The following is a 72,089-nucleotide window of genomic DNA, read 5'->3' as shown; positions in this document are numbered from 1 at the left end:
CTGGACGCCAGTGGAGTGTGTGGAAGAGCGGGGTGACGAGATCTTGGGAAGGTTGAACACCAGGCGGGCTGCAGTGTTTTGGTTAAATTGCAGGGGTTTGATGGCACAAGCGGGGAGCCCAGCCCAAAGCTAGTTGCAGTATTCCAGACGGGAGGTGACAAGTGCCTGGATTTGGACCTGCGCCACTTCCTGTGTGAGGTAGAGTCGTACTCTATGGATGTTGTAGAGCATGAACCTGCAGGAGTGAGTCACTGCTTTGATGTTTGCAGGTCACACTGAGGTTCTTTGCACTCTGGGAGGGGGACACCGTGGAGTTGTCAACTGTGATGGAGAGGTCTTGGAGTGGGCAAGCCTTCCCCGGGAGGAAGGGCAGCGGCGTTCTTTTGAGGTTGAGCTTGAGGTGGTGGCCGACATCCAAGCTGAGATATTTGCCAGGCATGCGTGCTGCCACCTGGGTGTCAGAAGGGGGAAGGAGACTAGTAGTTGAGTGTCATCCGCATAGCAATGGTAGGAGAGACCATGTGAGGATATCAAAGAGAAGAGGGCCTAAAACCAAGCCCTGAGGACATCCGTAGTGAGAGTACGTGGTGCAGACACAGATCCTCTCCACGTCACATGGTAGGAGCGGCCTGCCAGGTAGGATGCAATCCAAGTGTGCAGAGCCTGAGACACCCAGCCCTGAGAGGGTGGAGAGGAGGATCTTACGGTTCACAGTGTCGAAGGCAATGGATAGATCTAGGAGGATGAAAACAGAGGAGAGAGATTCAGCTTTGGAAGAGCATAGAAGAGCAGTCTCGGTTGAGTGAACCATCTTGAAGCGATTAAGAAGATCGTTCAGAGAGGGAGAGATAGTAAGAGAGTTGTTTAGAGACAGCACCCTCAAGTGTTTTGGGAATAAAAGTTTTTTGAGTGGACAAGTGTTTTTCGAATACATTTTGAAGTACGATGGGACGCAGCTAGTGGTCAGAGGGGAGTTGATGAGGGAAGTGATGAATGGGAGATCTCCAGAGATGGTCTGAGGAAGGGATGGGGTCGAGCAGGTAGGTTGTCAGGCAGCCGGACCCCCCCAGTCGCAGGACTTCATCTGCAGAGAGGGGAGAAGAGGTCAAGGCGTAGGGTAGTTCTGTGTGAGTGGGACCAGTGGACTCAATAGGCTGACTGAATGAGGAGCGTATGTCGTCAACCTTCAAAGTGATTGACAAAATTGTCTGCAGAAAGGGAGGGTGGGAGGATTAATGAGGGAGGAGGTGGTGGAAAAGAGTTTCCTAAGGTTAGAAATTTAGAGTGATTGAAAGTGTCTTTAACAGCAGATACAGAGGAAGAGAAAAAAAAATCCATCTTCTCCTCCCTCTTGTCTTATCTGGTGTCCTGTGTGAATTTAAGTATTCTCTCTCTCGCTCTCTGTGAACCTGAGCCCTGGGACCATGTCTCAGGACTACCTGGCCTGATGACTCCTTGCTGTCCCCAGTCCACCTGGTCGTGCTGCTGCTCCAGTTTCAACTGTTCAGCCTGTGGCTATGGAACCCTGACCTGCTCACCGGACGTGCTACCTTGTCCCGGACCTTCTGTTTTCGACTTTCTGTCTCTCTACCGCACCTGCTGTCTCTAACTCTGAATGCTTGGCTATGAAAAGCCAACTGACATTTACTCCTGAGGTGCTGACCTGTTGCATACTCTACAACCGCTGTGATTATTCTTATTTGACCCTGCTGGTCATCTATAAACATTTGAACATCTTGGCCATGTACTGTAATCACAACCCGGCACAGACAGAAGAGGACTGGCTACCCCTCAGAGCCTGGTTCCTCTCTAGGTTTCTTCCCAGGTTCCTGCTTTTCTAGGGAGTTTTTCCTAGCCACTGTGCTTCTACATCTGCATTGCTTGCTGTTGGGGTTTTAGGCTGGGTTTCTGTATAGCACTTTGTGACATCGGCTGATGTATAAAGGGCTTTATAAATACATTTGATTGAAATAAATTTGATTGAAGAGAAAATAGAGAGGAGGGAGTGAAAGGATGACATGTCTTCTATCCGTTTAGTTTTCCACAATTCTTCTCAGCTGCCCGCAGCTCTGTTTTGTAAGCTCACTATGACTCACTCAGCCACGGAGCAGGAGGGGAGGGGAGGGCCGAGCTGGCTGGGAGGAAACGAGACAGAGTGAGTCATAGGATGCGGAAACTGAGGAGAGTAGGGTCGAAAAGGCAGAATCAAGAGACAGGAGGGAGAAGGATTTAGCTGAAGGGAGAGATGATATGATGGAAGAAGAGAGAGTAATGGGAGAGAGAGAGAGTGAAGATTGCGACAGTGCATGCCCATCTGGGTAGGGGCTTAGTGGCCAGGGTTAGAGGAGAGGGAGGCAGAAAGGCAAAGTAGTGGTCAGAGACCTGGAGGAGGATTGCATTGAGATTAGTAGACAAATAGCCTCTAGTAAAGATGAGGCGAAGCGTATTGCCTGCCTTGTGAGTGGGAGGGGACTGGGAAAGGGTGAGGTCAAAAGAAGCAAAGAGGGGAAAGAAAGAGTTGGAAAGGAATTAATCAAAGGCAGACGTCGGGAGTTTGAAGTCGCCAAGTACGAAGAATGGTGAGCCTTCATCAGGAAATTAGCTTATCAAGGTTTCAAGCTCATTAAGGAACTCTCTAAGGGCACCTGGTGGACGATAGATGTCAACAATGTTAAGCATGAGTGGACAAGTGACAGTGACAGCGTGGAATTAAAATGAGGAGATGGGCAAGTGAGAGAGGGAGAAAAGAGACAATCTCCACCCTGTGCCACCCACCCCCACGACGGCCAGATGCTTTCAGACTATGAGAGAAAACGAAGTCAGATGAAGCGAGAGCAGCTGGAGTAGCAGTGTTCTCTGGGGTGATCCATGTCTCCGTCAAGGCCAAAAAGTCAAGGGACTGAAGGGCAGCATAGGCTGAGGCTGAGAGGAACTCTGCATTCATGACCGCAGATCGGCAGTTCCAAACGCTGCCAGAGACCAGGAATTCCACCTGGGTTGTGTGCAGGGTAAAATAAATTAGAACAGTTGCAGCCAAGGGGTGGGGAGCATCTGTAAAGCCTACAGGGAGAGGAGCGAACAAACACACATAGTTGCCAAAGCTACAAAGGAGCAAATTGAGATCATCTGAAAATAACTAGGTATGATACTCAAGTGAGAGTGTGTTGTGGAGCCTACCTCTCTTTCCTTCCTCAAATAACTCTGCAGAACCGTCTTTGTTTCTTACTTTTGCACAGAGACAGCACCTGACACAGCTACTGCTGAGTAAACAGGGGAGACTGAAGTACTATTAATATTTGTCTTACAGAGGTGAAAAGTACACCTCCCGATACTAATTGCTGATTGCCTAGGAGAGGAGAAATACCAAAAACAACAGTAACAAATTGTCTTGGCCCTTATTCCTGGTTGATGTGTCAACAATCATCTGCAAATTATGAGCAGTCAGGAGTTCACACACCAAGTAGGCAACTGGGAAGACAGGTATCACTTAAAGTAGATGGCCCTAGCTAGCAAAACGACAGCACAAGACAACAGATAACATTAGCTAGCTAGATAAGGTTAGCAAAATAGCTAGCTAGCTAGATAAGGTTAGCATGCTGGTTAGCTGTATTGACAAATGCCAGTGCCCTATTTGTTGTTGTTTCTCCAAGTGTGCAGAAAACCCTTACAGTGCTCCTGGAGATTTTCTCTCAGCTCTCTCTAACTCTCAACTCTGAGACACTTTATTAGCCTGCAGTGACCTGAGGGAACCGGGTGATGGGCTCTCCATTATTTACCAGCCACTCTACTCCCCACCTTTTCACACATCTGCTCCTGGAACATTCCGTTGCTAGGGGCAACTCTGCTTATCAAGCCAGCTGACGGGGGTCAGCCAATCACAGGCCCTATCTGGTGCAGTAGCATACACCATTCCTGGCTGTTAATTTTGTTGAATTTAGGGTGGCAGAGAGACAACAGGTCAGAAGAACTCTGCACCACCTCAACTCATTTTCGGGCAAACCTCCACCCGGAGAATTTTTTTTAATCAAATGTATGCATTCACTACTGTAAGTCGCTCTGGATAAGAGTGTCTGCTAAATGACTAAAATGTAAAATGTAAATGTATGTTAGGTCGTCACTGACAATAAACCACTTTCATTATCAATCTCTACTACTAGTCTCCTCTTCCTGTTTGCCGTGTGTCTGTTTGGTGTATGCAAACCAAGTGTGAGTTGTATCCCAGTCAATTACTGGTCATTTATGTCCTCTAACCAGGGCGCTGGGACAGTTGTACCTATAATCTATACCAGTGGCTCTTTCGGAGAAGACCACATGGTGGCACTTTTTTTCAATGTAGAAGTCACCATGATGTTCTCAACCCCAATTCATGAGTATGTATTAGGAGCCTACTACATTCTTCTGAGGTGAAGCCTAATCGAGCATTTCCGCTCTAGGACAAGAATTACGTTGAAATAGAGGTGGCAACTTCATCTGAAAAGGGTCTTTAATTTCCCTTTGCAGAGATACTGTATGGCATGATTTGATTTCAACGCTACAGATGGTCATAAATTGTTATTGGTAAATGATAATTGGCTATTCAATATATCAATGCACTTGTATCAAATAAACCATATAGAAACTACAAATGAAATAAATTAAATACTCAGGGCGAGATTTTAGTTGTGCAAAAGCATTACGAAAATTGCAAAACTTACAATAAAACCCATCTAACCTGTCAGGACATTTAATTATAAACTTTTCCTCAACAATGTGCGTTATGAAGAGCATGGTTGGGGTCAATTTGGAATTTCTGAATTTAATTCAACCCATGAATTTGAATTGGCCACACCCCACAGGAAGCAGAATTTGAATTGAAGGAAGTAGAATTTAATTCAAAGAAATGCAGCTTAATTCAAAGCAATTCAGCTTCAGAGACATGAAATATGAGTCTCACTCATTTGACAAATATTTTATCAAAATAATCTGTCACTTATTAATGCATAGTGTACACATACCATTACAAATATTACTCTGATTCAAATATGTTTTTTTTTTAAATTCTCATGAGATATTAGATTTTTCTCTTTCATAATGCAGTGTGTGATCTAATGCATTCTGGGAAATTTATTTTTATAGACAACCCACAACATGTTCTTAGAACATTTCTAGACCACTGTTATTATTTTAAATAGTTTTAGGAGAATGGGTTTTAACTTCTCTAGGGTAGGGGGCAGTATTTTGACATCCGGATGAAAGGCGTGCCCATAGTAAGCTGCGTGCTACTCAGGCTCAGAAGGTAGGATATGCATATTATTAGTAGATTTGGATGGAAAACACTCTGACGTTTCTAAAACTGTTTGAATGATGTCTGTGAGTATAACAGAACTCATATGGCAGGCAAAAATCTGAGAAAAATCCAACCAGGAAGTGTGGAAATCTGAGGTTTGTAGTTTTTCAAGTGATTGCCTATACAGTATACAGTGACTTAGGGTTCATTTTGCACTTCCTAAGGCTTCCACTAGATGTCAACAGTCTTTAGAATGTTGTTTCATGCTTCTACTGTGAATAGGGAGAGAATAAGAGCTCCTGGAAGTAGACGACTGAGAAAATGACATGAGCTCAGTGGCGCGCGCTCACATGAGAGTTAGCTGTGTTCCTTTTCTTTTTTGAAGACATTGGAATTGTCCGGTTGGAATATTACTGAAGATTTATGATAAAAACATCCTAAAGATTGATGCTATACATCGTTTGACATGTTTCTACGAACGTAAATATAACTTTTTTTGACTTTTTGTCGTGACATTTTGCGCGCACTTCCTTCTTTTGGAGTAGTGGACTAAACGCACAAACTAAAAGGAGGTATTTGGACATAAATTACAGACTTTATCGAACAAAACAAACATTTATTCTGGAACTGGGATTCCTGGGAGTGCATTCCAATGAAGATCATCAAAAGTAAGTGAATATTTATAATGTAATTTTTGTCATTTCTGTTGACTCCAAAATGGTGGGTATCTGTATGGCTTGTTTTGATATCTGAGCGCTGTACTCAGATTATTGCAAACTTTGCTTTCGCCGTAAAGCTTTTTTGAAATCTGACACAGCGGTTGCATTAAGGAGAAGTGTATCTATAATTCTTTGAATAACTGTTGAATATTTTATCAACGCTTATGATGAGTATTTCTGTAAATTGATGTGCTCCTTCAGCAGAAGTTTTGGGAGGCAAAACATTTCTGAACATTACACACCAATGTAAAATGGGGTTTTTGGATATAAATATGAACTTTATCGAGCAAAACATACATGTATTGTGTAACATGAAGTCCTTTGAGTGCCATCTGATGAAGATCATCAAAGGTTAGTGATTAATTTTAGCTGCATTTCTGGTTTTTGTGACGCCCCTCGTTGCTTGGAAAATGGCTGTGTGGTTTTTCTTGTTTAGGTGCTGTCCTAAGAATCTAATGTTATGCTTTCGCCGTAAAGCCTTTTTGAAATCAGACAATGTGGTGGGATTAACGAGAAGTGTATCTTTAAAATGGGATATAATAGTTGTATGTTTGAGAAATTTGAATTATGAGATTTGTTGTTTTGAATTTGCCGCCCTGCTATTTCACTGGCTGTTGAATAGTGTGTCCCGCAGGTGAGACGCTAGCGTCCCACATACCCCAGAGAGCAATGAAATGTTAGAACCATATCCTACATGGCATTGGTAACCATACATGATGTCAAAAATAAACACAGCTGAGTGAGGAGAAGAGAAAACAGCCCTTGTCTTTGGAAAGAGATGAGAAAGGAAAACTCACCTTAGTTATGATCAACTGAATGATGAAAATATTAGAATTAAGTAGGCTAATGCAATTGAAGGCATGTATCAAATTGTTGCTTATAGGCCTAGTAAAACTCCAAACGTCATATCCAACCATTATACTAAATCTAAGACAGTAGATAAGAGTGTCCGCTAAATGACTAAAATGTCAAATGTAAGTTGTGTGTGGTGAACTAGACGATAATTTTAGCACAGTTTTGATTGGTGCTTTGAGACAAGTGCTTGATAAATCAATCAATGTCAGATTTTTTTTTCACTGAATCTCTGTTTGGATATTTGGTTACAATTAGGCTGGTAAACTGTTAGCTGAGGTGAGGGCTCATGATCATCTTTATTTAAGTTTTCTCATATATTAGTGGTCAGAACATTTTGCTTGTCACACCCTGATCTGTTTCACCTGTCATGTGCTTGTCTCCACCTCCTCCAGGTGTAACCCATTTTCCCCATGATCCCCTGTGCATTTATACCTGTGTTCTCTGTTTGTCTAATGCTAGTTCGTCTTGTCTCGTCAAGAATTCCAGCGGTTTTCTCGTACACCTGTTTTTGCTCTCTAGTTTTCCCGGTTTTGACCATTCTAACTGCCCTGAGCCTGCCTGCTGTTCTGTACCTTTTGACACTGCCCTGGATTACTGACCTCTGCCTGCCCTGAGCCTGTCTGTCGTTCTGTACCTTTTGGTCTCTGCTCTGGATTACTGACCTCTGCCTGCCCTTGACCTGTCGTTTGCCTGCCCCGTTTTTGTAGTAAACATGTTACTTTGAACTGTCTGCATCTGGGTCTTATCCTGAGGTCTGATATTGTTAGCATGTTATGTAGCTTAAAGGTCCAATGCAACTGTTTGTATCTCAATATTAAATCATTTCTAGGTAATAACTAACCTTACTGTGATTGTGTAATTAAAATGGTCAAAAGCTTCTTAGCAAAGAGCAATTTCTCAAGCAGGAACATTGCTAGGACTGTCTGGCAGGGTCTGCGTGGGGAAGGCAAAATGGAAAACTAGCTGTTATTGGCAGAGGTTTAGAACTTTTTCTTATTGGTCTATTAACTAATTTACCGCCTTGTCCTACTTCCAACCAAAAGCCCCTGGCTTGTCTGATAAGTCAATGTGATTTTGTTGAACTGATTATCCATCTGTACATTTGGTTAATTGATCTGGCTGGGCAAATAAGTGGTGGTATAGCTAATGTATTTTCTCATCTATCACTGATCAGAAATATTTATCATGCAATAATGTAGCTTAAATTAAGTGTATAATTTTGCTCTTGACTCACATAGTGTCACTGGTGTAGAGGTGTAGGCAGTCGCAGGTTTAGAACTACTGAATTTATTTAAGCACTACAGAACAACGAGGGACGAAACCCAAACGCTGTTGTGCTCAAAATATATATTCATAAACAAAAAGGCACAGGGCGAACCCAAAGTGCAAAATATAAAGTACTCAGGTAATAGTAGAAGAGATTCCTCTCAGGAAAACAAGTATCATTTACAATGACCGACAAAGACAAATGGCAGAGGGAGTATATATACAGTGAGAGTGGGGATTGGAACCAGGTGTGTGTAATGAGACAATTCCAGGGTAGATGAGTGAAGGGCATTCGGCAGCAGCTAGAAGGCCGGCAATGCTGAACGCCTGAGCTGGACAGGAGGGGGAACAAAAGCAAAGGCTGGTGGGACAGTACAAGGTACCTCCGCAGTTCCTGATTTACCCTTTCCACCTGCCCATTTGATTGGGGACGGTACCCAGAGGTGAGGCTGACCGTGACCCCCAGTCGTTCAATGAAAGGCCTTCCAGACACGGGAGGTGAACTGAGGACCACGGTCAGACGCAATGTCCTCCGGGATCCCGTAGTGCCGGAAGACGTGAGAGAGAACCTCCGCGGTCTGCATGTTGCTTGTGTGTAGTGGAGTACACTAAGATGTGGTCTGTGCACACCACTACACAGTGACCCGACATGTCTCTAAACACCTCATTAATGAATGATTGAAACACCGAGGGTGCATTTGTCAGGCCATAGGGCTTTACCCTGTATTCGTAGTGCCCGGTGCTGAAGGCGATTTTCCATTCAGCCCCCTCTCTGATGCACACCAGGTTGTAGGCACTACGTAAATCCAATTTATTAAAGTACTTCGCACCATGCATTTGTTTGATCAGAGAGGCAGGGGATAACTGAATTTAACAGTAGCCTTATTCCGTGTCTGGTAATCGATACAGGGGCTAAGACCTCCCTCCTTCTTCACAAAAAATAAGCTGGAGGTGGCCAGAGAGATGGACGGACGGATGAATCCTTGGGCCAGCGCCTCCTGGACGTAGGCCTCCATGGCTTCGGTCTCTGCATGCAAGAGAGGGTAGATAAGCACCCGCGGGAGGGTAGAACCAGACAGTAGGTTGATAGTGCAGTCCCATGGGTGATGTGGGGGCAGGCACATGGCACGAGGCTTTGAAAAGGCTACCTGTATGTCCCGGTACTCCTCCAGGATAGGGATGTGGGTGGCCTGGTCCGGACTTTCCATGGAGGAGGCACAGATTGACACCGAGAGACCCCTCCCTTCACACCCCTGCGACCAACCCAACAACCTCCTCTCTGTCCACGATATGCTGGGGTTATGCAACTGTAGCCAGGGGAAACCTACAACTGCGGGGTGTGCAGGAGAGTCTAAGATGAGGAAAGTGATGCGGTCATGGGAAATGAGAATTGTGCTCTGGCACACCAGTCCTGTTCATAGGGGACGGTTGTCAAGGGACTAGAGGAATGCGTAATGATAAGGCCACTGACCGGTCTAGGAAGTTGCCTGCAGCACCTGAGTGCACTAGGGCAGGACTCAGTGGGCGGCCAGGATAGTCAGGGAAGGTGATAGGGAGGAGGATAGGCTGGATGGACAGAGAGGAGCAAGGCACGTCCATGCCTACCTGGGAAGGTGCAGGAGCGCTCCTCGGCCTTTCGCTTCCTCGCTTGGTTTTACTCCAGAGACAGGTGTTCCAGGGGTGGTCCGACTCACCACAGTAGGAGCAGAGACCCTGTTGACGGCGGCATTGACGTTCCTCAGGGGGAAGGTGTGTCGTTCCTACCTCCATGGGCTCAGTCTCGCTGGAGGTTCCTGGGAGAGACCCGAATCCCCGGGATGGGCAATGACGGGCATGCAGGAGATTTCCCAGGCTGATGGCAATGGCAAATAGCTGGTCCAGCGTGAGGTCCTCAATGCGACAGGCCAGCTCGGTCTGGACGTCCGTCTGTAGCCCGCTGCAGAAAACCGTCAACAGGGCCTGGTCATTCCAGCCAGTGGACGCAGCAACCTTCTGGAAATACAGAGCGTACTCCGACGCTGTCCTGGACCCCTGGCGTAGACGGTGGAGATGCTCACCTCCCTATCGACCCTCTGTAGGGTGGTCTAAGACGGCACGGAAGAGTTGGGTGAAGCGCTCATAGGACTGCACTTCTGGTCCATCCCTCTCCCAGACGGCGTGCGCCAGAGCCCTGCCTGTCAGCACCGAGATCACCAAGGCCACCTTGTCCATCTCGGAGGCTACCCCGGCATGACAGGCCAGGTGGAGGTCACACCGCAGGAGAAACCCCTAAATGAGCTAGGGTTCGTCAAACCGCTCCGGGAGGGGCAGGTGGACTTTGCTGATCGGACCGGGTGATGTAGATGGTGGTGGGGTGGCTGGAACATCTGTGGGGAGCTGGGAAGGTGGTGGGTGGTGGTGTAGCTCGCAGTTGGCGTATGGCCCAGAGCACCTCATCCATGGCAGTCACGAGGCACTCCAGGCACGAGTCGTGCTGGTGGAGCTTTGATCCTTCAGCGGAGATGGCGGGATTTCCTGCTGCTTCCTGTTTTCTTGGGTCGGTCATTCTGTCACTGGTTTAGAGAGGAGTAGGCAGGAGGCAGTCATATGTTTAGAACCACTGAACTTATTTATTAAGCACCATAGAACAAAGTGAAATGAAACCCAAATGCTGTTGTGTTCAAATTAAACTCAGCAAAAAAAGAAACGGCCCTTTTTCAGGACCTTGTCTTTCAAATATAATTCCTAAAAATCCAAATAACTTAACAGATCTTCATTGTAAAGGGTTTAAAAACTGTTTCCCATGCTTGTTCAACGAACCATAAACAATTAATGAACATGCACCTGTGGAATGGTCGTTAAGACACTAACAGCTTACAGACGGTAGGCAATTAAGGTCACAGTTATGAAAACTTAGGACACTAAAGAGGCCTTTCTACTGACTCTGAAAGACACCAAAGAAAGATGCCCAGGGTCCCTGCTCATCTGTGTGAATGTGCCTTAGGCATGCTGCAAGGAGGCATGAGGACTGCAGATGTGGCCAGGGCAATAAATTGCAATGTCCGTACTGTGAGAAACCTAAGACAGCGCTACAGAGAGACAGAACGGGCAGCTGATTGTCCTTGCAGTGCAGACCACGTGTAATAACACCTGCACAGAATCGGTACATCCGAACATCACACCTGTGGGACAGGTACAGGATGGCAACAACAACTGCCCGAGTTACACCAAGAACCCACAATCCCTTCATCAGTGCTCAGACTGTCCGCAATAGGCTGAGAGAGTCTAGACTGAGGTCTCGTAGGCCTGTTGTAAGGCAGGTCCTTACCAGACAGCACCAGCAACAACGTCGCCTATGGGCACAAACCCACCATCGCTGGACCAGACAGGATTGGCAAAAAGTGCTCTTCACTGACGAGTCGCGGTTTTGTCTCACCAGGGGTGATGGTCGAATTCACGTTTATCATCGAAGGAATGAGCATTATACCGAGGCCTGTACTTTGGAGCGGGATTGATTTGGAGGTGGAGGGTTCATCATGGCCTGGGGAGGTGTATCAAAGCATCATCGGACTGAGGTTGTTGTCAATGCAGGCTATCTCAACGCTGTGCGTTACAGGGAAGACATCCTCCTCCCTTGTTTGTTGCTCTTCCTCCAGGCTCATTCTGACATGACCCTAAAGCATGACAATGCCACCAGCCATACTGCTCATTCTGCGCGTGATTTCCTGCAAGACAGGAATGTCAGTGTTCTACCATGGCCAGCGAAGAGCCCGGATCGCAATCCCATTGAGCATGTCTGGGACCTGTTGGATCGGAGGGTGAGGGCTAGGGCCATTCCCCCCAGAAATGTCCGGGAACTTGCCGGTGCCTTGGTGGAAGAGTGGGGTAACATCTCACAGCAAGAACAGGCAAATCTGGTGCAGTCCATGAGGAGGAGATGCACTGCAGTACTTAATGCAGCTGGTGGCCACATCAGATACTGACTGTTACTTTTGATTTTGACCACCCCCTTTGTTCAGGGACACATTATTCAATTTCTGTTAGTCACATGTCTGTGGAACTTGTTCAGTTTATGTTTCAGTTGTTTAATCTTGTATGTTCATACAAATATTTACATATAAGTTAAGTTTTCTGAAAATTAACGCAGTTGACAGTGAGAGGACGTTTCTTTTTTTGCTGAGTTTATAGCTTCATAAACAAAAAGGCACAGGGTGAACCCAAAGGGACAAATATAAAGTACTCAGTCAATAGTAGGCGAGATTCCTCTCAGGAATACAAGTAACATTTACAATGACCGACAAAGACAAATGGCAGAGGGAGTATATATACAGTGATGGAGTGTGGATTGGAACCAGGTGTGTGTAATGATGACGAGACAAGTTCGGGGTTGATAAGTCAAGGGCGTTTGCCAGCAATAGGTTTGGCAGCAGCCTGAAGGCCGTCGATGCCGAACGCCCTCGCTGGACCGGAGGGGGAGCCAAAGCGAAGTTTGGTGGGACATAGTCTATAGGCTCTATTAGCCTTATAGAAATTGCAGCCCAAATAAATGCTTCACAGAGTTCAAGTAACAGAACCATCTCAACATCAACTGTTCAGGGGAGACTGCGTGAATCCAGCCTTCATGGTCGAACTGCTGCAAAGAAACTACTGCTAAAGGACACCAATAATAAGAAGAGACTTGGTTGGGCCAAGAAATACAAGCAATGGACATTAGACTGGTGGAAATTTGTCCTTTGGTCTGATAAGTCTGCATGTGTGGTTCCCAACATGAAGCATGGAGAAGGATGTGTGATGCTATTAACACTGTCAGGGATTTATTTAGAATTCAAGGAACTCTTAACCAGCATGGCTACCACATCATTCTGCAACGATACGACATCCCATAGGGTTTGCGTTTAGTGGGACTATCATTTGTTTTTCAACAGGACAATGACCCACACACCTCCAGGCTGTGTAAGGGCTATTTGACCAAGAAGGAGAGTGATGGAGTGCTGCATCAGGTGACCTGGCCTCCACAACCACCCAACCTCAACCCAATTGAGATTGTTTGGGATGAGTTGGACCGCAGAGTGAAGGAAAAGCAGCCAACAAGTGCTCAGTATATGTGGGAACTCCTTCAAGACTATTGGAAAAGCATTCCAGGTGAAGCTGGTTGAGAGAATGCCAAGCGTGTGCAAAGCTGTCATCAAGGCGAAGCGTGGCTACTTTGAAGAATTTGTTTAACACTTTTTGGGGTACTACATGATTCCATATGTGGTATTTCATAGTTTTGATGTCATCACTATTATACTAAAATGTATAAAATAGTAAAAATAAAGAAAAACCTTTGAATGAATAAGTGTGTCCAAACTTTTGACTGGCACTGTATATAACTCCGTGGGGAATGATTTGCGCAAGGCTCCCCTGTCCCCACGGTCATCACCTGAGCAACACGACAACAGCCTGGAACGCACCCTTCATGGAAAGGGTGGTGCAATCCAAATGCCTTAGCCAATGGTGAAGGACAACGAAGGTCAAGGGGAGGGTTCTGTATTGTAAACAGCTAATTCATTTCGCTGGATTGTCTTGAACATCCAAGTTATTGTATTTTGGACTGAAATTACCGAACTGTTATGGCTGTGGCTTTACGCAAAATTTCTCCGTGGCGATTTGTCAGGTAAGATTAGCTATAAAGAATACACTCACTTGCAAGGTTGTTTTACAGTCATTTAATGTAGCCTATGTTGCACGGAGTTGAGGTCAAACCATAGACTGAGTAACAGTAAGTTAGCCTGGCTAACTTCAGTAGATTTTTAGTTTAGCTGTCCTGTATGACGGGAGCTAGCTAGTTTAGCTACCATTATAACAGTAGCCTAATCGTCATTGCGAATAGTTCATATTGTATCTTCACCATGCAGTTTTGGCTGGTTGGCACGAGTCTGTCAAAACTCTGCCTGTATTTAAAAGGTGTTGTGTTCTGCACGAGCTAGGGCTGTCTGTCTTGCTTGGAATTAAGTTTAGCTTGCTATGTTAGCTAAAGTAGCTATCGCTCAGCTGTTCTGGGGTGCTTCCGTATCCCTGACGAAAACATATTTCAGTCAAGAGTGCAGAATAACTGCAGTTATTAAGCAATTTTTACGTCCAAAATACGACAGTCGACTTCATTTACAGCAGCAAATGACAATATAAAAACAGGACGTACATGACCTAACATTCCAACGTATCAGCTACCACGAAAAACACTTGCACGATGACCTGTTGCTAGGATGTGGGGCAAAGGGCATAGCTGGCTGTTGAAAGGCTAGTTACTTAGTTAGCCTTTCAACAGCTAGCTATGCATTTGGCCCCACATCCAGACGTAGCTAGGATCCGTGTCTATCCAAAGACCCACTCTTTGGTGTAACTAGCTACCGTGAATAAAAACCAGAGGAAAGGTCACAACTCATTATTGATGGCCCATCCAATGCAGTCACTACATTGTATCACAAACTGTACTGTAACTCCCAGTACATTATCTTTCGTCCTGATCCTGCTCATATATAATACAACTAATTATGTACAAAGGCCACTGTAGGTGTTTGGATCTAGTTTAATGACCTCAGCCAAGTTCAGTTCAATTGTGCTTGGTTATTTTATAGAAAAAATGTGGCTTATAATATTATTTGGTCTTTGTGGCAGTCGGTAATTGTTTTTGAAACTGTACCACTTATGTCACTAATTTGACCTGAAATCATCTCTTCAGGGCTGTCCAAGTCGCACACATTCCCACTCTGAAGCTGCACATGACTGGTTCTATGATGGGGGCGACGGTGGAGCAATTCAATCATGCCAAGAGTCAGATGGGCACGCTGAAGGAGGACCCTGGCAATGAAGCCAAGCTGAAAATCTATGCTCTCTTCAAACAGGTTAGAGGTCATTGTGCTTTAGTCTTAGCTACATTTACATTTACATTTAAGTCATTTAGCAGACGCTCTTATCCAGAGCGACTTACAAAATAGCTACTTGGCTGTCATGTCTCTGAACATCGAGCAATGTTCCATAAAATATTTTTCAGTAATGAGCAAATTTCAGGTCTGCTGAGTGCAAACTTTTAGTTATGAAACTTCTGTGCAACTTCTAGTGCGCTTTTACTGTGAACACTGAGGCTGTACCCGCTTTAAGTTACAGTTTTAAGTGGTAAAGTAGGCTACTGTGGCTATTTGATAACGTAGGCCTACCATCAAAACCAGTGGATAAAATGCATCCCATAATATTTTAACATGGAAATAGCTGTTCTATCATTCAGCAGCAGCAAATGTGTGGTGTTCAATGTAGGCCTATATTCCATGAGAAAACAACATGCAGGGAGTGACTGAAAATGTTGTCATTTGATGCAAGAAACCACTTTACAAAATAAAATGCATTATTATTCCAATACCCTTTATTACAGAGAATCAGACAAATAATGCTACCCTCTGCCTATTGGCTACTTAGCTTATTCAAGACGGTCTTAAAATACAACACTGGCCCTTTTAAGAAATTAAAAAAAGCTCTTTAGCTGACTAGCTTTTCAGATGGCTAGAAATGCACACATTTTGTGCTCTTATATGAAGCAACCACTCCCCCATTGTTGACTAGAAGTTAGCTATAACTGGGATAATTACTCACTAACTAGCAAAGAATATGAACAAATGTGCACAGGTGGCTACATGTAGCTCTCGCTTTGATCTGAAAACAAGCACATCTACTTGTGATCACTCATGCTGTAAACACAGTCCAGTTCAAAGTGAATGGCACAGATCCATATATGGCAATGTCTATTTGCATATAGGCCTACTGCAGCTCTGATTGCTTATGGCGCACCGGTCTGTGTCGACTACGGGCGTGAGTCATGCCTGTCAATGCAATACAATCTTACTCTGATGTGCTATGCCTACAAGCAAATCTCTTGCACAGGTAGTTTTGCATATTAAGTCTTGCATAGTTCATTTTGTATGTTACATTGAAAGTGGTTAATTTTGCATTGATTCAAGCACAGTTCCCACAGTAGAGCGAAATGTTGATAATGTTAACTAAAGGGGAAAACTCTTGAAGTTCAATCTTTGGTTCTCTGCACTGGCTCATATTTCTTCTGCGTAGCTTAGAGGGAACATTGATCAAGAGTATGATAGATAGAAGGGGTGCTCCTTTTTCTTTTGCTGTGTCAGTTGTATTGAGTAGCATGTTACTGAAGGAAGCTTTGGGCTTATAGCAGCGGGCCAGTAACTGAAGGGTTGGCCATTTTCGAATCTTAGGGTTGCTGGCATCATCTCGGGTGACTCAACTTACTTCAACGGACTCTGTGCGGCTCTTAGGGTGTGTGTGGTCGGGTGTGTGTGTGTGTATGTGTGTGGTCGGGTGCTTGCATGTTTGATGCTGTGTCTGCAAAAATACAAGTTTTCATTGTACAGTACACAACAAATTCTCCAGTGTTAAATCAACACCGAAAGAGGGGGACCATATAGATACTGGAACCAGTGTTACATTAACACACTGCTTAGTGTAAAATCTTATTTGAATATTTCCTAGAGTGCCTTGCCTTTCGAGTGAATTGTAGAGTTTTACATTCTATAGATAGGACTCCTGATATCTCCAGGAGTGATAAGAATCATTTTTTTGTCTTTATCTGTTGTGGTTTAGTACTGTCTTTTTGCTAGCTAGGGCCATCTACTTTAAGTGCTACCTGTCTTCCCAGTTGCCTGCTTAGTGTGTGAACTGCTGACTGATCATAATATGCAGATTCCTGGTTGACGTGTCAACAACATAAATGGCAGGGCAATTTGTGACTTGTTCTGGTAATCAATGGCTGTATTGGAGGAGGAGGGGTTTCACCTCTCCTAAGCAATCAGCAATTAGTTCAGGGATATGTGCTCTCCACCTCGGCTAGGCAATTAGCAATTAGTGTTAGTTCTCCAGTCTCCCCTGGTATCTCAGCCGCGGTTGTGTCAGTGGGGGTTTTGTCGCAAAACTAAGACCGTCGCCGAAACAAGGACAGTTCTGCCGAGTTAGTCGATGAAGGAAAGAGAGGAGGTTCTTCACACCACTTTCTCACTTGAGTATCTTACCTAGTTATTTACAGTTCTAATTTTGCTCTTTTGTAGTTTTTTCTATACCTGTTTGCACCTCCCCATCCCTTGGCTGCAATCCTTCTAATTTAGTGTACCCTGCGTGCACAACCCATGTGGAATTCTGGGTCTCTGGCAGCGTTTGGAATTGCTGATCTGTGGTCAAGAGTTCATGGATCACCCTAGAGAATACTGCTACTCCAGCTGCTCGCTCTTCATCGGACTCTGTTTTCTCTCATAGTCCGAGAGCATCTGGCACAAGTCTACTCATTTCTCTTAAGTGGAGATTTTCTCCTTTCTCCCTCTCTCACCTGTCCATCTCATTTCAATTCCACTGTCACTTTTTGCATCCTATGACTCACTGTCCCCTTTCCTCCGGGCTGGCTTGGCCCTCCCCTCCTCATCCATGGCTGAGTGACTCATTGTGAGCTTACAGAACAGGGGTGTGGGCAGCTGAGTGAAAATGGAAGAAAACTAAACTTCCGGAGGACCTATCATCCTTTCACACTCTCCACTCTACCTTCTCTTCCTCTGTATCCGCTGCTAAAGCCTCTTTCTACCACTCTAAATTTTAAGCTTCTGCATCTAACCCTAAACTCTTTTCCACCTTCTCCAACCCCTCCCTCTCTGCGGACGACTTTGTCAATCACTTTGGTGAAAAAAAAGGTTGACGACATTCGCTACTCATTCACTCAGCCTATTGACACCCAGGTGGCGACACGCAGGGGTTCAAACTGTATAACCCAGTTCCTACATTTTGAATATAAAAATGGATTTTATCAAACAAAACTATGCTACATTTTATCTGACACCCTCAGGATGACAAATCAGAGCAAGATTACTGAATGGAAGTACAGTATTTACCTTCAGAGGTGAATGTATCAAACCAGTTGACGTAAAGTTTTGTTGTGCACTCTCCTCAAACAATGCCATTGTATTTTTTTCACTGTAATAGCTAATGTAAATTGGACAGTGCAGTTAGATTAACAAGAATTTAAGTTTTCTGCCCATATAAGACATGTCTATCTCCTGGGAAATGTTCTTGTTACTTACAACATCATGCTAACCACATTAGCTCACTTTAGGTCAACAGTCCCGGGGGGGGGGGGCACTGATCCTGTAGAGGTTAAAGTAATGATGGACTGCTGTTTCGCTTTGCGTATTTGAGCTGTTCTTGCCATAATATGGAATTGGTTTTTTACCGCCCCTACCTTGTCACAACTGAATGGCTCAAACTCATTAAGAAGGAAAGAAATTCCACAAATTAACTTAACAAGGCACACTTGTTAATTCAAATGCATTCCAGGTGACTCCCTCATGGAGCTTGTTGAGAGAATGCGAAGAGTGTGCAAAGCTGTCTTTAAGGCAAAGGGTGGCTATTTTGAAGAATCTCAAATATAAAAATAAATTTTGATGAACTTTGTTGCTTACTACATGATTCCATGTGTTATTTAATAGTTTTGATAGTTTTGATTTAATAGTCTTCAGTATTATTCTACAATGTAGAAAATAGTAAAAATAAAGAAACCCTGGAATGAGTAGGTGTGTCTAAACGTTTGACTGATACTTCAGTTAGCTTGACTAACCTGGACCCACGCACATTGACTCGGTACCGGTACCTCCTGTATAGTGTATATAGCCTCGTTATTGTTACTTTTTATTTAGCAAATATTTTCTTAACCCTTATTTTTCTTAACTGCATTGTTGGTTAAGGGCTTGTAAGTAAGCATTTCACAGTAAGGTGAAATACCTGTTGTATTCGGCGCATGTGACAAATAACATTTGACTTGGTGAAGTCCATAGGACCGAAAAATTTGTGAACGCAATAACCATGCTTCTGTCACTCACTAACAAATAGTCATGGGTGGTAACTAGAATTCATTTGAAAGGCAGGGCACTGGGAAATAATTGAATAAGGTCTGACATTAAGCAGTGTGTTAATTTAACACTGGTTATAGTGTGTATATGGTCCCACTCTTTCAGTTTTGATTTAACACTGGATAATTTGCTGTGTATGTTTTAATGATTGGAAAGCTATCCAAGGTATCACCCCTGTTTCAGTCTGTTTTCTTCCATCTGATATCTAATGAAAATGACCTAGATTGTTAACCTGTCAGAGTTCATGAAGGAGACAGGACAAGTAAAGTAAGGCCTTAAAGTGTACTGGAGACAACGGCTGTATCTCATTTCAGTATCTCCTCTTCTCTCTTTGGTGTCTTACTAGGCTACTCAGGGACCCTGTAACACCCCAAAGCCAGGGATGCTTGACTTTGTCGGCAAGGCCAAATGGGATGCCTGGAAGTCTCTGGGTTCTGTATCTCAGGTAATCTACATTCCAACATTGCATATACACTGAGTATACAAAACATTATTTTTATTACATAGACTGACCAGGTGAAATCTATGACCCCTTATTGATGTCACTTATGAACTCCACTTCAGTCAGTGTGCATGAAAGGGAGGAGACTGGTTAAATAAGGATTTTTAAGCCTTGAGACAATTGAGATGGATTATGAATGTGTGCCTTTTTCAGAGGGTGACTAGGCAAGAGAAAAGATTTGTCTTTGAACGGGGTATGGTTGTTGGTGCCAGGCGCATCGGTTTATGTCAAGAACTGCAACTCTGCTGGGTTTTTCACCCTCAACAGTTTCCTGTGTGTATCAAGAATGGTCCACCACCCAAAGGACATCCAGCCAACTTGACACAACTGTGGAAAGCATTGGAGTCAACATGGGTCAGCATCCCTGTGGAACTCAGTGTACATAACACCACTGTCATACATCTTTTATTAAGATACCCATTTGTCCATTTTAAGACTATTCTTCCCTAGTTTATTAAAAACAAAAAACACACGACTTGCGAGCAATTTCAAACACAGACAAAAATGATAGTAGTTAAAAAAACAAAACAAATTAGAATCAGCCATTCTTACTGAATGCCACCCAAAGCCAATGAAAGAACACTAAAACCTCAGTTGTCATTACGATGTGGAGATGTGCCATTGTCTTCACACAATGAAATTGACAGACATGAATTAATACACTGTACATCTCCTTTTTCCTTCCTCTCAGGAGGATGCCAGACAGCAGTATGTGGACCTGATCGACTCTCTGCTGGCTGCTGAGGGGCCTGCGGTAGCCGCACAGCCCCCTCGGAGCGCTGCTACCTTTGAGACGCTGCTGGTCTCCACGGAAGACAACATCACCACTATCTGCCTCAACAGGCCACAGAAGAAAAACGCCATCACTGTGGAGGTATTTCAAATGCATTAATTTATTAAGCATTAGTGTCATAGTCTATTTCCCGCCGCCCAACATCAGCGGCAGTCTAAACAGTAGACATATTTTGTAGATGGGTTTCACAGTTGTAAGTACTACATAACAATGTGGAACCATAGAGTATCTAAGGCTAAGTGTTACCGATGTTGTGGTATGATTTTGTGTTTTAATCAATGAAATGCCTTGTCATAGTGAATGATTTACTTACTCTCTATGAGAAGAGCAATTACTAACATCCCAAATATTCTGTTATTTCAATTGTTTCCCTCTTGATATCCAGATGTACAACGAGGTCATCAAGGCTTTGGAGCAAGCTGGCAAAGATGACTCTGTCATTACTGTAATCACAGGTAGAGCCAAATCAACCAATTTCTCCAATGGAAGTTATGAATGCATTATGGAGACCTTAATACAGTTGACAGTATCAGTGATAAAAATATGCACTATTTTGCTGGCCCAGAAATCAAACACTAGGAATAAAGAAAAGCCAGCACACAGTATATTACAGAGTTTATTATGGTGCAGGAAAAAAGCATGTGGGAGCAAGATTTGCCGTGATACAGTAACTTGCACTGCTCCAGTCTTCTCAATTGCTCTACGTGGCTCTCCCTAATTGACGAAAGCTGTTCTTGTTCACCCCCTCAAGGTAGTGGAGACTTCTACTGCAGTGGCAATGACCTGACAAACTTCACCAAAATCCCTGAGGGCGGAATCGAGCAGATGGCAAAGAATGCCGGCGAGTTGCTAAGGTAACGACTTACCCAAGAGGAGCAGGCAAAAGTTTACCTTGAAAGAACCTTTTTCCCAAAGCTGTTGATATCATCTGCTGACAAATCAGTGTGCGTGTGTGTGTGCAGGGAGTTTGTCAAAGCGTTCATCGACTTCCCTAAGCCCCTGATTGCAGTGATCAATGGTCCGGCTGTCGGCGTGTCTGTCACTCTACTGGGCCTGTTCGAGATTGTCTATGCCACGGAGAGGGTAAGGTGCTTTGTCATGTCCACTCATTGCTGGCTAAGAACACATTTATATTGTATCTCTATTAGAGGTTGACCGTTTATGATTTTTAAATAACGATTATTTTGAGGACCAAAAAAGCTGTTTTTTTTTATATATTTGGAAGAAATATATTTATATTTGGAATAAATGACAATTACAACAATACTGAATGAACAATGAACGCTTATTTTAACTTAATACATAAATAAAATCAATTTATATATATATTTGGAAGAAATATATTTATATTTGGAATAAATGACAATTACAACAATACTGAATGAACAATGAACGCTTATTTTAACTTAATACATAAATAAAATCAACTAGTGACCGGAAGGTTGCAAGATCAAATCCCCGAGCTGACAAGGTAAAAATCTGTCGTTCTGCCCCTGAACAAGGCAGTTAACAAACTGTTCCCAGGCCGTCATTGAAAATAAGAATTTGTTCTTAACTGACTTGCTTAGTTAAATAAAGGTTAAAAAAATTAATTCAATTTGGTTTATATAATGCAAAAGCATAGTGTTGGAGAAGTAAAAGTGCAATATATGCCATGTAAAAAAAACTAACATTTAAGTTCCTTGCTCAGAACATGAGAACATATGAAAGCTGGTGGTTCCTTTTAACATGAGTCTTCAATATTCCCAGTTAAGAAGTTTTAGGTTGTAGTTATTATAGGACTATTTCTCTACCATTTGTATTTCATATACCTTTGACTATTGGATGTTCTTAAAGGCACTTTTGGTATTGCCAGCCTAATCTCGGGAGTTGATAGGCTTGAAGTCATAAACAGCGCTGTGCTTCCACCATTGAGCTGCTGTTTGAATGAATGCTTACGAGCCTGCTGCTGCCTACCACCGCTCAGTCAGACTGCTCTATCAAATATCAAATCATATACTTAACTGTAATGTAATAAACACACAGAAATACGAGCCTTTTTGTCATTAATATGGTCAAATCCGGAAACAATCATTTAGAAAACAAAACGTTTATTCTTTCGTGAAATACGGAACCGTTCCGTATTTTATCGAACGGGTGGCAACCCTAAGTTTAAATATTACTATTACATTGCACAACCTTCAATGTTATGTCATAATTATGTAAAATTCTGGCAAATTAATTACGGTCTTTGTTAGGAATAAATGGCCTTTCAACAGTTTGCAACGAGCCAGGCGGCCCAAACTGCTGCATATACCCTGACTCTGCTTGCACTGAACGCAAGAGAAGTGACACAATTTCCCTAGTTATTATTGCCTGCTAACATGAATTTCTTTTAACTACATATGCAGGTTTTAAAAAATTTATTGATTTTAAGAAAGGCATTATTGTTCATTGTTAGGTACATTATTGCAACGATTGCGCTTTTTTGTTAAATCATCACCGGTTTGCGAAGTTGAAGTAGGCTGTGATTCGATGATTATATGCAACGCATAGTTAACCTAGTAATATCATCAACCATGTGTAGTTAACTAGTGATTATGTTAAGATAATAAAAAATAAAAAAAGATTATTAGCTTAATGCTAGCTAGCAACTTACCTTGGCTCCTTGCAGCCACAAGGTCCTTTTGATGCTGCACTCGCGTAACAGGTGGTCAGCCTGCCACGCAGTCTCCTCGTGAATTGCAATGTAATCGGCCATAATCGGCGCCCAAAAAGGCCGATTTAACCGATTGTTATGAACTTGAAATCGGCCCTAATTAATCGGCCATGCCGATCGGTCGACCTCTAATCTCTATACATGTCTGTTAGTTGATAATACAATATTAGCATTGATTTATATCAGGGTTGGGGTCAATTTCAATTCCAGTCAATTCAGAAAGTAAACCCAAATGTTCCTCATTGAAAAGCATTGAAGATAATTGGAATTTCAGTGTACTTGATTTTCCTGGAATTGACCCCAAACCTGGTTTCCAACTACACTCCTGGAGAGATATTGGGTCCCCAGGCTTTTGTTCCTGCCCACCAGCACTAATATACCTGCTAAGCTTGGTCACGATTGTTGTGACCACTAGTGCACTACCCATACCACTATATCCACATTGCCATTCTCCACTTCCATGCTTCACTATACTCTGCAGTAAGAGGGTGGGGGTTTTCCTGCCTAACGTATGCTTCTTCCCCCTCCTGACAGGCTACATTCCACACCCCCTTCAGCCAGCTGGGACAGAGCCCAGAAGGCTGCTCTTCCTACACCTTCCCTAAAATAATGGGCAATGCGAAGGTATGGATGCACAACCTTGTTCTTTTGCTGCAACTGTTGCACTTCATAGAGGGGTATTCTCAGGCAGCTATCTTCTCAGTTTCCCTGTTTCCAACATCAATGCATGATTGATGCAAAAAAGGCAAAGTTTCACATATGGATCAAATATATTCTGTATTGTATTTGATTTGCAATTGGAATTGAATGAAATTACACTAATAGACATTGCCATGCTCTGTGACTAGGCCAGTGAGATGCTGCTGTTCAACAAGAAGCTGACGGCCGTCCAAGCGTGTGCCCAGGGCCTGGTGACCGAGGTCTTCCCTGACAGCAGCTTCCAGACCGAGGTGGCCACCAGACTCAAGGCCTACGCCAAGCTGCCCAGAAATGTGAGTCAAAGCCCCAGTAAATATTGAATGTCAGACGTTTAAAATGTTTGTGCATTTTGTGGAATGTATTCATCAATATTCCTGGAACGTATCAATATTGATGAAAGCTGGTTGTATTTTACAGAACTTCCTTTTGAATGTTCCAGGAATTTTGAATTATGTATTATATTATTGGCCGTAGTTGCGCTTCCGTGGACCGGAGGGCGCCAAATCGTGCAAATTGAAGTTCATTCACATTTTTCAACAAGAGTCCCAGCTGATCTGATGGACAGTGCAGTTGAATATTCAAATCTGTCACTAATATATGATATGGCAGTATATCTAGACCATGATATTACATAATCGCTAACATAAGCAGAGACAATGTTACAGGAAGGCGTCATTAAGTCTGGATGGCAATGATGGCAAGGCTACAATATTTGCACAATTGGCAGGGAGTTACAGACAACTGGGCCATTGTATAATGGTTGAAGATTGTTTTGCTTCAGATCAGTAGAAGAGCTGAGCCTAAAATTGTTTGTCATGCATGCCAAAATAGATTTAATCTCACAGTAAGCCTTTGATTCTGCTTTGTGACAAACTTTGCTGTTGTTTAGGGTGTATCATTCCCTTATTATTGTTACTATTGGGCGAGGCATAACCAATACACAGTGTAAATGTGTACAAATAATTCATAAAGTCGCAGGTTTGATACCCTCATTGCATGCAAAAATAAACAAATTAAAAAAGATCAGATTTTTTTTTCTTCGGACCACTTATCCCGGGGGCTGAAGGTCCTGTAGCTTCTCTACTTACGCACCGTCTCTGCTCTACTCGTAGAGAACAGGCTACTCGAGTGAATGGTGCTTGTTTAATAAAGTTCGATCAAAACTGAGTCAATGTCTGCAAGATCACATTATGATAGTATTGCACATACTGTAATTTCCGGACTATTAAGCGCACCTGAATATAAGCCGCACCCACTGAATTAATTTTTTTATTTTTTTTTTAACATAAATAAGCCGCACATGTCTATAAGCCGCAGGTGCCTACCGGTACATTGAAACAAATGAACTTTACACAGGCTTTAACGAAGCACGGCTTGTAACAAAAATAAATGGGCTTTAACGAAGCACGGCTTGTAACAAAAATAAATAGGCTTTAATGAAACACGGCTTGTAATAAAAAATCAGCAGTAAACAGTAGCCTACCAAGAGTCATTGGTCGCTATCTTCCTCCTCCTGTGCACTGAAACCACTGAAGTCATCTCCTTCGGTGTCGGAGTTGAATAGCCTCAGAATTGCTTCATCCGATATTGGATCGTTTTCATTGTCGCTCTCGTCACTTTCATCCGGAGACAAATCCCCCGCTGAGCCCTCTTCAACACGCAGCAGTCCAGCCTTTCAAAACCCGTTGATGATAGTGTATTTTTTGACAATGCTCCACGCTTTCAGGACCCACAAATTTGAAAGCGGGAAAAATCCATATATTAGCCGCGTCATTGTTTAAGCCGCGAAGTTCAAAGCGTGGGAAAAAAGTTGTGGCTTATAGTCCGGAATTTACGGTAACTGAAAATAATAGCATAGTATGATGGTGTTTGTCTTACAGTAACATCTAATTTCTTAGATTTTAGGATGATTTAGCAAATGGTCGCATTTCTTTCATGCAGCCACAACTCAACAGCGTGCGCCACTAGGCAAAATACAGTTGAAGTCGGAAGTTTACCTACACTTAGGTTGAAGTCATTAACTCGTTTTTCAACCACTCCACACATTTCTTGTTAACAAACTGTAGTTTTGGCAAGTCGGTTAGGACATTTACTTTGTGCCTGACACAAGTAATTTCTCCAACAGTTGTTTAAAGACAGATTATTTCACTTATAATTTACTGCATCACAATTCCAGTGGGTCCGAAGTTTACATGCATTAAGTTGACTGTGCCTTTAAACCGCTTGGAAAATTCCAGAAAATTATGTCATGGCTTTAGAAGCTTCTGTTAGGCTAATTGACATCATTTGAGTCAATTGGAGGTGTACCTGTGGATGTATTTCAAGGCCTACCTTAAAATTCAGTGCCTCTTTGCTTGACATAAAAAGAAATCAGCCAAGACCTCAGGAAAGGAATTGTAGACCTCCACAAGTCTGGTTCATCCTTGGGAGCAATTTCCAAATGCCTGAAGGTACCACGTTCATCTGTACAAACACCGTGGGACCACGCAGACGTTATACCGCTCAGGAAGGAGACTGTTCCGTCTCCTAGAGATGAACGTACTTTGGTGCGAAAAGTGCAAATCAATCCCAGAACAACAGCAAAGGACCTTGTGAAGATGCTGAAGTAAACCGGTACAAAAGTGTCTATATCCACAGTAAAACGAGTCCTATATCGACATAACCTGAAGGGCCGCTCAGCAAGGAAGAAGGCACTGCTCCAAATCCGCCATAAAAAAGCCAGACTACAGTTTGCAACTGCACATGGGGACAAAGATCGTACTTTTTGGAGAAATGTCCTCTGGTCTGATGCAACAAAAAATAGAACTGTTTGGCCATAATGACCATCGTTATGTTTGGAGGAAAAAGGGGGAGGCTTGCAAGCCAAAGAACACCATCCCAACTGTGAAGCACGGGGCTGGCTGCATCATATTGTGGGGGTGCTTTTCTGCAGGAGGGACTGGTGCACTTCACAAAATACATGGCATCATGAGGCAGGAAAATTATGTGGATATATTGAAGCAACATCTCAAGACATCAGTCAGGAAGTTAAAGCTTTGTCGCAAATGAGTCTTACAAATGGACAATGACCCCAAGCATACTTCCAAATTTGTGGCAAAATGGCTTAAGGACAACAAAGTCAAGGTATTGTAGTGGCCATCAAAGCCCTGACCTCAATCCTATAGAAAATTTGTGGGCAGAACTGAAAAAGCGTGTGCGAGAAAGGAGGCCTACAAACTTGACTCCATTACACCAGATCTGTCAGGAGGAATGGGCCAAAATTCACCCAACTTATTGTGGGAAGCTTGTGGAAGGCTACCTGAAACATTTGACCCAAGTTAAACAATTTAAAGGCAATGCTACCAAACACTGAGTGTATGTAAACTTCTTACCCACTGGAAATGTGTTGAAATAAAAGCTGAAATAAATCATTCTCTCTACTATTATTCTGACATTTCACATTCTTAAAATGAAGTGGAGCTCCTAACTGACATAACAGGGCATTCTTACTAGGGTTAAATGTCAGGAATTGTGAAACTGAGTTTAAATGTATTTGGCTAAGGTGTATGTAAACTTCCGACTTCAACTGTGTGCTTTGATTGAAATAAAAACACAGGTAAGCTACAGTTACTACCACCATCGTCTGTAAAATTGGCTACATAATTCATAACTGTATATGACTAAGATCTAAACACATTCCCATGAAACTCACCCTCAAAGACAGAGCTACTCTTCCTCCCGCGGAAGGCCCCCCCACTCCAAGAGCTCTCCATTCCAACCTCGCCGCAGTGTCCCCATCCCAGATTGCAAAGAACATTGGCGTGACCCTGTCGTTCTCTGCAAACATAAAGCAGTGACTCTACAACATCCGTAAATTACAACCTTTTTTCACACAGGAAGTGGCACTCGTCCTAATGTCTTGTCCAGTTTAGACTACTGTAATTCACTTTTGGCTGGGCTCCCCGCTTGTGCCGTCAAACCCCTGCAACTTATCCAGAACGACGCAGCCCGCCTGGTGTTCAACCTTCCCAAATTTTCCCATGTCACCCCGCTCCTCTGCGCACTCCACTGGCTTCCAGCCGAAGCTCGCGTCCACTAAGACCATGGTGCTTACTTACGGAGCAGTAAGGGGAACTGCCACTCCATACTTTCGGGCTATGCGCAAAACACTACACGCCAACCCGTGCACTCCGTGCTGCCACCCCTGGTCTCTTGACCATCCCAGTCAAAGCTCAGCCGAAGTGCTTATCAAGACTGATGTGGTTGTCTCACCTAGCCATCTTAAGATGAATGCACTAACTGTAAGACACTCTAGATAACAGCTTCTGCTAAATGATTTAATGTACATGTAAAGTGAGATCAAATGGTTGTCATGCAGATGCTGCATGGACGTTTCACCAGTAAAACTTGAATTACAATTCACGATTTGAAAGTGAGAAATGTGAAGGGAGGGTGACCGTAACACTTTGTGCATAAAGTGGAGGTAAAGAAACACATGTAGAATATTATACAGATCTTTCTAGGGTGTCCGGGGGGGGCAGAACGGGGCGGTTACCTACGGATCCGCATGAAACCAAAGGCACATTTCTGCATTTTGTATGGACAGTAAAGTTTTTCTAATCCTATCTATTTGACCTCTACTTTCTTCCCATGGCTGTTCCCTGGCTGTCCAGTCCCTAGCCCTGTCCAAGCAACTAATCCGTGGGACAGAGAAGGAACGTCTCCACACTGTCAACGACCAGGAGGTGGAGCGCTTGGTGGAGCGCTGGCTCTCAGACGAGTGCATGCAAGCCATCATGAGCTTCTTCCAGGCTAAGGCTAAGCTGTGAGGAGATCCACCCCCCCAGAGACCCACAGACAGAGCGCCTACCCAGAGTCATGCTCATTAGGTATCAAGCGGGGGAAAAAATGGACCGAAACACGCTCATTTACGTTTTCCATTGTAAAACATTTGAAAATGTATTGTGTTATGTGCCCTAATGAGCATGACCCACACCAACCTGTACCCTCCCCCCCCTTTCCCTCTCCTAGTACAGCTCCAGCCTAGATTCACTAACCTGTAAGAAGAGATGTCAATGGGATAAAGCCTGTAACCATGCTGAGCTGATGCCTTTTTTCCCCTTCAATTTTATCAGATGGTTTTGTAAATTAATTGTAATATTAGTATTATTATTGTACTGCATGAACACCCAACATCCCGTTCTGTAGATTTAACTGTTGATCTTGATTGTTTTGCAATTAACATATCTGGGCATTCCATGTTTTGAAACACCAGTGAAGTTAACTGCCAAAATAAAGGAAACGCCATCATAAAGTGCCTTAATAGGGCGTAGGGTCACTAACTCAGGAACCACACCTGTGTGGAAGCACCTGCTTTCAATATACTTTGTATCCCTCATTTATGCAAGTGTTTCCATTATTTTGGCAGTTACCTGTAACTTACATGGACTAAGCTTCCAAGAGGTGCATATGGTAAATTGAAGGTGAGTAGTGCCTTACAGTCCAAAAAACTGAGCTGAGCGAAGAGGATTGTGTTTTGCACTGTCCAATGGTCATTTATATGCACTCAAAAGTATTCTTGGAGATGGCATCATTGTTTCACACATCTATATCTGTTTGATTACAGTAATAAATACATTTTGGAGCAAAACAAATGTCAATGTGTCTTTGTCAAACTTATTTTACAAAAGGATGATTGATGGTGAAGGGTTGTAGTATAGTTCTGCCATTTCACTTAGTATCCTGTAGAGGGAGTACTGCACCAAAAAAAACAGCTGCAACAGCTCTGCAGCCTTCATCCCAGCAATTTTTAGATTGTCCCTTTTCATTTGTAAGATGAACTAAGGATGATTAGTTGCTAATTGTATACATAACATTTTGGTTTGAATGTAAGTATACTTAAATTATATAATATTAATACGTGTCTTATCTCATGAAACCTGTATTCTTTTGCTCATGGGTATGGGGAGGTGTGCCCCTGTGTCCAATGAGCTGAATTCAGGACAGTATATCTGTTCATTTGGAGTGGCCTCTTTTGGCCCAAGGGCTCCCCAGAGGCACATTACAGTACTACTTCTATTCACACCATCTGCACTAGGTGACATAGGTCCTCTATCCATTGGATAAGGTTTGACACGCCAACGCAGTAGATCTCAAGGCATGAATGATGAGTTAATTTTCCTCTTGCATGATGTTTCAGACCAACACAACTGGGACGAGGGAAATATATTATCACGTCATCCACTGATGGGCCCCCACACTGGGCTGTCACTAACCCACTTAGGGGCCCTGCTTTGCATGTTACACCTGGTTTGCTTAACCTTTCCCTGACCGATAGCAGCTAGGCCTACATAACTTGTTTTTGCCAAGCAAAACACTTGTAGCGATAAAGTGGTCCCCAAAGGTTACCTTTCCAATCTGTGGGCTGAACATTCAAATGGCTGTGAATGGATATGGAACGTGATAGGTTGCATGAAACACTAGTATAACATAGGCCTACAGTTTGAATTACGACATACTAGACTCTTGGGTATTTAGAATAGTGTAAATTCAAACAAGGATAGCTGTAAGGTTGTACCACACTACCACCTTTCGCCAGTTGCTTTGATTGGTGTTAAAGACAAAGAATGATGTTGACTCATTTGATTATATTCAAACGTCGTCAGCACTGAACAAACCTAGCAAGGAGATTAGAAATCCTACAGAGAACTGACATTGAGGAAGCAATGAAGTTGAGTAGATATATAGAATAGCCTAGATATAGCCAGGGAAAGAACATTTGCAGTGATATGTTTTCACTGTCACCGGCCGTGATGCGGCACACAGCTCTTGGAGGTCATTAGCAGTACGTGAGCGTTGTCACTGAAAGGCAATTGTTGAAACACCAGTCTCCTTTGTTCAGGGAAATAACCACTCTTTATCTCCCAACTTTCCTCTCCGGGCACTGAGCGCCCCTTCACGGTTAGGCTACGCTTCACCTACCCCCCTCTCAGACGCTCCATCCAACCAAATGTTGGCATTTCCAGAAGTGGCTGGGCAATAACGCTGATAATGTTCCCCTGACGCCACAGTGCGAGGCCCGCACCCACTAAATTTTGAATGGTGCTCTTGGTGCTGCAACCCAGGCCAGTGTCCCCAAGGACAGGGGGATGGGAAGGATTATACCAGTATGAGATTTTTTGGGAAAAAAGTGAGGGAGAGTTAAAAGCTAGACGGCAGCTCCCTTGTCGTTGAATCATCTGTGTTTCAGTGGGTACGGCATAATGGACTGTTGTGGTTTTGTGGTAGAATGTGCAAGGCGACCATCGGGCCCCTACGGATCTACAACTGCTGTGAGACGAAGTCGCATCGTAAAGACATCCGACTGTGTCATGTTAATTTTGAGTCACAATAATTATTTAAAATCAGAAAAAGCACATTTCTTATTCAGGACAGTTATTCTACAATGTGGAGTGGAGGCCTCTAAAACCAGTTTCTATTTTCTTTTACATGATGGCATAACAAAATAGCTCTATGATGGAATGAGGCAGATTATTTATCTTTGGTGGCCTGATTTAAACATTCCAGCGTGATAGACACAAGATCAACATCATAAACTCAAGACTTGTAGGCACAACATACTGTATACGTAATGTAACACTCTCCCATATTACATAAAACTACAGCAAAATCTCTAACCCCCTTTCCCTCTAAAACTGAAAACAGATCACTCGCAATAAAAGAGGCCATCCTAGTCATCTGTAATTAGAGTATATGATGGAATTTACAGACTTGCTTTTCCTGTGTGGCTTGGTTGGTAGAACATGGCTCTTGCAACGCCAGGGTTCTGGGTTCGATTCCCATGGGGGACCAGTACGACAATGTATAGCACTCACTACTGTAAGTCGCTCTGGATAAGAGCATCTGCTAAATTATTAAAATGTCAACAATTGATACTTCCATTGAAAACTAGTTATTGATTAGCTCAGATATGAATTGGCATCTTTCTCATCTACAGTGTTATCGGAACTACAATTTACCTGTCTATCTTAATAAAATGCCTGACATATGATGCGTTAGCGGTATTATTCATGTGACATTTGGAATGTGAACAACCAGATGTGGCCATTAATTTAAGATGTCAGTAATGCGTTGGAAAAGTTGTGTATTTTCGACTGTAGGCCTGCCTATATGGGGCCACTGCATAGAAGCTGAACCCAAGCCCAGACAGACTTCTCCATCCTCTCCCACTCCACTCTGAGTTTGACAGACGGCAGCTAAGCATGGTCTTTCACACTGCTGATGAATGAGCCCTCCCCAACAGGGACTGGCAATCAAGCCTCTGTCTAGTATTACCAGTGATACTAGAGGCACAGCCATGGGGAGGAAGTCAAACAGATACAAATAGAGAGAGGCTAGTGCATCCATGGACCCTGCGAGAGTGAGGGGGGTGGAAATAGTTGTCAGACATCTGGGAGAGCTGCTCTGCTCTTACAGGTGCACAAGATTATTTGCTAACAGGTCGTTTGCAAATGGCATGACACTCGGAAGGAACATATTCACTTTTGTCGCTGACAAGGTAATTAGCCAATTGGTGTCTTGATTGGCTGGCAATTTCAGACACTTGCTATTCAGCCTAAATCAGGGAGAGTATAGTTCATTCTTATTACAAGGCAAAGATGAACACAAACAACACATGCTAACGTTTTTCTTTTTTTTTTAGGAATATACTGCTTTGTGCCTTGGTCCGCTTCAAATTAGTATTCAGAGTGCCTTGGAGACACACTACATAATATGGTAACATAAAGTTGTCTTCCTCATGAAAGGTCTGGTCTGTTTTTTCCCCGAAGAACAATGATTCCACAGGCACTATAATGGGAGAGAGCCAGACCTGTCAAGGTGTACTTCAGTTCCTACTCATCACGTCCTTCCTGTGTTACATGCCGACTGCAGAGTAGGGATACATCGAACCAACATGTTTTATTCCTTTCCTCCTTAAATATTGTCCCCATATCCCATGTACATTTAGTGTGGTATTATCCATAATGTGTACTTGGTGAGTCACATATTTCACCATTACTGTGCATGCAGTTCCTCCATGTCCAGTAAAAAAGGATTCAGAATGTATCCTTTTGCTAATCCAAGGAGAACCTCCAAAGGTCATAAATAATGTGTCCTAGTGACTCTGTGATTTAAACGTACACTAGGGTTATAGCTGGGATCCACCTGGTCTTTAGGTCTCCTGGTAGACTCATCTCGCTCCATTTACCTCATTCATTGTCAGTGTGTTAAGTAGGTGTCTTTGAGTGCTCGGATACAAGCATTCAACGTACCCTACATACGCTGAAGCGTCCCACATGTGACACTTTGTTTATAGGGCGCGAGGAGATAAGGCCCGTGGACATTCACTATGTGGAAGGGGGAGCGAGGGGGCTGTGGGATTTTAGGAGTGAGAGAAAGGGAAGAGAGAGGAAGGCCCATGTCAGCTGGAGTGGTAGACTGAAGGGTCCCGGGACGCCCCTGCCACGAGATGAGTGATGTTCCCCAGGGGATATTGCCTGTCTGACCCCAAGCAAGGCCAGCCTAAGCTGGGAGTCCTGAGTTAACATTTAGGTGGTGGTGGTGGTGGGAGAAATGATGGGCCTCCAGAGGCTTCAATTAGGATAAGAGGGAAGAAGAGGGGAAGAACGGAGGATAATATGAGAGTGCCCCGGCCCCTCTCACACGAGGACCATAGCCGTCTAACAGGAAGCCCTTGGCGTGAAATGTTCATTATCTCACGAGTGCACTTTGGGGGCTCGGGAAATCGCACAGGCATGGGCTGCTGTCGTATAGTAAAAAAGAAAAGATTCACACTCCCAACTTCTCAAAGGAAGGAACCAATGATGAAAAAGGGGGTGGATGTTTTGCTCCACCTTGTGTATGCTGCCTGCTACCTAGACTTCCCTTTCATTTCTAATTATAAAAGGCATTTGATTGAGTTGACTATGATAACATAGATATCACTGAAGGACTATTCACCTAAGGAGAGTTCAGCGAACTGAAATGGGATCAGGATTACATTTTAGGCATGAAAAACAGTTTAGTGGTTTGTCTTATGGATGTTGCGGCTCAACACTCAAACAGCAATCCCAAGTTAAGTACCTTATTAAGAGATGCTGAGAAGATGAGAGGGTTGGACCTGTTGGGGTTGGGAGGTTTCACCAGGTCACTGGATAATCTGTGGGTTTTCAGTATACAATATCTGCATAATGAACCCGGATGTTCAATGGCTCTGAGCAATGACCTCACTGGACTGTTACAGGGAAAGGTTTAAAGTGCCCCAGTGGGCAAAACTGGTTGTAATGACACCATTGTGATGTCTTTTATGACATCATAGTCAGGTTTGCAAAGTTAGTGTTTTAGATGTTTCTGGATAGCTTTGGATAAAATGCTTTCATTTGAATATAAACTGTTGTCTCTGTTTGGGTCAGTTAGATTTGCACTGTACTTTTAAGACTTGAGTTTTACTATCATGTCTTGTCAGGTTTTTACTATGTTATTATAAATAAGAAGTGAGTTTTTGTAGAGAATTAACGTACTGTAGCAGGTTTAGTAAAAGGGTTAGGTTTAGGGTTGCTAAAATGTAAAAAATTCTCCCTGAAGCGAGTCGAACATGCAACTTCATTACATTTAAGTCATTTAAATGTTAAATTTACATTTATCATTACCATACCTGTATACCATCTAGCCACAACCGTCTCACAGGCAGACCAATTCTGATCTTTTGCCCAAAAAGTTGCATGTTCGGCTCGTGTCACAAATACAGGCCAAGAAGTATATGTAATGTTTTCTTTTTCTTTTTAAGTTGTTGTTTTTGGCACATTACTTTGAGGAATTGAAGGAATAGCAAGAAAGTAATCTGGAAAATGTATTATTTTCCGGTTATTTTATTGTAAGTATATGAACATAACAATAATAAAGTAACATCAAATAAATAACCCCCAAAATATGATGTATCTTGACACTAGACTATGTTTACAGGGTAAAAACATCTGGAAAACTTAGATTTTGGAGTGTACCTTTATGATATATTTTTCCCACTAGGATCCCTTTTGCCATGGGGTCACGAGTTGACTCTCGACAAAGCCCTGCTTAAAAATATCTTTCGAGATGGGAGTCATATTACAGTAAAGTCTCCCTAATCCATATGATTGATTGCAAGTCATACTGTACATATGAAATACAGATTAGTGAGTAGCTACAGTATATGAATTTGTTTATAATTTCACTAATACTGTACATCCTGAACTGATTACTACATCTGCGCAACTATGCTGGTCTTGTGACAATACAAATCCAGCAACTTGCTGGTATACATATCAAATATCCATAAGGGTTATCCAAGGACTTCGAATTCAGACTCATTGAAAGCCCCTTAATCCACTCCACTGCTATACATAAGCTTAAACCACCTAGATTGCATTTTTGAGAATGGGCAAGATAGGGACACTCAATAAGAGGTTTGTGTCGTGAATACATTTAAATCATGATATCTTCAAAAAATGTTTAATCTCCAATACATTTTCCTCCCTGGCATAAACTTGAATGAACTTCATTGGTGCATCATTTTTAAAGTAAGCACTGCAGTCTGCCCCCTTTGATATGACCATAAATATTTCCTGAGATTCCAAACTTTAAATTTTTGCAAACTCTTCTCAGAAACCGAGTGAATTCCTTGGTTTTTAATAAATCTACTTAAGACATGAGTCAAGTTCAGCAAGTAAAGCCTGAATACACACTCCAAAATATCTACCTATAACATACAAATAGAGACATAATTTGCTTAATACACCCTTTAGTCTTCAGGACAGGCCAAAAATACTTTCCCAGTGGACAGAAATTTGGCATGAGAAGTGATAATGACAGCATTTTCTGGTTGAAATACATTTTTCCGGATAAAGTGACATCAGATTACAACTAGTTACAAGAGACAAAATTCACAAATTCTACAGCACAACGGTGGAGTCATGTCTTAAGTGTAAAACTAATAATGATGCAAGCAGTAAAATTAGATTAAAGAAAACGATTAAAAAACACCTTATGGAATAGCGGGGACTGTGAAGCAACACAAACATTGGCACAGGCACATGCATACACACACACACACACACACACACACACACACACACACACACACACACACACACACACACACACACACACACACACACACACACACACACACACACACACACACACACACACACACACACACACACGATAACATACGCACTATACATACACATGGATTTAGTACTGCAGATATGTGGTAGTGGTGGAGTAGGGACCTGAGGGCACACAGTGTGTTGTGAAATCTGTGAATGTATTGTAATGTTTTTAAAATTGTATAAACTGCCTTAATTTTGCTGGACCCCAGGAAGATTAACTGCTGCTTTGGCAGCAGCTAATGAGGATCCATAATAAATACAAATACAAATAAAAATCCATGCTTTCTGGGAATGCTTTAAAGTCCAGAATTTGTAGGTCGCTGTCAGAAGTATTACAATGTAAACATATGTTTAATCCGTCTGTCTGTATATTTCAAGACATGGCATATGGGGTGTAGTGAGATACCTAATGGGCTGGACGATTATTTTCTCATCATTCATCTTGAAAAAACATATATTAAAAAACTCGGAAATACAGTTATTCCGCCATCATTAACACAATGGAAAAATCTAATGATTTATTATTAAAATATTGAAATGGCATGGGCGAACAAGAAAACAAATTTGTTAAATTTAAGGCCAATAATGCAGGCACTAGGTATGTGAGCATGTGGGTCTGGGCTGAAGAAATGTAGTTGTTGTTTGTGTACAACTGTAAATTGTTGTTTGTATGTGTATGTTGGTATTTTGTGTGAAAAAAAATTAAGATTACAACTAGTTAGAGGCCCAATCTAGTATTTTCTTAACCTTTCAACCTGGAAAATAAGATTCTGAGGTAACCCATGATGTGCAAAATTTAGTAACCATTGTTTTAGTAGAAATATAGATCAAGACCTTTGCTCTGCTTATCAAATAATTATTCTGGTTGAGGCACATTCTTTTAGTGCAATAATTTGTAAAACATTGCACAGCTCATCCTTTCTTCCCACTGCAGTAGTAGTGTCTATATGTTCCTATTACATGGGACTCTCTTAGAATCACTTTACTCTAAAGAAACAAAAGAAGCCAAATAGTTTTCATGCTCTGACTTAATCTACGTACTCCAGAATGAATTAGGGCCCATTGTGGCCTATATTGTGACAGTTGATAGAGAGGTATTTCCAGGAAATGATGATCCTCTTTTTCCAAAAGAGACTTTGGTGCTTTTGTAGCGCAATAAATGCAAGACACTGAATTTGACGACGAGGCTATCCATGTTATGTGAACCATTGGGCCATTGCAGTGTAAAGTCAGCCACTTCTGTGTGTGTGTGCATTTAATTTAGTATTTACCAGATGTTGAAAGCCAAAGCATTTGTATTCGTTAACAGCCTAGGCGCCAGTATCTGCCTCATAAAATTAGCCCACCCAAAAAAGTAAGCTTCATGAATCATCTCCTGGTGTGTGCCTCTAATATGTTTACTGTGGCAACCAGTTGTATTACACGCACGCACGCACGCACGCACGCACGCACACACACACACACACACACACACACACACACACACACACACACACCTCGACCACATTACAAGCTGGGACAATAAAATCAGCCCAGCTGGGGTAGTAGTAGCTGAATGCTCAATGGCAGTGCTGACTAATCAATGGTTTTTCAGGTGCCTTCACTTTTGCCTTTCTGACAAATCCTTATATGCGCATTTTTAAAATGGAGGACGCTTTCTCTCCCAGTGATGTCATTCTTTCATGTCAAGGGCTGTCTGCTTCTATTTTGTGTTTACTGACTAAGTGAGCTTTCAGCTTTTATAGCTCAAAGAGTCAAAGTGAAAACCTTAAGCTGCACTGCTGTTCCTCACTTCTGCTTGTTTGATCTGGAGACCTCATCAAAGTGTGGGCTTTGAAATGTGCAATGTTGTGGTTTGAGGCTGACACACAACAGTGAGAACATACACGAGGCAGAGCGTCTGTGGCCTCAGGGCCAGAAAAGTGAGTCTGTTTTCTATAGCTGCATTAAACCACTCAAGCTGTGGGCACACTAGAGTTCAATGGGGTTTCTTATAGAAAAGAACTCTTAGATATCATTATTCATCAGAACAATTTTGACAGTAAGGGGATGTGGAGCAGAAAAAAGTTACTAATAGCAGTATCATGCTGTGATACAAATGTTTACCTGCTAAACCTCCAATGACTTTTGTGTTAAAAAAGGTAATAATACATCTTATTCAAACCCCCCTGTTACTTTTTTTTTACCCCTTTTTCGTTATATCCAGTTGGTAGTGAGTCTTGTGCCAATTCCCGTACGGGCTCGGGAGAGGCGAAGGTCAAGAGCCATTTGTCCTCCAAAACACAATCCCGCCAAGCCACACTGCTTGCTTAACCCGGAAGCCAGCCGCACCAATGTTATAGAGGAAACACCGTACAGCTGGTGGCAGTAGTCAGCATGCATGCACCCGGCCCACCACAAGGAGTCACTAGAGCACGATGGGACAAGGCCATCCCAGCCGGCCAAACCCTCCCCTAACCCAGTTGACGCTGGGCCAATTGTGTGCCGCCTCATGGGTCTCCCGGGCGCGGCTGTCTGCAACACAGCTTGGGATCAAACCAGGGTCTGTAGTAACGCCTCTAGCACTGCAATGCAGTGCCTTAGACTGCTGCGCCACTCGGGCGGCCCTAGTTCATTTTATTTTGAGGTAGATTTGAGGCTGGACTTTTAAAGAGGCTGTTTGGAACATTTGCTGTTGAGCCAAAAGGGGTCCCCTAAAACTTTCATAATGTATCTTTAACAGAATTGGTTTAACTTCAAGGGCAGCCTCTATTCTTTGTCCTGTGCCTGGGTATTAGTAGTCATTGAAGCATGTCTGGGCCGGCCACAGACCACTAGCTCCATAACCATTATAGAGGAGGTGGAGTCTGGACCTCCGCCAAAGCTAAGAGAGTTGTCCCACTTTCCCTAGGCTGCAGTGGAAACATTGAGACGGAAATGTTGGATTATTGCACAGTCTTCGCACCTCATTCACCTCTACCGACACCGTTTATATTGCAAAAGCGGGAGCCACCTCTGCTCTCCTGGGCTCTCTTTCCCTTCACTTGTTCATTTCCAAAAAGCAGGAGTGCAGGTTTGTAAGTTATTTGTCCAGAGAGCTCTGTGCCCCATGCACCGTTCACGCCAGACAGGCCGAAAGTACCAGCGTTCCTGCTCTTGGGAGGCTGAGAAAGAGGGGGGAGAGACACGGTTTTAAAAAGTGGTGAAAAAATGCAACGTGTGAAGATCCATAACAATCTTTTAAGTGCTTTGGATTCCGATTCGAGGGCTATGCAGCTCACATAAGCACTTGGAGGATGTTTCTGCGTCCTGGCTTCCAGTCTCCTGTTGCAGGTACTATTCAGAGGAGTTTGGATGAGGAGACATAAATTAACATCTTGGCAGTGACAATTTACATGTGTATGGCTTGGGAAAAAGCAATCCCTTTAGTAGTCTCAATCTGACCAGGGCCACACAGAAATCGAGATGACATATTTCCTGGAACATAGTCTGAGTTTTAGCTAACTTGTCAGGGACAAACAATGTGACAAAACTCCAAGTGCAATACTCAAACCATGACTGATACTCCACTTCGGCTTCTCTTAAGACTTCTGACTTATTCCACTTCTAACACTCTATTAGGGATTCTCTCTTACAATGAAGCTACATTTTTGAAGAAGCATTGCGCTCTAGATGCTTTCAAGAGCTGGGAAAACATTCTGTTCATTTGAAATTCAGGTCTGCAGAGAGCCACAGCCCTACCCGTGACAAGTCGTCAAATAAACAGGAATCCCAATGTGCAGCTAAGATGGAACTGCTGGTAGGAAAGTGAAAATAACCTGGACATTTTTGGAAAATTACGACTGGTGATGAATAATTTCATTCAGTTAGTTTCCAGTGATCTTAAAAAAAATCTAATGGCTGTACAAAAAGGCAGAGCATATTTTTGGAAGTAGTTTGCATTAAAGGAAATACAGTTTTTAAGTGGCTGTCTAGACATGAGACATGCCTTTTTGGGTCAATTTGGAATGCATTGGGAGTGAAGCGGATGCACTTGGTTAAACACTTGCCACGACGATGAAGTTCAAAAAGGGAGTCAACCAAATTATAATTATGGGATTTGATTCTGCGTTCTCTACACATTTCATAATTCATCGACGACAACAAATAGACTTCTTTAATTTGCAACATATGTTGTTTTCTTTGTTAACACCCCCTCTCCCACTTCATGAAAGACACTAAAATGAGACTATTGATATACTATTCTTTCCATGGGGCTATTAAACAGTGTTTATCTGCGTACATTAAAGACGCTATAAAGAACTTTCAACTCTGGGGGTGCTGAGCCAAAAGAGGTCACCTAAACGGATATAAATATTGCCCAGAAATTACCTTATTGGACAAATAGGGGCACACCTCCCCACACCCAAAAGTATATTACTGTTTGCCTAAAACTAAGATTTTGGAGGCTTCATGAGCTAAGAAATGTATTAATGTTGCATCATATGTTTATATGAACTGCAGGCAACACATTTGGAGGTAAACAATTAGCAACTAAACTTCAGTAGAGCCTCTTTAATATACTGCTGTTGTAAACTGAAGAATGACACTTCAAACACAATCTATTTTGGAATGAAAGGCAAAACTTTCAATACTTTTTTTACAAGCATCCCCCAAACATAATTTTGATCTCTGGCTGGTCAAATAAGTAGAGGTGGCAGCTCATCTATTAGTTTGCTAATATCTGATCAAACACATTCAGCATGCTATAATGTAGCATAAATCAAGTGTGTTATTTAGCTATTGACTCACGCATAGGCGTGAGAAAAGCCAGCGGAGGTTGTGAAATATCAAAAATATTGAAAATAAAGATTGTTATTATTTTCTGTGCATATCACGAAAGAAGATCTTTTTCTTTTTTTTAAGTCCTAATTTAACACCCTACGCCTGCTCCCTACTAGCTGTAGAATCTACACCCAGGCGTAGGTCAAAGAAGGGCATACACCCAGGTGGTGTAACAGGTATAATTTTTAGGTCCGGCGTAAAGCACATTTTACATCGGACGTAGAGTCACGACCCGCTTACGACCAACTGTTGCAACTGGACCCAGTTTAGGACAGGTTAAAAATATTTCCATAAGGGTGCCCACACCTGTTTTACACCTTGGACAAAATGTTGAATATTATTAAGAATGAATTGTATATAGCCTCTTTGGTGTAAAGTAGACCCTATGTAAAAGAGTGAACTGCCGCGACTTGTACCTTGTGTTAAATTAAAGACGTTGAGCATCTAAAAAGAGCTTTCCCTACTTCTCATCTTCAAGAATTTCATCATTCCCTATCAGAGATTGAAGACCAGAGTACATGTATGAAATTAAACCTATTATCCCTCTCCTCTCCAACCACAGTTTATCAGATGTGGATGTATACATGGGCTGAATCCTACCTTCCTGTTGAGTGGCTATATAATGCCTGACCTGGAAGTACTTGAAGAAATTAGTTTGTGGTAACTGAAAATGAGATGCCAGCTGTTGGAAGGATAATAGTTCACCATCCCTATACAGTTGACCAAATGTTTTGATTCCTTTGTTGAACCATAAAAATGTGATACCATCTCTCAGAGCTTTGGATAATATGGAATGTTATGAAAAGGTGTTTGTTTGTATATGGATCTACAGTGCCTTCAGAAAGTATTCCACATTTTGTTGTGTTATAGCCTAAATTCAAAATTCATTCCATTTGGATGTTTTGTCATTGGCCTACACACAAAACCCCATAATGTCAAAGCGGAAATTTTAACAAATTAATAAAAAATCTGAAATGTCTTGTGTCAATAATTATTCAACACCTTTGTTATGGCAAGCCTAAATAAGATCAAGAGTAAACATTTGCTTAACAAGTCACATAATACGTTGAATGGGCTTACTCTATGTGCAATAATAGTGTTTAAAATTATATTTGAATTACTACCTCATCTCTGTACCCCACACATACAATTATCTGTAAGGTCTCTCAGTCTAACAGTGAATTTCAAACACAGATTCAACCACAAAAACCAGGGAGATTTTCCAATGCCTCGCAAAGAAAGGCACGTATTGGTAGATGGGTAAAATTAAAAAGCATGAATATCCCTTTGAGCATGGTGAAGTTATTAATTACACCTTGGATGGTGTATCAATACACCCAGTTACTACAAAGAATCAGGCATCCTTCCTAACTCAGTTGCCGGTGAGGAAGAAAACCACTCAGAGATTTCACCATGAGGCCAATGGTATCACGGTTCAGGATATGACCCAGATGCAGACACAGGAGGCGGATGGTTCGGTTCTCAGAATATTTATTATCACAAAGGGTCAGGCAAAAGGGCAGGTCGAGGGCAAGCAGAGGTTCATAATCTAAGGCAGAGTCAACAAGGGACAGAACGGCAGGCAGGCTCAGGGTCAGGGCAGGCAGAAAGGTCGGAACCGGGAAGACTAGAAAACAAAACTAGAGAGAAGGTAACACAAAGAAAACACGCTGGGACGACCTGACGAGACAGGACGAACTGGCAACAGACAAACAGAAAACGCAGGTATAAATACACAGGGGATAATGGGGAAAAATAGGAGACACCTGGTGGGGGGTGAAGACAAGCACAAGACAGGTGAAACAGATCATGGTGTGACAGTATCCCCCTCCCCCTCTCTACGGGGCGCCACCTGGCGTCCTACCCGGGAACATACCTGGTTGACCGGGGTGTTGGCGGCAGAACTCAGCGATGAGGACTGGGTCCAGGATGTTCCTAGTGGGGACCCAGCACCTCTCCTCCGGGCCATAACCCTCCCAGTCAACCAGGTACTGGAATCCTAGACACATGGAAAGTGGAATGTATACGGAGGGTACGGGGCAACAGAAGACAAACAGTAGAGGGGCTAAGGACTTTAGAGATGGGGAATGGACCAATAAAATGGGGGGAAAGTTTTTGCGACACCACCTGGAGGGGCAGTGGTGTGGTACCCGGAAGGAGGTCAATAGCACATTCGTAGGGTCGATGTGGCGCGAGCCTTGTTGAAAACCTCCCGGAGGTTCTGGTACTCTGCGGGAATGGCGGAGAGATCCGTGACTTTTCCCAAGCCCGCAGAAGGGCGTCTCAGGGCAGGCTGCGCCGCCTTAAGGTAATGTGCATGGCAGAATGGGCTCCAACTCAGGATAGAACCAGTAGCCCAGTCGATCAGGGGGTTGTGTCTCTGGGGCCATGAAAATCCCAAAACCACAGGTGTATGAGGAGATTCAATTAGTAGAAACTGTATGGACTGTGATTACCCAACACTTGCAGGTTAATGTGAACCGTATGGTGAGTGACCCTGCCAATGGAGAATCCGTCCAAAGCTCTGGCGTCCATTGGAATGGAGAGGAGTTGAGTAGAGATACCTAGCTCAGATACCAGGGTAGCGTCCTTGAAGCTCTCATCAGCCAAAGAGTCAATGAGCAGTCGGAGAGATTTTGACCGGTCACTCCACAGCAGGATAGTGTGGAGAGGAGTATGAGTAATGGAAGTTTGGAGACTCCCCGTATGGCCCACCAGCATACCCGCACCTACCGATGAGCCTGTTCTTTTACTGGACAGGTGGATATGTCCCATAATGTCCCATAGTACCACAATACAGGCAACTGTTGGATCCTTATAGTCAAGGCTATGAGGGAGTTGAGGTCCCTTGGTAACTCCCAGGCTGCGAGTTTGTCTTTGATTTCCTCCGATAATCCATGAACAGGGACTCCGGATTCCAGGCACTCTCATCGGCCAGCGTGCGAAAGTCTACCGCATAGTTTGCAACAATGCGGGAGTCTTGACGCATGCGGGAGTCAGGAGTCTCCCCGTCTCCCCGGACCCCGGGAGTCTCCCCGCACCCCGGGCAATCGGTGTCCTTAGTCTGGATGATTTCGGTGTCCACTAAATCATCGGATTCTCCTTCCAGACATCAGCGTTATAAGATACGCTATCTTCGACCGATCCAAAGGAAACGAAGAGGGCTCAAAGATGAGGGAGCACTGGGAGAGAAACGCCCGGCAGGTTCCAGGATCTCCAGCATAGCGCTCCGATAGAGGTAAGCGGAGTTCTCGGGAAGCCGGAGTAGGCTGGGGAGAAGCATCGCTAGTAGCGAGGTTACTGAGCGCCCTGGAGGTTTCCATTGTGGCTTGCTCCAATAATGAGTTGAACATGACTAAAATGTAAATGTAAATGTAAACATATGGTCATGGCATTCCTCCAAGTTATGGAGTCCCTCAATAAGGTTCTGAAGTAGCTCCTCGTGTTTTCCAATGGTGGCTCCTTGCAAGGAGACAGTATTGTGGAGCTGGTCTGAGTCTGCTGGGTCAGTCATGGCCAGTTCGTACTATCACGGCTCAGGATATGACCCAGATGCAGACACAGATAATGGAGGAAAATAGGAGACAAGCGCAAGACAGGTGAAACATGAAAATTGTGACTTTAAACAGTTACAGAGTTTAATGGCTGCTATAGGAGAAAATTGAGGATGGATGAACAACATTGTAGTTGTCCACAATACTAACCTAATTGAGTGAAAAGAAGGAAGCTGACAGAATAGCAATATTCCAAAACATTTGCTACAACGCACTAAAGTAATACTGCAAAAAATGTATCAAAACAAATGACTTTTTGTCCTGAATACAAGCTGTTATATTTGGGGTAAATCCAATACAACACATTACCGAGTACCACTATCCATAATTTTAATCATAGTGGTGGCTGCATAATGTTATGGGTATGCTTTTAATCGTTAAGGACTGGGGAGTGTTTCAGGATAAAAAAATAAACCTAAGGAGCTAAGCACAGGCAAAATCCTAGCTATGTCACTCGCCCCTTAGTGACCTTCTGGTCTTCGTGGGGTTTATCGACAAGCACATACATTTTGTTGAGACGTTCGGAAAGTGTATCCAGAATTTTTGTAATACCCTTGTAATAGCCATCTCCATTTGGAAACATGCTGGTGCTTCTTCAGAGCTAGCATGCGCCAAAGCTGAAGAAGGGCTGTCAGATAGGCTCTCTTTCCCATGCCTCGTCTGAGTCTTTTCAGAATTGGGAATCTTTAGTTTTTGCAATAAAAGACACCTACTAACTATCAATTAACTTTTAACGAACAGGTAACCATGTCAAAATGCCTTAAAAAGTGTAAAATGTCAAAAGTTTTGGGAAGCTACGAAGACACGTCTTGTTTGAGCTTCATCCATGGCCGGATGTTCAAAACTGTATTTGAGTAATTCCCCAAGATTAGGAGTAATGCTGCAGTCAACCTGTTTCAGTTTTGGCATGTGCATCATCACGTATTGAGCCATGTACTGATGTAGAGCAACCTTGACTTTGAACCAACGAGAAGACTTTACTTTACTGACAGCCTCCACTGTTGACAGGGTGACATGGAGTTGTACTTTGTGAGAGACAGCAATGTTTAGCTCTGTTGTCTGGCCCAGAGAGCATATTATTTATTTGGACAGTGAAGCAAAACCTTTTATTTTGTCTCTATACTCCAGCATTTTGGATTTGAGATCAAATGTTTTATATGAGGTGACAGTGCAGAATGTCACCTTTTATTTGAGGGTATTTTCATACATATCTGTTTTACCTTTTAAAAATTAACACTTTATTTATCTAGTCCCCCCATTATCTAGTCCCCCCCACCATTGAAGGTGTCATAAGTATTTGTACAAATTCACTTACTGTAAGACTTCAGGATAAAAAAAAAACTTCAGGATTAATAGCCCAGGCTACAGTGTATTCACCACCTTGGCATTTTTCCTATTTTGTTGCCTTACAACCTGGAATTAACATGGATTTTTTGGGGGTTTGTATAATTTCATTTACACAAAATGTCTTCCACTTTGAAGATGCAACATATTTTTTATTGTGAAACAAACAAGAAATAAGAAAAAAAACATAAAACTTGAGCGTGCATAACTATTCACCCCCCAAAGTCAATACTTTGTAGAGCCACCTTTTGCAACAAATACAGCTGCAAGTCTCTTGGGGTATGTCTCTATAAGCTTGGCACATTTAGCCACTGGGATTTATGCCCATTCTTCAAGGCAAAACTGCTCCAGCTCCTTCAAGTTGGATGTGTTCCACTGGTGTACAGCAATATTTAAGTCATACCACAGATTCTCAATTGGATTGAGGTCTGGGCTTTGACTAGGCCATTCCAAGACATTTAAATGTTTCCCCTTAAACCACTCGAGTGTTGCTTTATCAGTATGCTTCGGGTCATTGTCCTGAAGGAAGGTAAACCTCTATCCCAGTCTCAAATCTCTGGAAGACTGAAAGAGGTTTCCCTAAAGAAATTCCCTGTATTTAGCGCCATCCATCATTCCTTCAACTCTGACCAGTTTCCCAGTCCCTGCCGATGAAAAACATCCTGACAGCATGATGCTGCCACCACCATGCTTCACTGTAGGGATGGTGTTGGGTTTGCGCCAGGCATAGTGTTTTCCTTGATGGCCAAAAAGCTAAATTTTAGTCTCATCTGACCAGAGTACCTTCTTCCATATGTTGGGGAGTCTCCCACATGCCTTTTGGCGAAAAAGTAATTTGTTTCTTTAAGCAATGGCTTTTTTCTGGCCACTCTTCCGTAAAGCCCAGCACTGTGGAGTGTACGGCTTAAAGTGGTCCTATGAACAGATACTCCAATCTCTGCTGTGGAGCTTTGCAGCTCCTTCAGGGTTATCTTTGGTCTCTTTGTTGCCTCTCTGATTAATGCTCTCCTTGCCTGGTCTGTGAGTTTTGGTGGGCGGCCCTCTCTTGGCAGGTTTGTTGTGGTGCCATATTCTTTCCATTTTTTAATAATGGATTTAATGGTTCTCCGTGGGATGTTCAACGTTTCAGATGTTTTTATAACCCAACCCTGATCTGTACTTCTCCACAACTTTGTCCCTGACCTGTTTGGAGAGCTCCTTGGTCTTCATGCTTGGTGGTGCCCCTTGCTTAGTGGTGTTGCAGACTCTGGGGCCTTTCAAAGCAGGTGTACATATACTGAGATCATGTGACAGATCATGGGACACTTAGATTGCATACAGGTGGACTTTATTGAACTAATTATGGGACTTTTGAAGGTAATTGGTTGCACCAGATCTTATTTAGGGGCTTCATAGCAAAGGGGTGAATACATATGCACGCACAACTTTTCCGTTTTATATTTTTTTGGATTTTTTGAAACATGTTATTTAATTCACTTTACTTCACCAATTTGGACTATTTTGTGTATGTCCATCACATTAAATCCAAATAAAAATTCATTTAAATTACAGGTTGTAATGCAACAAAATAGGAAAAACGCCAAGGGGGAAGAACAATTTTTCAAGGCACTGTATTAACTGCTTAAATCACTGAACACAACGGGCACTTATTAGAGACAGGCTTCTATTTGAGCCAGACATATATTTCCTTCACCAGACAACTTCTGCTCATTTTCATAGTTAATTCTTTAATTCCAGCATTCATTTTCAGCATTTTAATAATGTTCTTCATTTCCTGCAGTAATGTGTTATCATTTACACACTGTGTAATGTTTCTTTGTCTTAGTTTGTCTCTATATAAAAAAGATACTTTTCCTTGACAGAATAATTATTCTCATCTTTGACTGTGGGCTGCAGGTAGCCAAGCGGTTAAGAGCTTTGGGCCAGTAACAGAAAGGTTGATTGGAATCCCTGAGCTGACTAAATAAAACATCTGTGAACGTTCCACTGAGCAAGGCATTTAACCCTAAATGCTCCTCTAAGTCGCTCTGGATAAATGAGTAACATAGTACACTCCATACTTGTCATTAAGCTCGAGACCCTGGGTCTCGACCCTGCCCTGTGCAAGGTGGTGAAGGTAGGAAACAACATCTCCACCCCGCTGATCCTCAACACTGGGGCCCCATAAGGGTGCGTTCTCAGCCCTCTCCTGTACCCCCTGTTCACCCATGACTGTGTGGCCATGTACGCTTCCAACTCAATCATCAAGTTTGCAGACAACACTACAGTGGTAGGCTTGATTACCAACAATGACAAGACGGCCTACAGGGAGGAGGTGAGGGCCCTCAGTGTGGTGTCAGGAAAATAACCTCTCACTCAATGTCAACAAAACAAAGGAGATGATTGTGGACTTCAGGAAACAGCAGAGGGAGCATCCCCCATCCATATCGATGGGACAGTAGCGGAGAAGGTGGAAAGTTTTAAGTTTTTAGGCGTACACATCACGGACAAACTGAAATAGTCTACCCACACAGACAGCATGGTGAAGAAGGCGCAATAGCGCCTCTTCAACCTCAGGAGGCTGAAGAAATGTGGCTTGTCACCTAAAACACTCACAAACTTTTACAGAGGCACAATCGAGAGCATCCTGTTGGGCTGTATCACCGCCTGGTACGGAAACTGCACCGCCCTCAACCGCAAGGCTCTCCAGAGGGTAGTGCGGTCTGCACAACGCATCACCGGGGCAAACTACCTGCCCTCCAGGACACCTACTTCACACGATGTCACTGGAAGGCCAAAAAGATAATCAAGGACAACAACCACCCGAGCCACTGCCTGTTCACACCGAATCATCCAGAAGGCGAGGTCAGTACAGGTGCATCAAAGCTGGGACCGAGAGACTGAAAAACAGCTTCTATCGCAAGGCCATCAGACTGTTAAACAGCCATCATTAACATAGAGAGGCTGCTGTCAACATACAGACTCATATCTCTGGCCACTTTAATAAATGGACTTAATAAAGGTATCACTAGTCACCTTAAATAACGCCACTTTAATAATGTTTACATATCCTACATTACTCACCTCACATGTTTATACTGTTACATACCATCTACTGCATCTTGCCTATGCCGCACGGCCATCGCTCATCCATATATTTATATGTACATATTCTTATTCATCCCTTACATTTGTGTGTATAACGTAGTTGTTGTGAATTTGTTAAATTACTTGTTAGATATTACTGCATTGTCGGAACTAGAAGCACAAGCATTTCGCTACACTCAAATTAACATCTGCTAACCATGTGTATGTGACAAATAAAATGTGATTTGATTTGATTTAAATACAAACTATTTATCATTATGATCATATTACAGAGTTAAACAATAATGATACATTTAGTATGTAAAGGAAAGGAAGTGAGCCTCCAACCCCAACCTCTCAGCCCCATACCCCCAACCCCACTCATCCAACATGTCTCCATCTATTGTACTTTGACTAGCACCATTCATTCTCGCTGTCAATAATTATACGTTTATAACTTCTAATAGTAACTGTATCCACTGGTGAATTGGGAGAGAGTGAGGTAATTGCCATCTAAGAGCCAACATCTTTTTTTGCATCAGTGCTGCCTGCCAGCAGAAATCATCTCTTTTTTTGTTTTGTACCCCCTTTTTATCCCCAATTTCGTGATATCCAATTGCGATCTTGTCTCATCGCTGCAACTCCCCAACGGGCTCAGGAGAGGAGAAGGTCGAGTCATGCATCCTCCAAAACATGACCCGCCAAACTTCACTTCTTAACACTCGCACGCTTAGCCCGGAAGTCAGCTGCACCAATGTGTCAAAGGAAACACCATTCAACTGATGACCGGGGTCAGCCTGCAGGCGCCCGGCCCACCACAAGGAGTCGCTAGAGTGTGATGAGCCAAGTAAAGCCCCTCGGCCAAACCCTCCTCTAACCCAGACGAAGCCGGGCTAATTGTGCGCCACCCTTTGGGACTCCCGGTCACGGCCGGTTGTGACACAGCCTGGGAACGAACCCGGGTCTGTAGTGACGCCTCAAGCACTGCGATGCAGTGCCTTAGACCGCTGCGCCACTCAGGAGGCCCAGGCATGTAGTGCTTTAATCATATTATTGAAATTGGAGCCAATTCCCATTTGTTCCAAGACAGACCAGAGATATGACCATTGTAGTCTTTCAAAAGCTTTTTCTGCATCGACAGATAAAACAGCCCAAGGAGCTGTTGTTATTGAGGAAGTATTTAAGATATGTAATATTTTCTTAACAAACCCGCTTTGGTCCGTGTGGGCCAATTTAGGTAAGTAATCCGCGAGAAGGGCAACAACATTTTGGAAAACAGTTTAATAGCTGTTTTAATCAAAGATAGGGGGCGACATAGAGAACATTTGGTTCTATCCATACCTTTTTTCCATAAAAGTGCTATCCAATGACCTTTTGTATTCATTGAGAGATTTGGGCTCCCAGCAAGGCGGCTTCCTCTGTTGAGAAAAGAGCAGTTCTTAATTATTTTAGAACGGACTAAGTCTGGCTTGGTGTGTACTTACAATCAAAGGTGTGCAGTTCTTTATTGAAGTGAGTGCTTTCATTTCTAAACAGTAAACAGATATGTATGAAAATACCCTCAAATAAAAGGTGACATTCTGTACTGTCGCCTCATATGAAACATTTGATCTCAAATCCAAAAAGCTGGAGTATAGAGCCAAATGAAAAATTTTAGCTTCACTGTCCAAATAAATACATAGGGGAGTGTAGTAAACAGTTTAGGAGGAGTGTGACAATATCAGATAGTACACTGTGTCACTACGGCAGTGCATCACCACTCAAGCTCTCCAAAATAATTAGACATTTTTTACATATTCTAAATGAAGCACACGCACAAAAACAAAAAGACAAAAAGTGAACCTGTTCACAGGGAAACACTGATTTACCAAGTGTGTGAACTGAATCCACAGGATTCAGCTAGAACTGGCGTCAATTACTTCTACAGATGGAACCTACGCGGTAACTTTTTTCTTCTATATGGTCTTTTTTCTTTGTGTCTCTTCTTGGATTGTGTGAATTAGAGAGAAGGAGGATGAAAGGAAGTAAAGAAAAAAGTTCAGAAGGGATCTGGATTGTTGGTGTCATGTTGACAGGTGAAGCCTTGTTCAATCGATGCTGAGGATTAGAGGCGCAGGTGTGAGGTTGGTACCATGGTACCATACCTGTACCGCGGTGAGTCATCAGGGGTGAAGGGGGAGAGGGGTGGGCGGCCACCAATACCCCTTGGGCAAGAAAGATAGCGAGGGATTCTGCTTGTGCGTCACACTCTCTCTCCACGAAGATCAGGGCTATCTGATTCACTGACAGAGACGGCTTTGAACGCCAAGACTATTCCTCACTTCCCCTCACCCTGCCCACTGCTTTCCCTACCCGCCAGGACATGGCATCATTCAAAGAGGAATCAGACTGGACAAAGTGATGACAGGTGAGGCATGTCAAAATCTTTGAACTACTGGGGGAAGGTAGAGAATGACAATATCATTCATGGAGAGGCTTCTCCTAATGTCAAATAAAACCCTTTCACTTTCATTCCCCTTTACTTTTCCTCTTCCTACCTTTTTCTGGGATTGACTACGTAGCTGGGATTGAACAGATAAATGAACTAGGCACTGCGATTGACATGTATGAGAAATTGTCTTGAAAAGTGTGTCACAGTGCACCGGTCGATTAACTCTGTGTATGTTTGAATCCCCGCTGTGTGTTATAAACAGTGTGGCAAGCTTCCTGTCAAAGGTTTTCACACCGCTGGTGAATAACTTCTGAGGAATACTCACTCGACTAGTATCAAACACTTTGACTAGCATTTCGGACAGGCTATTCAGAGTGCCAGAAATGGGCTGAATGAGTTTTCCCCAGAACTAAACTGATTACTACAGAGGAAATAATTTCATCTACTGAGTCACGACGATGCAGCTGATGATACAAATGTTTCATGCAGGTTTTCTTCTGACTTTTTTTGCAATTCATTATGTGTTGTCTTTAAACACAAGTGGGTCATTCCTCAAAAAGAGTGGCTTTTGCATCCCTTTGATATTTTAAGTAGAAATTGTGCACCAATATTGCATTTACAAGCATGTTATATTAAATGAAGTGAATATAGACCACATGTAGAATTCAATTAATCCGATTATTAATATGAATAAATAATTGCTAATGTTCTTTCGTGCACCCTCTGTGACTTCTAGTAAGATTTAACCCACTTAACCCCAAAATGCCTCCACGTTTTCACCATCATTCACCCTAGTTATTTGTTGCTTTGACAACGCCATTTCTAAAGACGATTCTTTATTTCATGTCATTAGTGATTCATTTAAATCTGTCCCTAATTTGAAACTTAACCCTGTTAAGTGAACTGAAGCTCGCATTCAATTGCTACTCCTTATTGCACACAACAAGCTTCCATTCCCACTGGGGATTTATGTCTAATTTAAAATTAAATCGTCAACCCTGTTACGATATTTGGCACTTAATAGGCACTTACTACAGTGATTATTTAATTTAACCTCTTGAGATGGGAAAACGTGTTTTCTGAAGTTGAACCTGTCTGTACTTTTTGACAGAATGGTAAAATTAGGTATAATCAACAACACATGTTTTTACTAACTTACACTTCTCAATTTCCAAACGCCTGAAGGTACCACGCTCATCTGTACAAACAATAGTACGCAAGTATAAACACCATGGGACCACGCAGCCATCATACCGCTCAGGAAGGAGACGCGTTGTCTGCTAGAGATGAATGTACTTTGGTGCGAAAAGTGCAAATCAATCCCAGAACAACAGCAAAGGACCTTGTGAAGATGCTGGAGGAAACAGGTACAAAAGTATCTACATCCACAGTGAAACGTGTCCTATATCAACAGAACCTGAAAGGCCGCTCAGCAAGGAAGAAGCCACTGCTTCAAATCCGCCATAAAAAAGCCAGACTACGGTTTGCAACTGCACATGGGGACAAAGATAATACTTTTTGGAGAAATGTCCTCTGGTCTGATGAAACAAAAATAGAACTGTTTGGCCATAATGACCATCGTTATGTTTGGAGGAAAAAGGGGGAGGCTTGCAAGCCGAAGAACACCATCCCAACCTTGAAGCACGGGGGTGGCAGCATCATGTTGTGGGGGTGCTTTGCTGCAGGAGTGACTGGTGCACTTCACAAAATACATGGCACCATGAGGAAGGAAAATTATCTGGATATATTGAAGCAACATCTCAAGACATCAGTCAGGAAGTTAAAGTTTGGTCGCAAATGGGTCTTCCAAATGGACGATGACCCCAAGCATACTTCCAAAGTTGTGGAAAAATGGCTTATGGACAACAAAGTCAAGGTATTGGAGTGGCCATCACAACGCCCTGACCTCAATCCCCTAGAATTTATGTGGGCAGAACTGAAAAAGCGTGTGCGAGCAAGGAGGCCTACAAACCTGACTCAGTTACACCAGCTCTGTCAGGAGGAATGGGCCAAAATTCACCCAACTTATTGTGGGAAGTTTGTGGAAGGCTACCCAAAACGTTTGACCCAAGTTAAGCAATTTAAAGGCAATGCTACCAAATAATAATTGAGTGTATGTAAACTTCTGTCCCACTGGGAATGTGATCAAATAAATAAAAGCTGAAATAAATCATTCTCTCTACTATTATTCTGACATTTGACATTCACCTGTTGGGGTGTAGGGGGCAGTATTTTCACGGCTGGATGAAAAACGTACCCAATTTAACCCCTGTGCGGCATACGGGACGGACATCCAGCGAAAAATCATATCGCCATTAGCATAACAAAATGTACAAAACATTTTTTTTCCAATTTTTTTTCTCAAATTATATCGTTTTATAGATACACCTCTCCTGAATCGAACCACGTCGTCCGATTTCAAAAAGGCTTTACAGCAAAAGCAAAACGTTAGATTATGTTAGAGGAGTATATCGTAAAAGTAGCCACATAGCCATTTTCCGACCAACCACATGCATCACAAATAACCAAAAAACAGCTAAATGCAGCACTAACCTTTTACAAACTTCATCAGATGACACTCCTAGGACATCATGTTACACAATACATGCATTCTTTTGTTCGATAAAGTTCATATTTATATATAAAAACAGCATTTTACATCGGTGCGTAACGTTGACTAACTATTTTCCCTCAAATGCATCCGGTGAAACAGTGCTACAATTTACTAAATTACTATTCGAAAACATTTTTAAAATGTAATATTGTCATTCTAAGATTTATAGATGAATATCTCTTGAAAGCACCTGTAATGCCAGATTTAAAAATAACTGTACGGGGTAATCACACTTTGCGATAAAAGGGGACGCGATACTCAGAACAATAGGCTAGCAATAGCAATAGGCTAGCCATCTTGGAACAATCGCATATCACATCTAGTCTTGTATACTATTGTCAATAATCCCTTACCTTTGATTATCTTCATCCTTAGGCACTTCCAGGAATCCCAGGTCCACAACAAATGTATTTTCGTTCGAAAAAGTTAATCCTTTACGTCCCAATAGCTTGTTCTTGTTAGCGCGTTCTGAAGGCTTCACCAAAAGTTCCGACGTGCCCGTGGCTAATCTTTCATCAAAATGCATTTTTTTCTTATTTAGGTTCGTTCAAACATGTCAAACGTTGTATAACATAACTCTTAAGGGCGTTTTTCAACAAGAGAGCCAATACGATTCGAGGGGGACGATTGCATTGTGTTTCAAAACGTTTCGAAAGGGGAGGGTAACCAGGGGCGCCGGTGTCATAATGGTGATGGCCCTCTCCGTGTGACCACGTTCCACAGCGTCTCATTCATTCAGTTTTAACAGTAGGAGACTCAAACCACTTTGTAAAGACTGGGGACATCTAGTGGAAGCAATAGGAAGTGCTCAATGAACCATACGGTGTGATTAATAGGCAACGTGATGAAGTTGAGTTCGCAATTCAGAATTCCACTTCCTGTTTCGATCTGTCTCGGGGTTTTGACTGCCATATGAGTTCTGTTATACTCACAGACACCATTCAAACAGTTTTAGAAACTTTAGGGTGTTTTCTATCCACAAGTATTAATTATATGCATATCCTAGCTTCTGAGTTTGAGTAGTAGGCCGTTTAAAATGGGCACGAATTGTTTTCAAAATGCGCTGTGGCGCCCCCTATCCTAGGCGACCGTCAAGAGGTTAAACAGGTTACTACTCTGGCCCAGAAACTAGAATATGCATATTATTAGTAGATTTGGATAGAAAACACTCTAAAACTGTTTGAATGGTGTCTGTGAGTATAACAGAACTCATATGGCAGGCAAAAACCTGAGAAAAATCCAAGCAGGAAGTGGAAAGTCTGAGAATTGTAATTCTTTTGATTCTCTATCGAAACTACAGTGTCTGTGGGGTGACGTTGCACTTCCTAAGGCTTCCATTGGCTGTCAACAGCCTTCAGATAGTGGTTTGAGCATTCTCCTGTCACTGGGCAGATAATTGGAGCTCAGTTACTGAGTGGAAAGCCTGGCAACAAAGGGATTGCCTATGCGCAGTCACGCAAGCGCGCCGTTCCTTCTTTTTCTTCTTGAATGAATATGCTATTGTCCGGTTGGAATATTATCGCAATTATACGTTAAAAATACCATAAAGATTGATTTTAAACAGCGTTTGACATGCTTCTAAGTACAGTAATGGAACATTTTGACTTTTCGTCTCTGGTTCCGCGCTTGCGCGTTATGCCTTTGGATAAGTGATCTGTACGCACGAACAAAACGGAGGTATTTGTACATAAATATGGATTATTTCGAACAAAAACAACATTTCTTGGGGAAGTAGCAGTCCTGGGAGTGCATTCGGACGAAGATCAGAAAAGGTAAGACAATATTTCTAATAATAATTCTGAGTTTAGGTTGCCCCGAACTTGGCGGGTGTCTGTATATCTCGCTGTGATGGCTGAGCTATGTACTCAGAATATTGAAAAATGTGCTTTCTCCGTAAAGCTATTTTAAAATCTGACACAGCGGTTGCATCCAGGAGTAGTCTATCTATAATTCTTTAAATAATTGTTATATATTTTGTCAACGTTTATGATGAGTATTTTTGTAAATTGATGTGCACATTCACCGGACTTCAACTGTATTTACATTTTAGTGTTATCCCAGAAAACTGGGAACATTCCCATGACATTAGCTAAAATTCTCATTAAGTTCTAGTTAGGGTTTTATCTAACACTCGGATGATAACATCCCAAAAACATTCAAATAATGTTTTTGATCACAAAATGTTTTTTTTGTTTGTTTTTGTTTTAAATGAAATATCCTTGGAATGTTCTCCTAACGTTCATTAAAATGTTTTGCTCCACATTTGTAACAACTATCACAGAACCTTCCCCTAATGTTCTTATTAGGTTCCAGGTAACGTAATAGCAAAATGTGTTCTAGCAACATCAGGCGAATGCTTTATACAAACATTGTGCAATCATCTGCACAACTGGACCGTTTTTGTGTTATTAGAACTTTTGGGGCAACCTAATGAATGTTCTGAAAACGTTCACAGAACCAATTTTGATTTGCTGGAATGGTAACTACAGTAGCTCTGAAATACGTAACTAATAACCTATGTGTACAGTAAAGTGCTCAATCCAAATAGTACAGTGCTCGATACACACAATAAGTTATTCCATTATATCTCCATTTGATGTAGCAATCACATGAAGGGGCTTTGAGGAGAGAAGAAAAAGAGCTGCAAGCATTGAGAGTTTGTCATAAAAAGAGTTGTCTTTACAACAAACACATGTCCTATGCTACATCCGGTACACACTATATGACTCATTATGTTATCACATTTTCCAAAGGGCACCAAGCCAGACCTACTTCAGAAATGGTGCAATTGTTCTGACTTGAGATCTATTCGATTAACTCACAAGTTTCCAATTGACATTACGTGAAAATAAGAGTGGCTCGTACTTATCGCAACTCTGATTCGGTGACAAAGTAATCATAGACTAGTGGAGATGGTTGATAACATTCATAGACCCCATGCGATTTGCATATAGAGCATGCATGGGTGTAGATGATGCCATCCTCACCCCTTTGAACTTGATATACAGTGCCTTCGGAAAGTATTCAGACCCCTTGACTTTTTCCAAATTTGTCAATGTTGCAGCCCTATTCTAAAATGTATTAAATATTTGATAAAAAAACCCAGAAATACCTTATTTACATCAGTATTCAGACCCTTTGCTATGCAACTGTAAATTATACTCAGGTGCATCCTGTTTTGATTGATCAACCTTGAGATGTTTCTACAACTTGATCGGAGTACACACACCTGTCTATATAAGGTCCCACAGTTGACAGTGCATGTCAGAGCAAAAATCAAGTCATGAGGTTGAAGGAATTGTCCGTAGAGCTCCGAGACAGGATTGTGTCGAGGCACAGATCTGGGGAAGGGTACCAAAACATTTCTACAGAATTGAAGGTTCCCAAGAATACAGCGACCTCCATCATTCTTAAATGGAAGAAGTTTGGAACCACCAAGACTCTTCCTAGAGCTGGCCGCCCTGCCAAACTGAGCAATCAGGGGAGAAGGGCCTTGGTCAGAGAGGTGACCAAGCACCCAATGGTCACTCTGACAGAGCTCTAGAGTTCCTCTGTGGAGATGGCAAAACCTTCAAGAAAGACAACTAATCAGGCCTTTATGGTGGAGTGGCCAGACAGAACCCACTCATCAGTAAAATACACATGAAAGGCTGCTTGGAGTTTGCCAAAAGGCACCTAAAGACTCTCAGACCATGAGATTCTCTGGTCTGATGAAACCAAGATTGAACTCTTTGGCCTGATTGCCAAGTGTCACGTCTGGAGAAAACCTGGCACCATCCCTACGGTGAAGTATGGGGGTGGCAGCATCATGCTGTGGGGATTTTTTTCAGCGGCAGGGACTGGGAGACTAGTCAGTATCGAGGCAAAGATGAACTGAGCAAAGTACAGAGAGATCCTTGATTAAAACCTGCTCCAAAGCGCTCAGGACCTCAGACTGGGGCGGAGGTTCACCATCAGACAGGACAACAAGCCTAAGCACAAGGCCAAGACAACACAGCAGTGGCTTCAGGACAAGTCTCTGAATTCCCTTGAGTGGCCCAGCCAGAGCTCGGACTTGAACCGGATCAAACATCTCTGGAGAGACCTGAAAATAGCTGTGCAGCGACGCTCCCCATCCAACCTGACAGAGCTTGAGAGGATCTGCAGAGAGGAATGGGTGAAACTCCCCAAATACAGGTGTGCCAAGGCTGTAATCGCTGCCAAAGATGCAATCGCTGCCAAAGATGCTTCAACAAAGTACTGAGTAAATGGTCTGAATACTTATGAAATGTGATATTTCAGTTTTTTGGTTTTAGTAAATGTGCAAAAATTTCGAAAAACCTGTTTTTGCTTTGTCGTTATGGGGTATCATGTGTAGATTGACGAGGGGGAAAAAACAAGTTAAGCAATTTTAAATAAGTCTGTAATGTAACAAAATGTGGAAAACATCAAGGGGTCTAAATACTTTCCGAATGCACTGTATAAACACCTTGAAGGGACAAAGTGTCATGCTAGGATTTATTTACATTTACATTTTAGTCAATTAGCAGACGCTCTTATCCAGAGTTACAGAGATTATTTACAATGACGAAAGTTGAAGGGGAGTCTGAGGAGCAGTAGCAAAATATATTTATATTTTTCAATTTAGACTATATCCTTGGCTTACCTTTCTATGTGGATGGTAACACAACATTCTTGCTCCGCAGCTCAAATTTACCATAAATATCATAGAAGCAACTAGCCAGTAAGCATACAAACTATTCAACAATGAGACAACTTTTCTGACGATACAGCTCTTGTTAGTCTCTTGTATGATACAGAGCAGAACATCAGCACACCCTAAGGCAAGATTAACAGAAGCAGGAAGTAATTAATCTCTTCAGTTATTACTCTCTTAAAGAAAGCAAACTGTTATTGCTGGTTGATATTGTTTATATTGATTAACTTTACCTCAGATGCTGCTATTTATAGTACTTTCCCTGACTGTTTACCTCAGTCCTTTTATATAGAGACGTTGGTGTTATCGTTCTGTTAAATATGCTGTTTGTTATTATTCCAAGTTTTTTGCCATGTTGTTATGCCTCTTTTAAAACTGCTGTTAACCAATTGCCCATAAAGAACGAGCAAAAACACAAACTATATGCAAAATAAAAATCTAATCTGAATGGTACCTTCGTGAAATAATACTTTTATACATTTTAATAATACTTTTGGATCAACATGGTTTGATGTGACTGAACCTTGCAAAAATCTGAATGAAAAGCGAGAAAAAGCCTGTTATCAATAAACTATTAGACTCCTTCCGCCTATCTAAGCAATTCATAAAAAGAGAATGGGATCTCGCTCCACATTAAACGATGGAGAAAAAAGAAAAGACAAAACAGTCTCCGCCTAAATGACTAGCCAAATATTTTTATCTTGCACGTCAAAGCACTTAACATAACAACAGTCAAAGTCACAGGCTGCCCGAAGTGAAAAACTAAGTTACTAATAATGTACAGGCTACTTTAATGGCCTTGAACACGCAGCATGGTCAGTGTTTGGACTGACCGTCTGTCTACCATCCTTACTCAGAGAAGGGGGTGCTACCGTATTCTTCCCAGTTCTGACTGGATCCTGACTCAGCGACTACAGAGGCAGTGAGAGTGATGGGTGGGTCCCTGATTCACACATGAACTGCCCCCCCCTTGTAGCCATAGGCCCCTTGAATCAGTTGGGCCCTTTGAGGTGACGTGAGTTTGGGGCTTGTGATGCGTCTGGTCTGGCTGAGCGGGGCAAGAGCTACACACGCTAGGGATGTGGGAGTTTGTGTGTGTGTGAGGGTTGGGGGGGAGGGGGGTGGATGGAAACAGTGCACATGGCTTCCATGGGTTGAGTTACACATGGAAAATACAGTTATGAAGTTTACTCTTTTCCAATATGTATTTTGAGTAAAAGGGTGGCCTTAACCTTAAGGGATACTGATGTAAGAACACATACACAAACACACACTCCCGATCCACCCTCACACGTGCACAAACACAGGCATATCAAAACAAAGAACAGTTTATTACCATGAGACAGCATATGGGGCGTAGATATCCCCTGATTTTGTATGCATGTGTGTGTGTGTGTGGAAGAAGCTTGTCATGGAGCCACCGGCTTTCGGAAACAGTTTTTCAAGCTGTCTGGATTCCCTACGCCGTCACACACAGCTGTGCAGCAGAACGTTGCCCCCCCCCCTCGCTCTCCACCCGCTGCCTCTCCTTAGCTCTCCTCTCTCCCTCTCCCTAATCCTCCAATCTGAGACAGTGAGCCTACGCTAGTGTTGGGGCAGCACTGGCCTTTCCATCAGTCCTGGCCTATCCTTCCACTATGTCTACTGTAAAGTGAAGCCATCTAGGTGAGGTCACCATCACCAAAAGGGAAAAGCATTTAGCTGGTTGGATAGATGGCTCATAATGCCCTCTTTGCCTCTCTCATTCACCTCTCTGTATGCATTTGCATTACTTCAGCCCACACTTATCCCAGAAAAACCATATACCCCATCAACCAATTTCCTTATTAGGTATTAATAGCAAATCTCAGGACAGAAAGTGTTTGTTTTTGTTTGTCAAGAAGATTTACCTATCTGTCCAGGGTGACTCACGTGGCTTACATTTTTTAAGACAGCTGCATATTTACCAAAGAAGCAATTTCAGACTAAAGACTTTCGGGTAAAAAGCCTGTTTCACAAGCCAATACACCACGCCCCTGTCCAAGTTATGTACCGAACACTGCTTATAAATAAACATGCTGAGAAACATTCTTAAAGATGTTTTCCCATTCGGGTGGTGTCTGTTCAGAGAAAAATAGCCAGCCAGACACACATTAGGCATGCCTCTCACTTTCCAACACAGTGGGAGTCTGAAAATACACAATGTCAATTTAGGTCAGGTGTACCCTAACCGGTATTAATGCGCATGGACTGCGAAATATAATCAAGTCTAGTATACACAAATGGCCAATGGGCCAGGATACCCTGGACATATAAACATACTGACGCCTCAGAAGAACAGCTAATACAGTTGGCCAAAAGGAATAGTTTTTTTCTTATTCCACCAACACAGAGGGTGCCACTTACACCAGTTGGGCTTAAAGTTTTAATTCAGTCAATGTACTTTTCCACACAGTGAGGCTCATAAAGAGTATTGAGTTGGCCCCGGAGCAGGGCTCTAAAGTGCGAAAATTTTGGTCACATATGCTCCTAAATATTTTGCTGTTTGACTTGGAGTTTGAATTTGGAAGCACCAGTGTGCTTTTGGGCAACTGTTTCAGCGTGCCCTAGAGACAAAACCGAGCGGAGATTTGTGAACATTCTGATTGCACCATTACTACAGAGAAAACTGCTTGGCTCTAGCCTAAACTGTTCAAAAGCAGGTCGGGTAACAAATTAGAAAGGCAAAATAAGTATCATGCAAATCATTTGTTGTTGTGACAGCCAAATATGTTAATAACGATACGTGAGGCTGCTGAAAACGTTTATTGAACATCAAAAAAGTGTAGTAGTTTGCTTAGGACTCTGCCAAAAGTTAGGCTAATTAGATGGGAGTATCCTATGGCTGTACTCTACTCAGGGGCGTGGTCATGTTAAGCCACGCCTCGCCTCACTGGGTGTATCTATGAGAGATTCCCATGGCCTCACGTACAATGTCGCTGACATTCTTAAAGAGACAGTGTACAATTGTCAATGTAATGCATCTCAATAGGATCAAAGCTTTGACACAATGTAAAACCCTAATATTCAACAAATTACTTTGTAATTTCAATAACAGGTATTTGTATCAACATTTTAGCTTTTAAAATAAAACTAGTTTTTACAGGGTTACATATTTGTTTTTTAGGGCACAACATGTCCTTCAAAAGGACCTAGAATTCATACAGTATAGGCTCAATAAAGGCTGTATCTCAACCAACAAAAAAACGTATTTTGTCATGCTCCTAAATGTTATGTGGTGCTCCTAACTTTAAGTTGGGAGCACCAGTGCTACCAACAAACATTTTTAATTTAGAGCCCTGCCCCGGAGGCCCAGAACTTGAGTTCAAGTTCAAGTCCAATTACATCCACATAACGGCCAAGCTGGAATCCACAAGCATACAAATTGTACAGGCCTATCTAAATAGTAGGAGTGCAACTTTCACTGGGGATGCCCCCCCCCCCCCCCCCCCCCCCCCATCTACTATTTATATCTTTGACTTTGCTTTTAATTCACTACAATCCTAAAGAAAATAATGTACATTTACTCCATACGTTTTCCCTGGCATACCTACTGCCTCTGATCGGGCGGACTCATTAAACACAAATGCTTCATTTGTAAATTATGTCTGAGTGTTGGCTATCTGTAAATAAAATAAATTTAAAAAGTTGTCCTGTCTGATTTTCTTAATATAATTTATCAACCCATGGAGGTCTGGATTTGGAGTCACACTCAAAATTAAAGTGGAAAACCACACTACAGGCTGATCTAACTTTGATGTAATGTCCTTAAAACAAGTCAAAATGAGGCTCAGTAGTGTGTGTGGCCTCCATGTGCCTGTATGACCTCCCTACAACGCCTGGGCATGCTCCTGATGAGGTGGCGGATGGTCTCCTGAGGGATCTCCTCCCAGACCTGGACTAAAGCATCCGCCAGCTCCTGGACAGTCTGTGGTGCAATGTGGCGTTGGTGGATGGAGCGAGACATGATGTTCCAGATGTGCTCAATTGGATTCAGGTCTGGGGAACGGGCGGGCCAGTCCATAGCATCAATGCCTTCCTCTTGCAGGTACTGCTGACACACTCCAGCCACATGAGGTCTAGCATTGTCTTGCATTAGGAGGAACCCAGGGCCAAGCGCACCAGCATATGGTCTCACAAGGGGTCTGAGGATCTCATCTCGGTACCTAATGGCAGTCAGGCTACCTCTGGCGAGCACATGGAGGGCTGTGCGGCCCCCCAAAGAAATGCCACCCCACACCATGACTGACCCACCGCCAAACCGGTCATGCTGGAGGATGTTGCAGGCAGCAGAACATTCTCCACGGCGTCTCCAGACTGTCATGTCTGTCACATGTGCTCAGTGTGAACCTGCTTTCATCTGTGAAGAACACAGGGCGCCAGTGGCGAATTTGCCAATCTTGGTGTTCTCTGGCAAATGCCAAACGTCCTGCACGGTGTTGGGCTGTAAGCACAACCCCCACCTGTGGACGTCGGGCCCTCATTCCACCCTCATGGAGTCTGTTTCTGACCGTTTGAGCAGACACATGCACATTTGTGGCCTGCTGGAGGCCATTTTGCAGGGCTCTGGCAGTGCTCCTCCTGCTCCTCCTTGCACAAAGGCGGGGGTAGCGGCCCTGCTGCTGGGTTGTTGCCCTCCTACGGCCTCCTCCACGTCTCCTGATGTACTGGCCTGTCTCCTGGTAGCGCCTCCATGCTCTGGACACTACGCTGACAGACACAGCAAACCTTCTTGCCACAGCTCGCATTGATGTGCCATCCTGGATGAGCTGCACTACCTGAGCCACTTGTGTGGGTTGTAGACTCCGTCTCATGCTACCACTAGAGTGAAAGCACCGCCAGCATTCAAAAGTGACCAAAACATCAGCCAGGAAGCATAGGAACTGAGAAGTGGTCTGTGGTTACAACCTGCAGAACCACTCCTTTATTGGGGGTGTCTTGCTAATTGCCTATAATTTCCACCTGTTGTCTATTCCATTTGCACAACAGCATGTGAAATGTATTGTCAATCAGTGTTGCTTCCTAAGTGGACAGTTGATTTCACAGAAGTGTGATTGACTTGGAGTTACATTGTGTTGTTTAAGTGTTCCCTTTATTTTTTTGAGCAGTGTATATTTTTGCCATTACATTTACTTTTGATACTTAAGTATATTTAAAACCAAATACTTTTAGACATTTACTCAAATAGTATTTTACTGGGGGACTTTCACTTAAGGTACAGTTGAAGTCGGAAATTTACATACACTTAGGTTGGAGTCATTAAATCTCGTTTTTCAACCACTCCACAAATTTCTTGTTAACCAACTATAGTTTTGGCAAGTTCATTAGGACATCTACTTTGTGCATGACACAAGTCATTTTTTCCAAAAATTGTTTACAGACAGATTATTTCACTTATTATTCACTGTATCACAAAAATGGGGGACGCTTGCAAGCCGAAGAACAGCATCCCAAACGTGAAGCACGGGGGTGGCAGCATCATGTTGTGGGTGTGCTTTGCTGCAGGAGGGACTGGTGCACTTCACAAAATAGATTGCATCATGAGGGAGGAAAATTACGTGGAAATATTGAAGCAACATCTCAAGACATCAGTCAGGAAGTTAAAGCTTGGTCGCAAATGGGTCTTCCAAATGGACAATGACCCCAAGCACACTTCCAAAGTTGTGGCAAAATGGCTTAAGGACAACAAAGTCAAGGTATTGGAGTGGCCATCACAACGCCCTGACCTCAATCCCCTAGAATTTATGTGGGCAGAACTGAAAAAGCGTGTGCGAGCAAGGAGGCCTACAAACCTGACTCAGTTACACCAGCTCTGTCAGGAGGAATGGGCCAAAATTCACCCAACTTATTGTGGGAAGCTTGTGGAAGTTAAACAATTTAAAGGCAATGCTACCAAATACTAATTAAGTGTATGTAAACTTCTGACCCACTGGGAATGTGATGAAAGAATCAAATCTGAAATAAATAATTCTCTCTACTTTTATTCTGACATTTCACATTCTTAAAATAAAGTGGTGATCCTAACTGTCCTAAGACAGGGAATTTTTACTTGGATGAAATGTCAGGAATTGTGAAAAACTGACTTTAAATGTATTTGGCTAAGGTGTATGTAAACTTCCGACTTCAACTGTATCTTTACTTTTACTCAAGTGTGATAATTGGCTACTTTTTCCACCACTGATATTCATGAATTAATTCAAGTTGATCCAAGGGACCTATACTGAGGCTGAACCTACTCACACTGCGCATCTTGCTTCAACAAACCTCTGCTTCACACTCACACGCAACATGCTCTTCCATTCTTTGTTGAGCTCTCTCTTCTCATGTTTGTCTCTTTCAGGATGGAAAGATCGCCTGGTCCCAGATCTTTGTGCTGTAGAGCCTATGGTCATGCCAGCAGCCATAGGAGTTGGCTATACAGCACAAACAGAACTGGGACCAGAAAAATTGAGAGATGTGGGAGATTTGCAAAGCACCAGGCACAGTAATGGTCAAACCTGAGCCACGGGGGGGGGGGGGGGGGGGGGGTAGTTCTGCCTCACTGGAGGAGCACACATCTGGTGAAAGACTTGCTCATCACTTTCTCAGGGTGAATAACACCACTCCAACCCTCCGCCCTCACGCTCTGCATTCGTTGGGGATTTGATTTTAATGGGGTCTGCTCTGTTCCCCCATCGCGATGGTGAGGGATGGCGTAACTTGAATGTTGCTGCACTCCCGGCATCCTTTTCCCAGTTATTTCTCCCCCGGCGTGGAGACAGAGTGAACCCATCCATCACACACGGCCGTGGCCCCTTTGTGCCATCGCACACATAATGAGCGTAATAATAATGATAATAATACTCATCATCAAACTCTATACTTTATCTACTCTATGTTGTACACTAAAAAGTGTTATAGGAAGTAACTATAACTGATACCTTACCTCCACATAACCTGCTGTCTTCCCCTGCTCTCACACGTACATACATACACGCAATCCGTCTCACCCCCGTCCTCCTCTCAGCAGCAGGGTGTCACACACAGGCAGCTGCAGCCGCTGGCTGGCTTGAGGACCTCCTGTCTTTTGCTGTGTGACATGATACGGCCACCACTGCTCTGCCTGTCCATCACTGTCCCACGGAGACTTAGTTGGGGGAAGACTTTTCCAGATACTCTGAGGCAGTACATTTTTCAGGAGTGGAATGACGTGCTAGCTTCACCTATTACGTGTTTCATAAAGATACTGAGGTCCTGCAGCGACAGCTCAGAGTGGAAGGAAGTGACCCCTGACCTTAACGAGAGAGAGTGGCGGACAGCAGCCAAACTGCAAAAGAGAGAGAGAGTCGGGGCAAGTTAAGGAGGTCAAGAGAGGGGGAGAGGAAACATAAAGTAGAAAAGAATGACAAAGATAAATGGAAAAACATCAGAGTATGTGGGTGAATGTACATCATATGTCCACAAGAGGGAGGAAGGGAGTGAGTCTTCTCTAGGACATCTACAGTGGATCCTTAATTTAGTTTACAAGATAGATATAACAATACACACTGCAGAGTATGATATATCATCTGTAATGTAGCCCTAGAAGCATAACATTTTTCACCTGCACATAATGTTCCACATAGTCTATAGCTGCTTTGAGGTCTGGAACTACAATTAATTTCAATGCAGCATATGTAATCAAAGACTTTGACCATTTGAATCAAAAACAACCATTATGGTGCATACTGTAAGCTCCTGAAGTGCTCCAAAAATTGTTTGCAGATAACATCAGTAAACATGAACAATTCAGAAGCTAATTTGATTATAACACAAGACGGTGAGTCATCGTAGCCAGTCACTATCCAGAGCTGTTATAATATCAAGTTAATTTCTATTAATCAAGTTCAATGTCATATTTCGTAAGGCACTTGGGATGACTTTGCATGACTTGGAGTTCATTTTTGGATACACTGACGACTCACACTAGCCTCCTGCTTTGCCTTTGATGATGTAATGTCGAAGAGTCACGGAGAATCCCAGCCGTCTGACCTCAACTCATTAAAACAGGAAGTTAACCCCGTAGTCACTTCCTGGTGAATCGTCAGACTGGGCCTAACTTCATACTGAAGTTAGGAAAAACAAAACCAAATCATCCCATCCACGTCAAACTGAGGAGAAATACATGGAAAACAATGACACAACATGGGTAATAGTGGGTTTGACGCATTGTGGAGTTTTTGTGTTTTGATTGGTGTTTACCAGTGACCACAAATTCTGCATTTAAAGTGAACACATGTCCTTTAAAAAAATCCTAATATTGTATACTATCTAGCCATTGTATCCAGACAAGGTAATCATTCCCATCTTCAAAATGAGTTGAATATTTGTACTTTAAGAGTTTCAACTTTTAACACAGTCTAAATACATGTACACAAGCCATATCAACACTTCTTACTGTACATCACTGCAAACAAATGTGTACAATTATATAAGAAATAATTCAACAACCATTTGGTCGAATTTAACAGAAGTGAGTTTAACAGAGCAAGTTGAGGTTGGCAGCAACAAGAGACATAGCAACAAGATAAAACACATTTGAAGTGCAAATAATTTGCCACTAAAGCATTTTCAAATGTGATTAATCAAAATTGACCAAACTTTTGAAAGCCTTCCACTGTGAGACACAGTACAATCCAAAAAATAAATAAATAAAGGCAAAGTTAGTGAAACACATGAGTCAGAAGTAGTGAGATAGTAAAGGGTGGGATCAGGAGGAAGGGGAGGGAGGAGGAAGGTATAATTACGGTAAGACACAGGGAGAAGTACAGAGGGAGAGAGAGAGAGAGAGAGACAGCAAAGACAGAGCCCTGCCCACTCTCACAAAACCATTCAACTTGTGCACAGAGAGCACTCCCAGACCTCTACAGAGAACTCCACTTCCCTGGGGTAACCTTCTGAAGACGACTGCCCTTCCCACACAAAACTTCCCAAAGGACCAGACATCCTCTCCGCTCCAACACTGGCAAGACCATCTTCTGTCCACACCTCTCCTTCTCCATCCATCTCTCATTTTTCAATTCTAGGATTATAATTTTTTGTTCTCACTTTTCCTTCAGTTTAAGGTGTCACTTTTTAAAAACTTTTAGTCCAAGTCTTACAATATTTATTTGTCCAGAGTTTTTAAGTATACCTTGTCTGGAGGATTTCCCCCCACCCCTCTTTTGGCAGGAGGACCTACACTTTTTCCGCCAATCATCATTTCGCCTGCCAGTTGGTGCGTGCTGAGTTGCTCTTAGTTGTCCGGACAGCAGACCTCGTCTCGTCTAGGATGTCTCCTCTGCCCCTGCTGAGTGGGATTTTTCTGCTCTTTACCCATAGCTGCGCCGGTGGCAGCTCTTTGCCCATGGCGGACTCCTTAGCGATGGGTGGTGGCCAGACGCCACCACAAACCCAGTCCCAATCCCAGCTGGCACCGGAGGTCACCAACTGCCCGTCATGTGCCCTGGCACGGCTAAACGAGGAGGAGGATGGCGGCAAAACCGACGTGGTAGAGGCAGTGAAGAGGCACATCCTCAACATGCTGCACCTGCAGGCGCGGCCCAACGTCACGCACCCGGTGCCCCGCGCTGCTCTGCTCAATGCCATCCGCAAGCTGCATGTGGGACGCGTGGCCGAGGACGGCAGCGTCCAGATTGAGGACGAGGGCCAAGGGCGTCTCGACCCCGCCGACATGGCCGAGACGACTGAGATCATTACCTTTGCAGAGGCCGGTGAGTGCCACAGGTGTGTGTGGTGGGGTGATTGTGCGTGCGTGTGTGAGAGAGAGATAGAGTGATAGAAAGAACAACAGAAAGGTTATTGTCTAAGGAGGCAAAAAACTAACAGGCAGCCTTGCTAAATGCTACAAAGGCTATAGGACTGAAATCCAGTTTGGCAGGTTTGCAGACCTAATTCTTTGAGAGGAGTGGGATAGTGTCTACCTGCTTAATACCACCTGTGCAATAGAACAGTTCAACCTGTTGACTCTACCCGGAGAGGTGCTTGCATCCTCTACTTCCCCTGCCACCCCTCCCTTAAGGTTCTTAATGACCTCTTGCTGATTTAAAGAATACCAATTATCTGCTTAGAAATCCCCCAGGCTTGAGTCCCTCAGCTGTGAAGTTATTCAGAGTAGTGCGGTCGCACCGGGAGACCAAGTGAGCGCTTTGCTCAGAAACGGTAGAGCGAGCGAGAGAGAGCGAGCGAGCGAGAGAGAGCGAGCGAGCAAGCGAGAAAGAGAGTTATTGAAAGAAAGGCTCTTCAGGTTAAACAAAAAATAACTATTATCCAGTTTCTGCCTCTACTCCGTTTTTGTTCTTCCAAGACGGGTTTAAAGATAGCTGTTGACTGTGGAGTGATGTGTTCAAAGGTGCTGTCAAGCGTGTGATGTGTAGAGAGATCTGGGTCTGCTCTGCCTCAGATAGTCCAGGAGGGGGAAATGGGATATAGAAAAAGCTGAACTGTGTCAGCAAAAGAACATTGTTCCTTTTTCCTTGCAATGCAGACTGTGACTGTCATTGAAGGTGCAGAATGTTTTACGGTACAGTATTTTGGAAAGGGTCAGAGACAGAGCTATTGGATTCATAAAAACAGCACTGTATAATTGGCGAGGTGATTTTGAGTGGTCTTGGGTCTGTGTCGCAGCAGGGGGAGAGAGAGGAGTGCTTGAATGAGAGTGTAAAGGATGTGCACTCCAAGTCATGACTGACAATTGCAGTGAGTTCAAGACCCTCTCTTCACTAGGACTTGACAGACTAAATTTAGCGAATCCCACTGCCGTACTTACACTCACACAGTGTATGTTTAAAACCAATACTTAGACTTCAATGAGAATTTCCCCCCTTGTGTGATGTCAAGTTGTTGTTCCTGTTATGTGGTAAAAAAAAACCAAAAAACCGGAGGTACAAGCAAAGAATTCTAGGAAAACTATGTACATTTTCAAAGTAGGATCTTCTTGTATAGAGGTAGTTATATAGACTTAACTTTCCAAGCTTTCATTTAGGAATTCTAGAAATGTTCATTCTAGAATGTGTTTTACAGTAAACTTAGAAAAAGTTGTCAAGTTGCTATAACATGGCAGTGAAAGCAACACTTTGCAATTCAGAATTTGGAGAAAAACGTGTTCAAATAATTTTACATTGATTGATTCATGTACTGAGGTTATGTGAGTCATGAGGTTGAGGAAACAAAGCCGAGTCAAAAAATACAGCCGTTTTGCTACCTTCCTTGCAGTAGAATAGAATAAGCCAGGTTCCCTCCCTGACATTTTCAACAGCATACACTTCAAAGAACAGTTTAACCATTTAGGAATACCTGAGTCAGAGAGTACAGATTTGAGCCAGTTTGCTACAGCAGGAAAATAATCATGCAGTAACAGGAAATGTGAATTATGATGTGGATTACAATTCATGGACATTTTTTGTGTGGGTTGATAAATTTTTTTGTAGGGCAAATCAAGTTTGACATTTTAAAGTGGAAATAAAGCAACAAAAAAGTGATCAAATTAAGATCCTACATCTGTATGCCACCGTAAATACCATGTCTCAAGTTCACATCAATTCGCCACCATAAATACCATGTCTCGAGTTCACATTAATTCAACAGACAGATAAAATATTATTACACCAAAGCCTTAGCATAAATCAGCAAGCCGACAAAAAGATATGCAACATTTCCAATTGGAAATATAGTTCCAACAGTGACATTTTGTTAATTTTTCTGTTATGCTTATGCCTACATTTCTCATTGATACATCTCTTAGCAAGGCTTTACCATGCTATGCCCATATACACCACAAGGGGATACAGTCTGGTTCATATCCCTTGATCGCATAATTTGCCCATACTGTGGCCCTAGTTAAACAAATATTGTCTACAAATTATTAATCAATAATTTGAATTAAACTGGATGCAGTCACAGCTAATACATTGAGACCAAATTATGAATCATTAACCTATTTCAAAGCCCAAGTGATCATAACCTGTGAGTAGTAAATCATTCTATGAAATCCATTTGTGACGAGAAGTTGATGTGGCCTGACTTTAGTCACATAATCTTTATTCAGAGTAGTTTTGACATGAGTGGGCTACTCAAGAAATCTTTCAGATTCCTGTGTGGGTCACTATTGGGTTCCACATTCACGTTCTCCGTACTTGATTGCTTAAATATAAAAAACATAACATTCCCCTTTGATATAAATAGGCGTTTGAATTAACTTTAGATTAAAAAGTAAGAGTGGCCTCCCACACTTCTGATTGGGGGTCTTTCATAATAATAAAAAACATGTAAATAACTAGTGTTAACCGTGCAGTAGGGGCGTTCTGCTGCATATAATTGCTTCATTCAACGGAATATGGACCCCAATAATTATTTTGGGCTGTTGGGACAGTCTCCCATGAAAGAACCTTGCTCACTGGGGGGAAAGTGTTGAATACTGGTAGTGCCAATTTCCTCCACAGTCTGCGTTCACTCTCCCTTTCAACCCACCTACCCGTGGAGGACAGCAATTAATTAAACACATCATTAGTGAAATTCCGATGTCCACATTTATCTTCCGGTCACAGTGTATCTCTCACCGCACCGCATTCTCCGGCCATGTTGATTAGGCTACATAGACTACAGGTGTTTTGGCTTAGAGATAAGCATTAGACAGAAGATTTAGATTTGTATGAGAAAACAGTTATTCTCTGCCTATTAGGTGAAAGTTAACTAATTGTTCCAATAAAATGGCCTCCTCGGTCATGTATTTTGTGTATTCAGCACTGTTATCAGTTATCAACCTCAAGGACTCCTCTTACAAGGACTTGAGAGGCTGACATTGACTTGGTCACATTCCACATCAGTTACAAAAGAGTGGCTGTCTTCCCATGCCTCTCCAATAATTTATTATTATTATTATTATATTTTTTTCATTTGTCGGGGTGCTGCACCCTCAGCCCCCCTACTTCCCGCATCTATGGTCTCATCTCTCCCTTGGGAAGTGTACAGATGTAGGATCTTCATTTTAGCCAGTTTATAAGACAATTGCAATACATCAAGTCTGAAATGTCAAATACATTACAAGTTTAACATTTACTGCATTGCAAAAAAGTTATCCTGCAACATGGTGATCAAATTAAGATCCTATATCTGTATATGCAATGAATGAACCATCAGTGCTGCTAAAAGCAGAACACTAAAAAAGCATTGCCCCATAGACATATTGAAGGAAAAAGAAAAATTCTCAACTTTTTTTTTCCTCAATGCTGTCACTACCATTCATTATTGTGCTAGCAGTCAGAGCAATAAAATATGTTTAGGAATGTGATGACAAAGCCCTTTATAAGAGCCTAGGCGTGACATGGCCGACTTGGTCTCTTTTCTGATGTCTCCAAATTATGATTATGCTGCAAATGCCTACTCCAAAAGCGCACCAAGAAAGTGTCCCGACTCTAAGACAGGCAAAACTTTGATTCATAGAGACTGTTCTAGTTCCTTTATCGAAGTCCAGCCAAACAGAAATGATTAATAAAGCAGCTAGATAGAGACAGAATGTCTCTCACTCTCCCACTCTTCAAAGGTTAGAGTGTTTCTCCCCACTTTTCTCATTGGTCTTGAGAGTGCCTTGGCCTGTGATGCCTTGGCCTGCTGTGCCTCAGAGTGAACGCTTCCTGGGTTTGGGTGTCTAATTGTGTGTACGG

At 42.7% G+C, this 72,089-nt stretch overlaps 2 protein-coding genes across 2 annotated transcripts in view; both read left to right on the top strand.

The window, feature by feature from the left end:
* Window positions 1-13,564: 13,564 nt before the first annotated feature.
* LOC106590083 (enoyl-CoA delta isomerase 2) lies at window positions 13,565-29,350 on the top strand. The gene is made up of 10 exons (XM_014180630.3): window positions 13,565-13,741; window positions 14,807-14,969; window positions 19,372-19,470; window positions 20,219-20,401; window positions 20,706-20,775; window positions 21,072-21,174; window positions 21,283-21,403; window positions 23,553-23,642; window positions 23,867-24,010; window positions 28,370-29,350. The coding sequence occupies exons 1-10, from the start codon at window positions 13,698-13,700 to the stop codon at window positions 28,523-28,525; spliced, it is 1,173 nt and encodes a 390-aa protein (XP_014036105.2). The 5' UTR covers window positions 13,565-13,697; the 3' UTR covers window positions 28,526-29,350.
* A 37,809-nt stretch (window positions 29,351-67,159) lies between these two features.
* Window positions 67,160-72,089, top strand: part of inhbaa (inhibin subunit beta Aa) — an 11,250-nt gene continuing 6,320 nt past the window's right edge. The window contains exon 1 of the mRNA XM_014180629.3: window positions 67,160-68,141. Coding sequence (XP_014036104.1) covers window positions 67,700-68,141 — 442 coding nt within the window. The 5' untranslated portion in view covers window positions 67,160-67,699. The remainder of the gene's footprint in view (window positions 68,142-72,089) is intronic.

Source organism: Salmo salar, chromosome 29, assembly GCF_965601325.2.
Source record: "Salmo salar chromosome 29, fSalSal1, whole genome shotgun sequence".
NCBI lineage: Eukaryota > Metazoa > Chordata > Actinopteri > Salmoniformes > Salmonidae > Salmo > Salmo salar.
Note: the sequence above shows the minus strand (reverse complement) of the source record. Positions and strands in the feature narration are given on the sequence as shown.

Coding starts and splice junctions, on each gene's coding strand:
- LOC106590083 (XM_014180630.3), top strand. CDS start 13,698: ATGGCTGTGGCTTTACGCAAAATTTCTCCGTGGCGATTTGTCAG. Junction 14,970..19,371: donor TCTATGCTCTCTTCAAACAG/GTTAGAGGTCAT, acceptor GTGTCTTACTAG/GCTACTCAGGGACCCTGTAA. Junction 20,776..21,071: donor TGTCATTACTGTAATCACAG/GTAGAGCCAAAT, acceptor CACCCCCTCAAG/GTAGTGGAGACTTCTACTGC.